Source organism: Anastrepha ludens, chromosome 6 (genome assembly GCF_028408465.1).
Source record: "Anastrepha ludens isolate Willacy chromosome 6, idAnaLude1.1, whole genome shotgun sequence".
Classification (NCBI taxonomy): domain Eukaryota; kingdom Metazoa; phylum Arthropoda; class Insecta; order Diptera; family Tephritidae; genus Anastrepha; species Anastrepha ludens.
The window spans coordinates 76,325,601-76,392,673 of NC_071502.1; the positions used below are offsets into that span (position 1 = coordinate 76,325,601).

Genomic DNA, 67,073 nt, shown 5'->3' on the forward strand with positions numbered 1-67,073 from the left:
ATTTAATCAAGGTAATTTGATGTCAGATTTCCATTACGTGAGCAATGGAGCAATCCAGAATGCATGCAGGGAGGTTTGACGGGTTGGGTTCAAGAATGAAATAAAATCTGGAGCCGGATGGTACTTAAACGATAGTAATAAGTATCACTATGCTATGGGGAAAATGGCAACTGTTTTCCAAACGGAAATTTATGCCGTCCTGGAAGTAGTCGAATGGATAATCGAGAGGAGATGGAGCAGGAAAAAGATTGGAGTTTTCGGTGACAGTCAGGCTGCACTGAAGGCCCTGGAGAACGCGAAGTGAACCTTCAAGATTGTTCAAGAATGTAAGAAGAAGCTTAAATCTGTCGCAAGACACATTAGGCTTATACTTACCAACCGCGGATCAGCGGTTCCCCCACAAGGGCCAAAGCCAATAATCGGAATCAGTTCCGCAGAAATCATGAATTGGATCAGCGATTATGTAGGCAATCTACATAAAGAGCGATGGTCCGGTCTAGAACGCTGCAGAACTGCAAAGTGTTTTGTGACAAATCCGATCAGAAAACTGTCAAACTTTCTACTAAAACTTGGAAGGAAAGACGTTCGGTTGATGGTCGATATCATTACAGGACACAACCCATGGGGTCAGCATATGACCACCATTGGAATCATTGAGGACCCAATGTTCCTGTCTTGCTTGGAGGAGGCGGATATCACTGAGCACTTTCTCAGTGAGTGTCCAGCCTTTGCTAAAGCAAGGCTACGGATTTTGGTTTCTGATCTCGCGAGAATGAGTAATATTCTTTCTATAAAGCTGGAGGATATTTACAGATTTGTCAAGGAATCTGGACTAACTACATTTATCTCTGTCTCTATTCTTTCCTTTCTCTTTCTCTGATAATTTTCTCCTTTCCTACTTAACTATCTATCTACCCTTTTTCCAGAGCTCTAAATACAATGCGCTTTTTAGCCTGAGTGTTGTACGAGCCACCAAGTCTCTTGGTGCTCCTTGGTTTGACCTTTTCAAAATTTCAATTTCGATTCAGTCTATAAGTAACTTCTTAAAAGTAGATTTCGGGTAAGAAAATTAAGTTCTAAGGAAGAAGAATAAGCATTAAAATGAACTAGGGTCCTCCTAAAAGGAGCATTCATTCCATAGCAATACCCACAAAAACAATTCATTACAAAGGAAAATGAGTGAGGGCACATTGAATTGCGTTTTATTGAGCAGATACGGGCAATCTATTGACCCCGCACAATTATCAAAAACAAAACACATCGACAACAAAACACGCCTGGACTCAAAAGTAAGCAACGAGGGCAAAAGGACGGAATGGGATCAATGAATTTCATCACGCGGAAAGCAAAGAGCACAAACGCTCTAGTAGCAAAATGATTTGTATATTAAATGTTGCACAAATAAAACAAAAGTTCCATTGCAGTTTTACTTCCCAGGATTCACCGACCCTTTTTGATTCGGAACAACTATTATTAGCTTACATGAATTTGTTCTCTTCTACTCACTTCTAAACCACGACATGTACGATGATCACGATGTTTAAGGAAGCAAAGTGGTCAAAAGTATTGTATCGTATTTAGCGTTTGTCTTTTTCTCTAGGAATTACGTGTCCGTCATCTTAGCCTGCCTTCTCTGCCTTGATGTTTTTCACTGTGTCGACCTCCGTTATTCCTGTTGCCTAGCGAAGCATTTTCATTTGCGACACGAATATATCTGGTTGTGGTTACCTTGCGTTGCCCAATATTCTGACCCGTACAGCATTACTGGTCTCACGCAGGCTATGTACACCTTTCCCTTAATCGTTAATGGCATTTTCCTGTCACATAAGATGCCCGTCAACCTGTTCCGTACTTAAATGGAAAATATGGAGTTAAAAGTTATACGAGCTTCTTGTTGCCTTGTTTTTCCCCTTATTTTCAATACCTCTTTGTCTGTATCTTCTATAGATCTGTAGATGTTAAGTAAAGTTAAAACATTAAATCTCTTAAGCTCTAAAAAGGAAGCAACTGTCACATGAAAAGTTGCACCCATCTGCAAGAATCGATATACATTTAGGTATGAATGTTGTAGACCTATGCTCTGTAATTATATCGAAAAAATGAGGAAGCTTAATATTGAGTTAAATATGACGTGCAGTCACTTACCTTTACCACATTTTAAGTTCAGCTTCAAAATCTTCAGTGGATCCAAGGACGTCGTTTGGTCATTTTATATTCAAAGCATGTACAGTTTTATTCAAGTTCAATTGTTCCCTTGCATATACAAATAAGGGGAAGTATCGCCAATACACTCCATCTTCACTAGTCGAATATGCTAACCATATGTAGCCATTATAATTGAAATTTCAAATTGCGTTTGGTGGAAGGCGGAAATTTAAAAGTAGTGTCCGATGTTCACAGACGTTCATATTTCTAGTTTCGCTGAGTTTTCTGCGACGCAAATTTTTCACATTATTAAACGGAACCTAGAAGAACATGAATATGTAAATTCGACCGCAGGAAATGTAAAACTTGATTTGTAGGACGTTGAAGGCTGTGAAATCACCGGCATTTTGAAAACAATGATTGTCGACGTTTTTTAAAACATACAGAGGCGACCATTTTTGGCCTTAATCAAACACAACACATTATATACCGGGGGACTGCGGGACTCGATGACAAAAGAACAAGTTCATCTATTTACTCTGAGATCAGGTGCAATATTGGTCCTCGTTACTCGTCCAATGAATTTTCGGATGTCACTAAAGTTTGCGCAACTTCGGTAGCCTATAAGCAGCATTTTTCGTTTTAACAAAATTTGTGTTTTTACAAAATGCTTTCGGAACACAGTACTTTCATTCTGGTGATTTACAAATAATACACTAGCCCGTAACTTAATATGTCAATTTAGTTCACGCTCCCTGAAAATACAGCTTTTCTCCCAAATACATCAATTAATTTTATTTGTAAATGATTCTGAGCATGCAAAATGTTGAAAGAAGCAGTTTGACCTTTTCGAAAGCTGCGAAAAACGTTTAAATTCAAACCAAAGGTTTAGTTTAGTTTATTTTTTTTATTCTACGGTGCAGTGCATTTAATGTATGTAAATATTTGTCAGTTGAGTTTTATTTTACGTAGAAAATAATGCTGAACACGAATAATGTGTTAGTTTTTTGATATTATTGTTTTAAAAAAAAATATCGACACTAACATAAAACATGTGCTATAGGTCAGCCGTCAGGGGGCATTATAGGTCACTACTTTTAATTGAATAAAATAAATTTTAATTGTTTTTGCAGCAAAATGGTGCGTAATTATGTGCGAAAAACGCCGAAACGAAATGAAGAGGATCTAAAAAACGCAATCGCGGCAGTCCGAGATGGCGCTAGTGTTCGATCAGCCTCTAAACAATTTAAAATTCCGTTCGAAACATTACGTGCTCGCGTGATGAATTAAAGAAAAATTCCTAACTTTTATAACATGTGCAGTGTTCATACTCTATAAATAAAAGTTAAAACGTTAATTTCCAAGCCATGTACATTGTTCTTTTCCTCTCACACATAGTGACCTATCGTGCCCCCCGATTTTGAAAATATCGAAAAAAAGTACCTTTGTCTTATTGAATGCAGCTTCCAAAAAATATTTAGCCAAACATAAGTCAGTATAACCAAAATGTTAGCAGATAAATAACCTTTCAAAATCTTGCTTATTTTTCAAAATCAATGCAAAAACACCGTAGCAAGAGCTCTCCAAAAAAAAATGACCTATCTTACCCCACTCTACTCTAGATATTATCGGTTTGCGCAACTATCTAATCGCTAAAAAATGTTTTCGAAATTGTGCACAGGCCTTTCGGAACGTCCAAAACCCCTACTTGCGTTTGCCTCTGGTAGGTATAAGCATATATATATGTTGTAAATATATTTCTTGATGAAATCGAAAGACTTAAGAGAGCAACATGCATATAATTATTTCGCCAAGCGTGAATATACGAGTATAGGTTCACCGTAACCACACCACTGCGACAAATGTGCATGTATCTATCAAGGCAAACAAAGAGAGCATATGTTTTGCTAGCGCGCAGGCCTCGCTCCACCTCTATCAAAAAGAAATAGAAAAAAAGCGTTAACCAATCATTTTCAGTATATAACAAGGCAACATTTTCGCTCACCAATCAACAGTGAGCAGTTCGCTGTGATTCCGATTACAGTTGCTTTAGTTGAATTGTTATGTGTTAATTATTTTCATCATGTGTCTAGACGTAAGTATAAACGTTGTATTTCTTATTATGGAGGTACTTTAAGTTTTCTCTTGATTGAAATGTAGATTTTAATTTACTAACAGAATTTGAACGCTATACCAACAAAAATTATTATTTTTTCTAATTTCATATACTTTCATTTGTGGGCGGTATGAAAATACCGTTTTCCCTTGATTACCACCATTCTAATTTAAAAAAAAATGTACATACATAGTCAATATCAGACAATCCTTATATAATCATATGAACAAGTAACTTCGTATACACGATTTTTTAAAGTTGTGGAATACGTCTTCTAATTTATACGTCGCATGTTTTTTACACGAGTTTTTTTTTGGACCGTTTTCCAAGGATCGTATCTACTTTGTGAAAACAGAGTTGCGTATAAATGCAAGTTTAATAGCAAATATTTGAAAACACACACATCTCGTTCTGCCAAATCGAGAAACAAATATGGAGAAACGTTGTGCAGTTGCTAAAATCTCTGAATGGCAAATTTTTACTCGTTTGTACTACATTTTCCCACGCGAGTCATTTCTTCATGTTAGGGAGCCAGATCGGGTGAATACGAGGGGTGCGGCAGCAATTTATAATGCAATTCATGCAGCTTGGCGGCGGGAACTACGGATGAATGTGTTGGTGCGTTATCAAAACAACGTGAAACAACACCTTCTTTTTCGCCAAATGCGGTCGTGTCTCCTTCAATTTTTTGTGAAAGCGGTACTATAATTCACTGTAGACATCCCAAAAAATATTCGCCATGAGCTTTTTGAACTATGAGACTGTCTTCGCCTTTTTTGGAGCAGATTCACCGGGAGAAGTCCATTGTTTTGATTGTTGCTTAGTTTCTGGTGTGTAATGACGAATCCAGCCTTCAGCAACGGTGACAACTCGATGCATAAATTCCATCTGATCTCGTTTAAATTGCTCCAAACACTGTTTCGAAGTTAACAGCCGCATCCGCTTGAGCAAGCGCGGCAACCATCTCGGCGACAATTTGTTCATAACTAACTTATCATGAAAAATATTAATTGCTGTTCCGCACTTTCGTTCGTAGATCAGCGAGAATTATGTCGTTGACTTTTTGAATGCTTTCCTCGGTAACCACGTCTGCCGGGCGTCCTGATCGCTCCTCATCATCATCGAATGCTCGCCCACGTTTAAATTCGTTGAATCTTAATGTGGTCACAGATGGAGAAGCGTCCCTTTGCTTTTATCTCCTCGCATTTTCATCGATGTGTGGTTACCAATCGGAAGTTCATTGGTTCGAAACCCTGGGCACGAAACACCAATTCACACACACGTACTCGGCAGACAATGCCAAACCTCTGAGAAAATTTCTGTCATAAAAAGCTCCTCATAAAAATCCATCTGCCGCTCAGAGTGAACGTAATTATATTATATTTGGTTGTATCTATATTCATGTACAATCCGAGAACAAATGAATGACATAGGTGTGTTTGATGATATCCATTAGTTTTCCTCATCATACATTTTAGTTTATAGTCTTTTATAAATGCAATACATGGGTTTTATATGGAAGAAAATTCTCAACATCATAGCAGAAATACACTCGGTGGTTTGTCATTGTCAACCATGGGGCGAACACTATTGGAAATATCATTTTCTATCAATTGGTGTTTGATGTACTTATATTTATGTATAAATCTAAATAAATAAAAAACAATAAATTCGAGGAAACTTTGGAGCAAGTATTATTTTATAGTCTATAAATTTTGAAGAGAATTTTTATTAAAAATCTTTTACTTGCAGCTTTAGTAGACGTATTTGTGCTGCATTGAAAGAAGCAGCATAGACTAAGGTTTCTAAGGATGTTTTAGATGGAATACATATGTATGTATTTATGTAGAATTCAGTAAAATCGACCATTTCATTGAAGGACACAAGGTTGGTAACATGCCAAGTGAAAATCAAAATTAATGACCTTGCTAGAGATACGATCAAATAGTGAAGACAGACAATCAAATAGTGGAAACAGACAAAGGGCATGCTGACAATCTGGCGACAGTTTATTTGTATACGTACGATGAAAAATGGTTTGTATTTGAAGGGCTACACAAACAACAATGCTGTATTCGGAAAGAATAAAAAAGCTACTTTAATTTTTATTACTGATATTTCTCTACGAATTTAGGAGCTTTCTTAATGTGTAGCATATTATTTATTAAAACTAATGCAGGAAAAGTTTCCTTCTTTACTTTTGAACGATAAGCTTCAAACATCTTCCCACCGTCGTCTATTAAAATAAACGGATCTCATTAGTGAGGAGAATGCCACAAAGTTTACAAGTTCGTCATGCTTAATTCGTTGGATTTCTCGAATTTCAATATTATTTCACGCATACATACAAAATAGATTTTGCGTGCGAATGTAAAATATATGGAAACGCGTCAAAGTGAAAATAAAGACAAAGCGAAACAAAACATTGCAACCATGGACGCTAGAAAATATCGTTGGTGTAATCGTGATGACGTGCTAAGTCACAACCTCTAAATATCTATGAAAATTAACGAAAGTCTAAGTATTAACTAACAACGTAAAGTAAACTTGACACATTGTACAGCAAAATTCATATTAATTCGTCTTTGGATACACCATCGATACTTTAATTTAATTTTTCTTCAGCTGAAATAAGATAAAACAATTAGACGTGCCCTTTAGTTTTCTGATAATATCGTGGCTCCTTCCTTTTTTGTAGAGAAACAACAACTTGTTTTTTTGTGTTAAATTTAAAATAGGTAGATTGTTTTGTTGTTTGTTACTGATGGCAGATCGAAAAAACTAAATTGAAAACCATACTTTTGTCAAGGGATTAAAGCATTCGCTTTGCATTTTAAAAATGCCGTTCATGTTATTACAACGAAAAACATGTTAGATATTTTAACTTAAAAGAAATAGAAGTAAAGAAGAACATCAACCAAACATGAATGCATACAAATGTAAATAGTATTCACTTTCGTGAAGTTGCGTGAGTTAGCTGACATCGTAAAGAAACAAAAGAACATGTTGGCTTTATATTGCATCAAGGCGAATTGAGTTCTGAAGGTGGCGCCATTTAAAAACAGTTACTTTACTCTGACGTCAGCTCCCTTCGCAATACAAAACAAACGAACAAAAGTAGGAGAAATTACATGTTTGTCAATATTCAGTGAATGGTTTGGTAATATTGTGATTTGTGAGATTAAAACTAAACAAACTAATGCAAAAGAAGACCGCACGTTAAATTGTTAAAGCGGAAGACGCCGTGGCTAGAAAGTATGTGTGTGTGCGTATAATTGTTAGTGCTTGGTTGTTTCCATTGCTTTCGGCTACTTTTCCTCTTCACAAACAAGGACTCTTACTATACGGCGAACTCGGAAGGCGCAATCTCTTTCTCTATCATTTCTGATATTGCATGAGAAACCTCTGTTCAAAGTGGGTGCCGCATTTGCTCACTTCCAAAACCACGCACTGTGTCACAAGTCAACCAAAACAATGGCAAAACTACCTGAATTAAACCTCGAATTGCCCCCACATCCACCGTATTCACCAGATTTGGCTCCCAGCGACTGCTGGCTGTTGATGAATTAAGCCAATTTTAAACAAAGAGAATAGTGTTTTCTTTGTTAGGCCCGTGACTTTTCAGCCCACGTGTAACATATAAATATACACACATATTTTTTTTATTTACGGACAAACAAATGACTTAATGAGCGTCATTATATATGTATATTAGGGCGGGTCGATTTAAAAATCGCTCATTGCTCTGTGAAAATCGTATTCTAGGGATCAAAGTAAGAAACTTTGCCGAAGGAACCATACCTCTAAAACGAATTCTGATGTCCCCCAATTTGGGTCGAACGAAAAATCCCACTTTGACCCATTTAGAGTGATCCAATCGAGTCCAAATGTATAACCGACCCCTGGGGGGTTCCCCATACAATCATTTCAAAATATCTTCATTTTTGGTCTTTACATGAGAAAAGAAACTAAAAAGTTCGACCCAAATTGGGGGACATCAGAATTCGTTTTAGAGGTATGGTTCCTTCGGCAAAGTTTCTTATTTTGATCCATAGAATACGATTTTCACAGAGCAATGAGCTATTTTTAAATCAACCCGCCCTTATATATATATATTTTTTTTACTTCTGAAAGTTTTTATAATTTTGTCCCCTATAAAGTTATTCGCCGTAGCCGAATGGGTTGGTGCGTGATTACCATTCGGAATTCACAGAGAGGTCGTTGGTTCGAATTTCGGTGAAAGCAAACTTAATAAAAAAAACATTTTTCTAATAGCGGTCGCCCCTCGGCAGGCAATGGCAAACCTCCGAGTGTATTTCTGCCATGAAAAAGCTCCTCATAAAAATATCTGCCGTTCAGAGTCGGCTTGAAACTGTAGGTCCCTCCATTTGTGGAACAACATCAAGACGCACACCACAAATAGGAGGAGGAGCTCGGCCAAACACCTAACAGAAGTGTACGCGCCAATTATTTATTTTTTAAATGGATTATTGAAATAGAGTTGCCGAAAAAGTGGAGTTACTGGTATTGCCTTAAAATTAATTAAGTGTATGGATGCAATACGAATCCATGCAAGGTGATAGCAATAGAACAACTCATTTTGTTTTTTTTCTTTGTGTTGTTCGATTTGGTGGTTTGAATGTGGTTTGTTTCTTGTTGTTGTGTTTTTGTTTGTTTGTTTACATTTTGATTGAAATATCAACAGTTAAACCATCAAAGTGCTTTTGCCCTTTATGAATACGCCTTGTACATATACTTAAAGTATGTTCCATCAACGTTTGTGTTTTTGGTCGCCAAATCACCAAAAGAGTACCAGTTCTAAAACTAAAAATATGTTACATTGTATAAAATATGTGAAACTAAAAGTATTATTTCTGCAATGAGTTAAGCTATGTTAAGACACTGTCATTTATAAAATCTTCGTGAATTTTAGAGCACAAAAATGAGAACTACAAATGTTGTAAGGCTTCACAGTGCTATTTTTTACACTTATACTTTTTTATACTTAACCATTTTAAGCCTGCTCAGTAGTTTACAAATGCATTTTAATTAAAAGCAATCATAATTTTAATCTTTAAAAAACAGCTTTTGCTTGTAAGCGCAGTAAATTATTTGGGAAATGTATATTAAAATAAATTATATAGTATTAATATATATATAAATTTTCCGATATTATTTAGATCATTTGTCTCCAAGTAGACTATTTTACAGCCAAATAAATTCTAGATATGTTAGTTTTAGGAAATGGCTAAAAAATTCGAAAGCAATTTTCTTCTACACTCATATTTTTTAAATATAAATAGAAAATTTTTCCAAAAAACTTTTTTTAAACTTTGTCAAGTTAAGTATAAGTAAAATACACAAACCAAAAAAGTGTTTTATATATCACTTCTTTTAATCGGTTAATGAGTTATTCAAATATCAGAAATTTGTATTGATTTTCAGATTGATAATATATTTTATAGTCAATTGCATGGTCAGGTTCTTGTGTAAAAATACTAGTAGTTACTTATAAAACTATGCCATCATTTAAAAACTGCAGCATTGGCAGGTACAGGTCCAACAACTTGGTGAGCCAAAATCTTATCACAATTAACAATATTAAGATCCGGACTTGATGGTGGCCACTCCAGAACTTTAAGGTTCGGGATCCTTAGCCAGTCTTGTTTCTTGCAAAGGCATTTCCTCTTTAACAAAGGGCAAAAATAAATCTTAGAAGGTTCCTATATATTTTACTTTGCTAGGCTCGCAATCAACGATGTACGAGTCAGAGTATCCACCCCAAAGAATAGCTGCCCAGACAATAACTTTATCTCCACCTTCTTTTGCTTGTCTTGCTTTGTTTGAAATTGCGCGTTTGTAGGATACGTTGCATTATCTAGAAGTTGGAATGGGCTTTCGTCTAACCATTGATTATGATTTCATGTGATTTCTGGAACTTTTCTTATCTGATCATGTTGTGAATTCGAAGTCGACTTCACTGCTCAAGGCAAAAATTGTTTGTTGTTCATAATCACTCCTCAAATCATGACCATGAGGCACAATATGGTGGACAATTTTTTAAATTTGAATAAACTGCCATCAAATTAATTTATTCCATATTAAAAAAAAAAACAAGAAAAAAAAATATATATTGTAAAAAGCACATTCAAAAACCCAACATCCGTATTCATATATTTCTTATCCAAATAGACGTTTTAGTCCATTTGTGGCGTATGTCTTGGTTGTTCCACAAATGGAGGGACCTATAGTTTTAATCCTACTCCGCATGGCAGATATTTTTATGAGGAGCTTTTGCATGGCAGAAATATACTCGCCATTGACTGTCGGGGAGCGACCGCTATTAGGAATCTTTCTGTATCATTTTAGTTGCACGACCTATCAAAACTAGCGGTTCATCACTAAAATCTAAAAAAAATTACCCAATAATCGAAATTTTTGGAGACTTTTTTAACTAGAATCCAAATTAAGGCTATCGCTTAGAGATTTTTGGCGATACAGTTTTAGCGACGGCGAATGGGGACTGGCTGCTGAACGTTTGACTGACTGTTTTGATTCACTGTTCGCGTTTCGTCGCATACTTGTATGGTATGTTTTACACATATCTTATTTACTGCAAGTTCTGTTTGTGCAGTACCACATTTGGAGTTAAATATCGACCTATTATCACTTCAACAAGAACGAAACTTACCAAAAATCCTTTCATACCAAAGAGTGCCTAGAGTAATTTTCGACCCATATCCTCTCAATTTTGGATTAACTCTCCCCTGATTATGTTCAAGGAATACAGCTGATTTATTAAATTTCTAAATTCACTATTGGTCCAAAGTACATTTTACTTTAAGCTCACAGGATACGTCAGGTGGTCGTAAATTTTAAGGATTATATAAATTCTGATGCTGGCATCTTAAAGTTGTATTCTTCCGAATGATATACAGGGGCATACAGCTATAACTTCGCGAAACCATTGTTTTTCTTTTTGCTCTTTTTCAGATGGCAGACTACAACTACAAGAATTCATGGAAGGCTACAACTTAACTCTAGAAATGAAGAGACATGTAGTTATCGTTGCTATATGTGCAAATCACACCGATTTAGAAATCGCTAATTTTCTTAACCGCGCCTGTTCATTCGTTCATAAGGTTCGACGTGAATCCATGATTGCCCAGCGAGGGAGCTTAATGTTTCTGAGGGTCTTATCCGTCGGGTTCTTACATTTTGCGCAGAAGACCGTTTGTATCGGAGCAAACACGAAAAGAGCGGCTATGATCAAACGCCTTCAACAAAATGAAACACCCCGAAGCACCTAAGAACACAACTAATGGAGATTTTATTGAATCATCATTAAATTTTATTCAAAAGAAAAGCTAATTAGGTTTACTTTCAAGTTGTCCACAAGTACAGAAAGCACCCTATACTTATTGGAAAAAAATGACAATATAAAAATCTTGGTGATATCTATTTTTGACTTGAACTTTTGTGCAAGGCTGTGCATATGGTAGTATTATATGTATTTTGCTTAAAACTTTGAAAACATAAGATTGTGAGTTTAAAAGTAACACCACTTTGATTTTATATATGTAGATATGTGTGTGCATACATATGCATATACATGTCCATATATGCATGTATTTATATACACATATTCATGTATAAATACACATACACTATGAGTGTACAATATGAACTCGATGCGTTTAATCATCAGCTAATAAAACTGTGAACCCAATCGGTGTTGTTCTCTCTTTCTTTTACTTATTTACATAGCACTTGCAATCAATGGGGAGCATTCACGAATGAACACACCAATAATATCGTATATGCCAATGCAAGAACGAACAATGTGAATGCACGAAGTGACGGTGTTAGATATTCAACGATGTAAAAAAGAAAACGCTATCGCCGACTGCCGACGACTGCTATTAACGAGTGTGGGCGCTAGCGCCATTTAACAGTGTCTGCCACTCATATTCCGCCCCTGCATCCTATTTGTATTCGTTCACCCTTCTTATTAGTACGTCGTGGAATCGTGTGCGCTATCGCGCCCTGCCAGTACGAGCAACTACTGAGCCGCTGTGGTGCCGCCACATTTGTGAATTCCGGTTCTCGTCGGATTCGTTAGTAGCAAGAGTGCCAACAAGTTTTTTCGTCTTCCTTTAGTTTCTCTACAGCGCAGAGGTAGAGGTGTTTGTTGTTGGTGCAATTATGCTCCCAATCCCAGTGCGCTGTCGAGTGTGGCAAAGCTGTAACGCCACCAACTCATCAGTTGTTGGCTAACGCTCGTGTACAACGGTTGAGTTTTAGTGATAGTTCTTATTCTCGTTTATCTTTTAGTTTAATCTAAATAAATGTATATCCGCACATCTATTAAGCACGTAACGGGTTTTTGAAATTTAAATTTCCTTAATATAAACTGAAAGAAAAATGAATTCAATTATAGTGTCTTTTAGTCCATGAATCTAATAGTGGCCCCACTCTCTACCTTTTGTGGGTATCTTTACATGCAATCAATATCTACATACGTAATAGAGTACAATATATACAGAGAGTATAAAACACCTACATAACTTCAAATGCCCTTTGCTTAGTAGATATTTAAAACCATAGTGCAGCCGATTTCAGTCTAGTTTTGGTGCTGATGAAATTAAGACGTTCAAGCTTAAAAAAAAATATATACAAAAAATTATTCAACTCATTAAAATAATACAAAAGAAAATGTGAATAAAAAGTGCATACAATTCAATTATCATAATACTGAAAAAGTGTTCATTCATATGTGGTCGATATAATGGCGGTGAAAATGCTTTACCGTGGACCAAGTACAAGACTTGAAAATTTAATAGAAAAAATTCAGGCCACAAAAGAAATCGGGACTGAAGGTAAGTTTCTATTAAACCTATGTAAAGAAAATAAAAATAAAAAATTCATGGCTTTATGTTCTAAACAGTATTGCCGTGATGAGAGCTTATTTACCTAAATAAAAATGGTTAACTCAAGTTTCACAATTTATTTCTTAAATGTAAATAGTTGTACAATAAAAAATGCTATAACGGGCTAAAAAGGTTATAACATATTCAATGAGACATAACAACAGCAACTTAAAGAAAGCAAAACATAAAAGGAAAACTTTATATTTCATGGCATACATATGTTTTGTGGCCGTCTAATCCGCTACGTTCGCTTTATTCCAGAGGAACCACGATTTTGGTGTCCTTGCATAGAGGGTCAATGTCGGCACTGTCGTGTTTGAAAATCCAATTTAGTGGCATGCATTTCCTATTTGGAATGTGGCAACATTATGGATTCCATTGTGTTTTTGTAAGCATATTTGTCTATTATATTTTAAATATGATACAGCGGCTCTAGCAGCGGGAAATCATCCCCAGACCATAACATGTTTGACAGCCTTAACACAGTATGGATTTTGAAGACGTTTGCTTCGTACTCATCGGATCTGGCACTTTATGAAACTGACAAAGTTTATTCAATTAAAAGATAATTAAATAAATATTTTAAAATGTGTTGGTGAAATCTCTAGTTTCGATTTCTTGTAATAAGACGCTTTTGAAAATAAAAATTGATTTGTAAGAGAAAAAATATTTAAGTGTTCCAGTTGCATAGTTACTAAACTCTAAAACGATTTGACTGTTAATAAAAATACATATGCACATAAATCAAGCTTTCGTACCATTCATGATATTTGCCGAAGTTGTAAAGCGTAATCCTATACTAAACTTCCGTTTACATCATTTGTTAAGACACATTTAGGATACGCTGAAGTTATTAGGAAACCATGTAATCAGCAAGCTGTTCATAGAATTGGGCGTGCTCAAACATTTTTCTTAAGTTCACTCTTCAATCTTCAAACTTATATATCCAGTACCATTCTATTATTCTCGCCTCTTACATACAGTTCATAAATGGAGTCATTTATTGTCCCTACTTGTTGAAGAGGATTCGATTTAATTTCGAAATTTCTGCAGTTTCTATTGGGATAGTTTTGACCCTAGACCCTTAACCATCGTCTATTCGACGAGTACGTTTCCGAAAACTCGTTGTCTCTTTTCGATATAGAACCTTACTAAAAACGTTAAGAAACAAATATAAATTGTTAAAAAATATAAATTAACTATTTTATTTTATAGAATCAATATTTAATATTAAATTATTTGTAACAGTTCTAGGCGAATTGTTAGAATCTGTAAGGATTAAAATTCATAGAGTAATTACATAAGTAAGCAAATAAATTACTAAATAAATAAATAGAAGTACACCAACTCTTTTTTTACATGATTTTGAAATAGCACAGTCCAATATCGAATTTGTTTAAAGGGAATTTTCGTTCTCCTGTGAATTACAAAAAAAACGTTATCTTCTATACTATAAAGGTGAATGTCTGTACGTTGTCCGCGCATCACTACGAAACGGCAACACCAAATGACGTAAAAATTGTTATAGGTACATTCATATTTTCACCCATGAAGGTTATAGGCATGTTTTTTATGATGGAATTCCCTTTCCACAGCCCCCAGGCCGCGCCGCCACTCTCATTCGTCAATAATCATCGAATATTTGCTTAAATTTAATCCAAAAAATCTTAGTTTTTCCTATTTCCCACTATTTATAGCACACTCTAGACTTCATAATCCGTATAAGCTGTTCAACTATGACCCAAATGCAAAGTTCAAAAACGGTTTGAGATAGAAAATTAAAGGAAATATTTTCGCGTGATATTTTTGATTGGTTGTTTTGATTTTATTCGACGAAGTATAGCAACGGATGCCGGGTATTGTAATACCTATTATGGTTATTAATAAAAAATTATTTTCTATGAAATTATTGTTTGTAATTCTTTTATATACATATCCTAAATCCCTTAAAACTACCCCTACGCGAGCGAGGCCGCGGGTTAAAGCTAGTTTTAAATAAAACATAATTCTTAAAAAATTTCATTACGAAGTAAAGAATTTTCTTGTAATATAAATTTATTCATATACTCCTTGAAACGATCCACATTTTAGATCTAGCGTTCATTAAAATTGCAACATCACTCTATTTGTAGCTGGATATCAAGAATTGTATAAGCAATTTGAGCAATCAAAACAAAAAAATTTGGGTAAGAACGAAAAAACCGGCAGAGACCGTTAAGGGGGGAGCCTGGTTTATAAGGTCAAAAAAATCAATTTTTTTTTTTTTTGTTTTAAGCGATTCCTAATATATTTCAGAATATTCACACAAAGTTACAGAGCCTAATTCTCAATATTTCCGTAGATACAAAGCCAAAGGTAGGCGAGCGTTAGGTAGTTACGCTATGACCGGGCAGCTATAGTACAAACTTTATCTTCTTTTCTCGCCTTTTCATTTTTATGATTTCTTTGAATTGGCGTAGATGAATGAAAAAAACTAATGAACCTTTTGAAATGAATCATAGCTTAAAATTAAATTAAATTAAATTCTCTTCTATTTGAACTAACAAAATAGATAAAAAAAATTTTCAAGATTTTTATACCAAGTTGAAGTGATTTTTTTTTTTATAGAAAGGCATTTTTTTCTTTAAAACCTCCAAAAAGTTGAAATTTAATTTTGGAATTTCTCTCAGTTTTCTTAGTTCATCTAGAATAAAAAATCATGATAATTAGAAATCCATTTGAATTTTTTGCTTTAGATAAAAATTACGAGCTGTATCTTGTACGCCAGTTGGAAACTCCAGCGTTGCAGCGCTCTACTAATTTCTATGTTAAACATTTTTTTCAAAAATTGTTTATACTTTTTAAATGTTCATTAAAAGATACAAAAAACTTTGCAGTGCTAAATTAATTTTTTCCTTAAAAAAAAAAATCGCAAAGAGATGAAATTTTTAGACCTCATAAACCAGGCTCCCCCCCTTAATAAAAAACAACAAGGAATGAATAGTAGCGAAACTGATTTTTATTCCTAAATTAAATTAAATCTTTTATATGTTGTGTATATTGTATGAACTTATGTATTCCTATTACCTCATTTTACAATATGGTTTATATATTTTTGAAAAAATATTTGAAGTTACATCATGACTTTTCAAAATGGTGAAACATATCCGATATTTTACCATAGTCACATTATATTTTACGCGATTTTCCAAAGAACATAGAGCGGTGTAGACAGGACTTTTTTCGAGGATGGTTTTATATAAAATTCTCTAATCTAATAATAATTAATCATTAAACAAAAAAAAGTTGTTTAGTAAAATCAAATTAAATCCAAATCAGAATGGAACAAACGAAGACATTTAGTACTCGTAGCACGAAGAAAAAACTACGAGTATATTTTAATTTCAACTCGCCGCTTGTTTTCAACAAACTAATATTCTTTCTACCGTGGGAATTTGAGTTTAGATACAAATACAGCTCAATCAAAAATATTTCCGGGGATTTATTTTTTGTCGAGAAAAAATCCTAAAATTCAAAACTCCCGGGGAAAAGATGTTTCCCCTAAATTTCCATTGTTTTCCAAATAATAGCAGATGAAGAAACTTTAAAAATGCATATTCACGATAAAGCAATCTTCGTGGGTACTAAAAACATATTTTATATACATACAAGGGTGGATTGATAAGTCTTTAGAATGAAAAACTAAACATTGGTTTTTTAACAAAAAATTGATTTATTTTTCAACATAATCTCCTTTTAAGTCAATACATTTTTTCCAACGCTTTTCTAACATATTTATTCCTTCTCTAAAATAAGTTTTTTCAAAACCTCCAAAATAAGCATTTGTTTCAGCTATAACTTCACTATTTGACATAAATCTTTTTCCGCCGAGCCATTTTTTCATATTTGGAAAAAGGAAAAAGTCACTGGGAGCTAAATCTGGCGAATATGGCGGATGAGGGAGCAATTCATAGCTTAACTCATTTATTTTTTCCTGCGTTTTCCAAGATGAATGTGAAGGACCGTTATCATCATGAAAGAGGATTTTCTTCTTCTTCGAATGTGGCCGTTTTTGCTTAATATTTTGGTCCAATGTATCCAACAAAGATGAATAAAACTCAGCTGTGATGGTTTTACCCATTTCAAGATAATCTATGAAAATTATACCTTGTGCATCCCGAAAAATAGATGCCATAACCTTACCAGCTGATGCAACGACCTTTGCCTTCTTTGGAGCACTTGAGCCACGTTCTACCCATTGTTTGGACTGTTCTTTAGACTCTGGTGTATAGTGGTGGATCCACGATTCATCCATCGTTATGAATATCGTTATACGCAAAAATTCCGATAGATTTCTGTTAAACATGTCTAAACCAACTTTTGAAGTCGACATTCGGTTCATTTTTTGCAGAGGAGTTAGCAAAAGCGGCACCCATCTTGCTGAAAGCTTTTTCATACCCAATTCATCACGTATTATGTTATGCACACGTTCATAACTAATGTTCCCAATGTCAGCAATCTCTCTCAATTTAATTATTCGATCTTGTGTGACAATTTTGTACACTTTTTCCACCGTTTCTGGAGTCGTTACCTCTTTTGGCCTCCCAGAGCGTGGCTCATCTTTGGTGCTTATCCGACCACGTTTAAACTCGTTAACCCAATTGTAAACTGTTGCATTTGAGGGTGCATATTCCCCTAATACTGTCTACAACTCCTCAATAATTTGTTTCTGGTTTAAGCCTTTCAAATGAAAGTACTTTATAACAGCACGAAGTTCACTTTTTTCCATTTTTAGTAAAAATACAATAGTGTTTTGCAAAAATAATTCTCAAAAAAGTACCGTTTGACCATATGTTATGATCGCTTTTAACGATCACAATAATTAAGTAAATTAATGACCGATAGATGTCGCAATTCTAAAGACTAATCAATCCACCCTCGTATATTTTCCATCTTTAGAGGTTTGATAAGGACTGCAGACAAAATAAAGTTGCTTTTCAATATATGTATGTTAGAGGGGCTTAGAATGCATATGCAGTTTATCGCAAAACTTAGTTTTACTAAGTGTACAACAAAAGGGGATCGGAAAATATGTCGACGTTTCTTTGGCCCAATACACTCTCAAAAAAGTCTGAGATCAGATGGTTGCGGTATTTGAAACACATTTATGTCCGAAGATAAATGTAAGTAAAGCCGAAGAAAACAGCAAAATTTGCTGTGCGTTACATAGTTGTTATAGTAAAGCGTTCTCAATCAGAAGCGAAGAAGTAGTAACAGGGCTTGCCAGCCTATTTAGCGATAGCGCAGAACATACGGCTTTGGCCGCACCAAAAGTATATGAAACAGAATTGAAAGTACTGTATATAATCAGCTCCCTAATTGTAACCCAATTTTCTAAAACATCAAATAATTGTAATAAAAATATCCTCACAAGTTATTGAACTAAAATTATTTTTTTTTTTTTTATTACACTTTTTCAATACTAAATAATAAAATTTGTATATAAAATTCTTTCAGAAAAAAATATTGCTAAATCATTCATTGTCTTATTACTAATACTATTTATAAAGATGAAGCAGATCTTGGTTGCTTAGTCACCTGTTAACCTTCCTATTGCTACCTTCCTCTCACGATTCCAGCATTTTTGTTCATTTTGTTGACTTTTAAATTTAAATAAATACTTAACATTTTATTCCTTGGAAAACTTTAAATTCTCACATTTCTGTGCCCCTCACACTTTACATACATACTTTTGCATACTTTTCCCAAAAACCCAATTAACATACCTATTTTGAAGTTCGCTTGCAATAAGAGAAAAAGAAAATGGAAAAAATTCCTTAGTAATTTTTATCCATAATAGGAGGAAAGGGAATAGAGAAAAATATCTCGATACAACTTTGATCCCCAATGTGACTTCTTAAAAACATCCCTTCTCACTTTTCAGAGTCTTGACGACTAAAAATTATTTTTGATAGTGATTTAGTTATGTTCTAAGAAAAGTGGTTTCTAAAAAATACCATTACCTCGATGGTAGTTGTACATTAAAATTAACTTTGCCTGGACAAGTGATATTTTTTTACTCACTTGATTAAAGCCGCAGAGGAAAATGTTAAGATAAAAATATGTTTTGGTTGTAATCTGTTATTTGTTTTATTTAATAATTTATATGACTACGAATTTTCTAAAATCACATAAAATCAAAACAACGAGTTATAATTAACTTAAAACCGCATAAAAAAGTTTGCAGAAATTAAAAGAAATAGGCTGCTTCATAAATTACATTCTGTCCAAAAAGTACTCGGAATTGTTCAATAAAACGCAAAATAATTGTTTAATTATCAACATTTATTTTGTCGCCAACGATTAGTCCAGTCATCAAAGCACCTTTTAAACGCGTTTGAAGAGATCTTCTTCAACTCCTTCAGCGAATTCTCCTTAATGGCCTAATGAGTTTTCTTTCCACAAATTGGGCCGTTTCCCACGCACATTCTCTCTCAAACGTCGCATAACTTTCATATAATATTCTTTATTTACCGCAGAACCATTTGGAACGAATTTCGAGTATACAACACCATGATAATCAAAGAAAACGAGTAGCATGACTTTCACTTTTGACCGACTTTGTCGTGGTTATTTGGGTTTCGGCTCATGTGGATAGCGCCATTCAGCCGTATGTTGACTGGTTTGCAATCAAACTCATACATTCACGTCTCATCAACTGTTATGATGCGCTGGATAAGCGTTGGGTCCGAATTCACTTGCTCAAGCATGTCTTCAGCCACCTTCTTCCCATGAATTTTTTGAAAAAAATTCAACTCTGTTGGAACGACTGGAACAGCCACGCGTCTCATGCCTAATTGATGGTATAAAATATTGCCAATTGATTCGTGAGACACGCTAAGGTCTCGAGATATCTCCCTCAAACTTAAGTGAGTGTTCGCGAGTGATGGTTTTCCAGCACTATTTTCTTGACTTTGTCGACGTTTTCATCCGTTTATAGACGTTGAAGGATGACCAGATCGGCGCAAATGCTCCATGACTTTTTGGCCCTCTGCAAAAGTCTTATACCACTCGTATACCCTTATTTTTGATAAAGCACACTTGCCATAGGCTCTCTGCAAAATTTTCAACACGAAATCCCTTTCAAAACACAAAATTTCAGACAAATTCTTTGTTCGATATTTTTATCCATAGTGAAAATCGCAGAGCACACCTGCGGTTAAATGCCAAAAACAAGTTAATGAACACATCACTCTCAAATTTTGCGACACTATAGAGGACAGTTGTACCAACATTCCAGCAAAAAAAATAGACATATGTGTAACGCGCGCTTTTCAAATGAACAATTCCCGATATTTTTTGGACAAAATGTACTACTACAAATGTCTGAAAGAAATTCATATAAAAGCTAAAAATATTTAAACTTGTATTCAATCTTAATTCATTTTGTTATTGAAAAGTAATGTATGTAGTTCTACATATTTTAATCATTATCGCTATCTGGTAATAGTTTGCACCGTTTTCTAAGTGGTTCAAAATCACCTTCATCATCAGAAGAGACTGTCTCTGCAATATGTATTTGGATTTTGACAAACTTCATTCTCGTTCTGTGCAGCTCTTTCTTTTCTGACAATGTAATAGGTAATTAAACTTAGTGATTGTCCAAGAAATTTTCGTTTAAAATAAGGCGTTTTTCAATAGGTGCGCTTCAACTTTTTTCCGAAAGGGAGGGCGAACGACGCAATATTTTTTATTTTTCGCTTGTCATTTGTAAACTTCATTAGTATACATTTCATCATGGAACGCTACACACTTGAGCAACGATTGCAAATCGTGCAAATTTTTTATGAAAATAATCGTTCTGTTGCTGCTACTTTAAGAGCATTACGGCCATTTTACGGTCCATTTAACAAGCCATCCCGTTCGACAATCGACCGTCTAGTGAAAAAATTTGTATCTACGTTTTCGCTACATAATGTTCCGGTGCCAGTGAGAGCAAGAAGTGCACAAAGTGTTGAAAATATTGCTGCCGCCAGGGCTTCAGTTCCAGAAGACGCAAATGTGTCGCTCACACGACGTTCTCAACAATTCGGCCTTTCTGTGTCGTCATTGTGGCGAATTTTGCGAAAAGATCTTGGCCTACATCCGTACAAGATCAAGCTGACACAAGAACTGAAGCCGTTTGACCATTTGAAGCGACGTCGATTCGTAAATTGAGCTGAAGATCAACTCGAAAATGATCCAATTTGTTTCCAAAAAATCATCTTCAGTGATGAAGCTCACTTTTGGCTCAATGGCTTTGTCAACAAGCAAAATACGCATTACTGGGCAGAAAGCAATCCACACGTGATTCATGAGGCACCGTTGCATCCCGAAAAAATCACTGTTTGGTGCGGTTTACATGCCGGCGGCGTAATTGGCCCATATTTTTTCGTTGACGAGAACGATCGCCACGTTACTGTGAATGGAAATCGATACCGCGACATGATAAACGATTATTTTTGGCCGCAATTGAATGGTATGGACTTAGACGACATGTGGTTTCAACAGGACGGGGCCACAAGCCACACAGCACACGCTACAATTGATTTGTTGAAGAGTAAGTTCGATGAGCGCATTATTTCCAGAAATGGACCGGTCGAATGGCCACCGCGCGTGATTTGTCGCCTCTAGACTATTTTCTTTGGGGTTATGTGAAGTCATTGGTCTACAACAACAAGCCGGCGACGATTTGTGAGCTCAGAGTCAATATTGAACGCGAAATTGCTGGAATTTCGGCCGATTTATGCAAAAGAGTGGTTGAAAATTGGGTTCAACGATTGGACTTCGTAAAACGTGCACGCAGTGGTCATGCAAAAGAAATCGAATTTCATACTTAAATGTATATGTTCAAACTCGATAATACAAAAAAAATTAGTTAAAAGAGTCAAACCGTTTGTGTTTTATTCAAAAAGTTGAATCGCTCTTACTGAAAAACGCTTTATTATCTGCACAACTTAGTTTTCATCACCACACCAAGGGCAGGCTAAGGTAGGAGAGATCTATTTGTATAAGGTTTCTGTAAGTGTAGTAGTTTTTGAAACGATCATCGAGGCAATTAAAAACCTAACAATATAGGTACATGCCTATATGCTATCAATTTGAGTGGTTACTCAGACTGATTTTAGTAAATTTAAGTGCTTTCTATAACACCAAAGTCAAAGACAGCGTTTAAAGAAGTTATTGTAATGTATCTAAGTATAGGCCAAGTTAAGTTTTAAATAATAGCTAACACAGCACCACATATAACAGGTTGGTCAAAATATTAAATTAATTTACGAAAATTAAGTCTACACTGAGTTTTAGGGCTAGTAGTAGTTTCTTAATACAAAAAATAAATCTGAGTTAAGAAATAGAAAAAGTAACAATTGGGCTCCTCATACTAAGTTCGGTAACATTGGAATTCGGTATCCGGTGGACGTTTTATGGTAAATGCAAATCAAGATACATTCAACGAAGTAGAAGTTATTTCGACCTTTTCCTTTGTGAGCGGCACGACTGATTTTAACTAATAAAATTAAAAGGAATTTCTAACGGTGCAATAACCAGGACAATAATCTTGAGCGTTGTTTAAAGCATTAAATGTCAGGTCAAGCGACAACGGTGGGCCAATATCTGCGGTATTTCAATGGGAAATTCTTCGCGTGGATTTTTTATACGAAAAAAAAAGAGAAAATCTCCTCCTCTACGTGGATAGGCAAAATTTCAAAAGATGGTCTGATAAAACCAAAACCAGAACTCCATTTGAATCAATTTTTTAATAAATTTAATGGAAAGGAGAATTCGAAATGCAAATGCTGGTGAAGCGGGGCTGCAGGGTAATTGCCTACGCGGATGACGTGGCACTAATTGTTGGAGGAAAATTTTTGGACACTCTGTACAACTTGATGTAGGGATATCTGAATGCAGTTGTTAGATGGACAACGGATTGTGGCCTGTCGGTGAATCCTCTTAAGACGGAGCTCGTCCTATTTACGAGGAAATATAAAATACCCAGAGTTCAACTTCCCTCACTAGGGGGGATGCTTTCTGATAAGGTGAAGTACCTAGGTATTATCCTTGGCAGTAAGCTTACATGGAAACCCAATATTGAGGAAGGGGTGAGGAAGGCAACAATCGCCTTTTATGGGTGCAAGGGCGCAATTGGCAAAAGATGGGGCCTCTCGCCTAGAGTTGTTTTCTGGCTATATAATACTATTGTAAAGCCCATCTTATTACATGGAGTCATAGTCTGGTGGAACTCACTAGAGAAGACGACATTGGTGAAGAAGCTGGAGAGAGTTCACAGGTCGGCACTCATTGGAATCAGTGGGGCGCTTCGAACGACTCCTACTCTGGCGCTCAATGCAATGTTAAATGTGGTACCCGTAGATATCGCAGGCAGAACTGCCGCTACCCGGGCTCAACCTCACTTATGGGCACTCAAGCATTCTTAGAAACTTTGAGTTCATACTTCTGTCAACAGACCAGTGTATACCTTCGTTTAGTCCAACCGGAACATTCTCCACTCACATCCCGTCAAGGGAAGAGTGGACGGAGGGCTACACTTGGGGGCAGGGCCTGGTGAACTTGTTCACGGATGGATCGAAATTGGAAGGAAAGGGTGGCGGAGGAGTCTTTTGCGAGGGGCTCCCCATCAGACTAAAATTCAGGTTACCGGACCACTGCAGTTTGTTCCAGGCAGAGGTAGCCGCAATCAAGGAGGCAGCTGACTCCGACAGCCAAGCGGCAATAAGGGCCCTCGGCTCTATAACGCTGCATTCGGAATTGGTCAAGGAATGCTTGACCTCACTTTCGACTGCGTCCGAATTCTTTGACATCAGCCTCATCTGGGTTCCCGGTCACAGCGACATTGCGGGAAACTGTGAGGCGGATGAGCTGGCCAGACAAGGAACATGTGAGGTGATTTCCCCGCGGAGGGAGAAAATTGGGATCCCGCTGACTACCTGCGGTCTGCTCCTGGAAAGATGGGCATCGCGCCAACTCAGCGAGCGCTGGGCAAATACACAAACGTGTAAAGTCGCGAAATCCTTCTGGCCACGTGTGGACCGAAGGCGCTCGGGCGAGCTTCTGAGGCTGACAAAATATCAGCTCTCCAATCTAGTGAGTTCTCTCACAGGACACAATGCGCGAGGAATACATGCAGTGAGACTTGAATTCACCTCGAGTCCTTTTTGCGCTGGATGTATGGAGGATGAGGTGGGATCATCTCAGCACCTTCTCCTTAGCTGCCCTGCTCTGGGGGGGCTAAGATCAAGGCATCTTGGCTCTTACTTCTTTGCCACGCCTGCTGATATAGCTGGCGCTGACATTAAAAATCGGATGAATTTCATCAGCAGCACAAAGCGGTTGACGCAAACATAGTCATCGTTCATAATCCGCACGCTCCTAACCATTCCATCACCACTTCTCCCCGTCCTCTCCCTGCATCCCATCGGTCCTTCCCTTTCACCTAACTTCCTTCACAATGGTATCTATCACAAAGGACGAATCCTTCTTCGTCCAAGTGTGCTCACTCCCTGGGCAACCATACCAACCTAACCTAACCTAACCTATACATATGTACATAGGTACATTAAAACGAAAATACAATAACTTTTAAAATGAATCTGAATTTTAGACAATTTTAAATATCTTTATATCCACGATATTATATATTACTTTTATTTCAAACGACATTGAGTTTTTGCAAAAAGGATTTACAATTTTCTAACCTAAAAGTCAGGTATGAGAGATTTCGATTGGGTTGTCATTTCCTTTGTTTTTAAGTGCCTTGGTCTGAACGCACTTATTTTTCTCTCTTTTGTGAACGTAACAAATCAGCTTAATCTGGTAGTTTTAATAAGTGAAAAACAAATAGATATACATACGAAATGAAAGTCACTCCAAAACACCCGATACAAAGCAAAATATCTCTAACTTTATCAGGCTTGTCGCCTTGGTAATACCGAATTGGGAAACTTTTGCGAGTTTGATCTAATGACCCTAATATAAACTGCATTAAAATTCGTTAAATGGTAAACCTGTAATGAAAATGGTCTTTAATGTTTTGATTCCTAGTACACACATATTTAAATCCTAGATAAAAAAATTAACAATAAAATTAAAGTTCTTGAGAATGCAATCGGAACTTTTGACGTCTACCACAATTTCATGTAAAGAAGATCTACTTCGTTTCCGATAACTGCGCTGCTCGTTTTAATATCTTATCCCAACAAAAATCGGAGATTATATTGCCTCGCCAGTTGCGCTCCGAAATTAATTAGACAGCTTACCAACACCGAAGCTGTATGTTGCTTAAAACCCCTATCACTTCTCTCTCATTTTCTAAACAAGACGTTGACGTTACACTTATTGAATCTAAATAAAATAAATTTGGAACTTTTTCCAATTTCTCTAAATATAATTGAAAATAATTAAAAGTCTAGTCAATGGTATGAAAACAAGCAGCTTATATTTAGTTGATTTGGATTTTGTAATTGCACTAGTCGTTACTTCAAGTGATGATGACGGAGAAGGCCTTGGTGTGACAATGCCGACAATAGTAGATTAAGCTACAACTAGTGAAGCTAATTTGTATTTTAAATGTCGCTACAAACAATTTACATCCTTCTTAAGTGATTCAAACACACGCACCGAACTTATGAAAATTGCGAATGATTTACTCCACATATTGCATATGATTACGAACATGTGTGCATAGGAATATGTAAATATACTATATAAGTACATCGATATGCACGGTTTCATTTGGGTTGTGTATATTTGTACATACATATGTATGTATACACGTTCTGCGTGTATAAGTGAATGATTATATAGATATGTGTGCTTGTTTTGTATTTTTTTAATTTAACTGCTCTATGGTTTTAATGAGTGATTCAGATACGTTGACACGGGTGCATCTGCTATAAAAATTAACTCCTCATATGCTGTTTAATTAAATTTCTTATACGCACATATGTATATACCAACATATCTTCATATTTTCAGACAAGTGTATGTAGATGCGTTTGTGTGTTTAATTAAATTAATTCTACGATGGTTCTCCCGCTTGATCGGTTGAAATTAGATTTCCTGTGCTTTTGGCGCCTTTCATCAAAAGCGTAACAATTAACGCTATGTTAGTTAATAAGGATGTGCGGGACACCCACGCTACATTCACGCAATTAGTCGCGCGGTCAGTTCAGTTACTAAAAGCGTTTTCGGGCTAATTAGGCTGACGAAGTTATTGAAGTACACAGTGAAGTGCTCAAATATTTTTGCGTCTTTGTAAATATTCTGGCAAGAATAATAAGGAAAAGTATTTGCGCATCGCTCCCGCATTCGTGCATCGATTTTGTATCGGAAAATATTGAACATTCTATAAATAGATCTTGGTAGAATTTTACGAAGAGTGAACAAATTCTGTTATTTTGACAATTACATATATACATATGTGACATACACACTGCGCTGCACAAATAAAAATAAATAATTTCTTATTAATCTAGCATAATAACATAAACGTTTTTATTTCAACACTGGTGCAATACTATAAAAGATATATTGCTTTGAATTTGACAATAAATTAGTAGCGTGTTGGTTTCATTTCAAATAGTTTTCGTCGATCGATTCCCATAAATAATCAACACTTTGGGAATTATTATTATCGACATAAATCCGGCGTACTAATAATAAATAATAATAATAATAAATCCGCGTTACACACATTCTGTCCTATGAACCAAATATACTTTTTCGGAAAGGGGATAAAAAATAAAAATACACTTGTATCGGCGATTTTCATGTACACGTCACAATTTTTTTTTGTATTTTATAATTTTAAACGAGCAATTCTTGTATGCATATCTGTATGCGATCGATCTCAGGATTAGCTTAACGGATTTTAATGAAATTGGGCACACAGATAGTGTATCACATTTCTAGACTTTTCACCTAGGTGTTGCCACTGACAATGTTTCACAATGTTGCCACCTGTTCGAAATTACAAAAAAAATTGCATGAGATATGCCGATGTCAAAGAATCAAAAGAAAGGTATTTTTAGAAAAAAAAAAAAAATTTAAGAAAATCTGAGAACTGGTGAATTTTTTTTTTTTTAATTTTACATAATAAAAATGGTTGGGGTACAATTTTCCCAAAATCACTTTCCCAAAAAAATTTTTTCCCAAATTTTTTTTTCCCAAAAAATAATTTTCCCAATGCCATTTTTCCCAAAATAAAAATTTCCCAATAAATTTTCCCATAAAATATTTTTTCCCAAATTTTTTTTTCCCAAAAAATAATTTTCCCAATGCCATTTTTCCCAAACTAAAAATTTCCCAATAAATTTTCCCATAAAATATTTTTCCCAAAATATCGTTCGTCTGTAAAATATCGCATATACATTTGCAATGAATGGGCGAGTACATTTTTTATTATTTGAAACAAGATTTCAGTTTATTTATGAATTTGTATGTATACAATCACATGCGAATATAGTATCCTAGAGTTTTCAAGTATGTGACAATATCATTGTTATCAACATATTCGTGATATTTCGAAACAATGTTAAATATTCTCTGTTCATGTTTCAACCTCTTGGAATATTTATTTTTCTTAACTTGCTGTCCTGATTGCAATTGTCGCATCATTATTTCTGTGTCCGATTGCTCTTTCTGCAACTCGGAAAGAAAAATGTAGAAGCTGGGGTGATCTTTCCCTATAACAACTTGAAGCCTGTTGTGCCATCCTTCGGATATATTATTCGTTCTCGCAGTTTGTTGAATGACTGCATCATATTGACACCACAAATCTGGAGCATAGCGAGGATGCACCTGTTTACGTCGGCCTTTTGCAGGTTTTCCTCGGACGTACGTAGCGTCAAAGTATTTTGAAATTGGTCGCATTTCCTCCGGTATTTCATTTTTTAAGGTTTCGAATTCTCGGGCGATGTTTTGATGTGGGACGAAAGCAAGGGCACATATCATATGAGTGGCTACTTTGACCGATCGATCTTCAGGATCGCAATACATTTTCTGAAGTCCTTCACTTTGGATATGGCGGTACATGTTTTGACAGAGGTGGAAAAAACAGCAGCGTGCCTTGTCTTCGCCCATTACGATTTTTACAGCATTGATGATAGCCAACTCAAAATCTGTCATCACTTTAATCGGAAGAGAAATATCGATACCTAGACGTTCTGCCTCTTGCAAAACAACCGAGAATACTTTTTCGTATACTTTCTGCTCTTTGTTTTCTAATAATGCGTAGACAAAAGGTAAACCAATAGTTTGTGGTTTTCCTCTTGAATCCGGTTGTGTAACTGCTCCGAGAATTGCGAAAACTTGGAAAAATATACTTGGCGCAGTTTTAAATGTTCCGTCGGCAAACCACAATATGCTCCTGAATAATTGCCTTAAATTTTCAGGCGTCGCGAACACGAGTATTCTCCCAAATTCTGAGTCTTCGTCATTTTCATAGGAGTCGTAAATTAGAAATTTATCTCCATTTAATGAATTTTGAAAAAAGCCTGGAATATCCTGCAATTCTCTCAGCGTTCGCGGGTTCGAGGGAAAATCTTTTAATCTTTCACGACTAAGACTTTTTCGGGAATTAATTCTGTTTGGCATTTCCGCTAATACCGCTAAAAGAGAGAGTTATCATATTTTGTAATTATGAATCGAATGCAATTTCGTTTTTTTGTTTTTACCTGGTGAAACGTTTCGCAATTCAGTTCGTAATATTTGAGCTGGAGGAGCTTCAGGATTTTCTGTAGCTTTAAGTTTGATCCTATTCATGACTCTTAACGCTTCGACTTCTTCGGGGTTTGGTGCATGAAGGATGTGTTTCGATTCATCAAGTCCCTTCAGAACTCTGATATTGTGTGGTCCTCCGTATGTTGTCACTCTAGCATTACACTCAGGTTTTCTTCGGCAATTCCAATACGCAGTTTCTCCTATTCTACCTGAGTGTTTGTAGTACAAATATCCGTTAATGTGCAAAAGAAATGATTTTTTGCATTCAATTAATTCCGCCATAATTAGAAATTTTGACTTTAGGCAGCAAATTTTAGCTCATGAAATTTTGACACGAAAAGAATGACGTGAAAAAACTTGTTTATATGAGTGAAGTTGGATACATTCGTTACCTTGTCTTTTTATCCGAATTGAAAAATGTATATTGAAAAACTTTTTCGAATCTTTTTCGATTACTTAAGTATAAGATTTTTGATTATTATATACACTCATATTGTCGGAATCGTCGAAAAATGTCAAATAGTAGAATAATAAAAATTAATTTCAGTAGTATTTGTTCGGGAAAGCTATCTATTGGAAAAAAGTTATTTTGGGAAAACATGCATTCGGGAAAAAACAATAAAGCGGGAAAAAATATTTTTGGGAAAAAAAATATTGGGAAAATTATTTTTTGGGAAAAAAAAATTTGGGAAAAAATTTTTTTGGGAAAGTGATTTTGGGAAAAATGACCCCCCACGAATAAAAACATTTCCACGAGTCTGCCTGCAGAAATTCAGCGCGATTGGATCACGGAAAAAGGGTTAAAAATTGATCCAAAGTTTTTCACACAGGCGGACTACGAGCTCTATATTTTATCCATAAAAAAAAAATTCTGACGTGTACATGAAAATCGCCGATACACGTGTTTTTATTTTTTCTCCCCTTTCCGAAAAAGTATAATTGGTTCATAGGACAGAAAAAAAGTTCATTTTTGTAACGCAGTGTAATATACCTATCCATGCATTTTCAGTTGGCTTAATGTCCAGGGAAGAAGAGAGCAATACCAAAGGGCTAATGCCGGACGACCTCAACCCCGACGTAGTCTCAGGGTTGGAAGGCGTTACAGTGTTATATAGTATAGGTATTAGTCTGAGAAACAAAAAATAACATTATTTTCTCGGTAGATGGCTGTAGTAGCCGAATAAGTTGGTGCGTGACTACCATTCGGGAGTGCGTAGGTTCGAATCTCTATGCATGAAAAATCAGAATTATAGAAAACGTTTTTTCTAATTGCGGTCGCCCCTCGGCAGATAATGGCGAACATTCAAGTGTATTTTTGCCATAAAAAAGCTCCTCATGAAAAAAAGCATTTGCGGTTCGGAGTCGGTTTAACACCGTAGGTCCCTTCATTTGTCGAACAACAAGGCGCACGTCACAAATAGGAGGAGGTGCTCGGGCAAACACCTAACAGAAGGTACGCGGCAATTATTTATTTTTTAGATGGCTGTAGTGATTGATATTTCATAAAGCATCGATCAAACAGCTTCAAGCTTATGCTCGTTGTCAAGGTGACATTTCATAGTAAAAAATTTGTTTGCTGTTTTTTGTTTGTTCCATTCAGTTATGAGTTACAGGAGGCTTACAATGGAACAGTTAATTATGTGCAATTTTGTCGATAATGTCTATAAAATCACAGAAATAATCGAATTTGACCGGCAAAAGTAATGGTTGTCTTTTTCCCTAAGCTTATATTACTGAAAATTGGGTATTTTTTTGACGCCTCTCCTCAATAATACAGATACAAAATCCTTTCAAGAATCCGTGTTTATTCTGCAAAGCATTATAGATATGGCAATTGCTATTCATCCAATAAAAAACTGATGAAAAGTAGTTCTTTATACAGACCACCACCATACGAGTCCAATATCAAATTTCTTCTCGATCAGATATATTACTTATAAATACAATATATTCAAAAATTGTATTAAATTCACCTTTACTATGCCTTCTTTAAATCGGTTTGTATGTTTACTCGGGCAAACTCCGGCCAGGTTTGCTTATTGCGGGGCAGTAATCTTGGCGTGTATTTAATCAGTTTCTCTAAAAATGTTTGGGCCCCTCTTTGGGGAGAAAAAAACTATACTGTCCAAACATAACAAAGGTTATCACGTTAATGCAGACGCAAATATGTGGTCACAGCGAAATTATGCACACTCATTTATTTGTAGTTACGACAAAACGGTGCCAAGTTTTTAACGCGCATCAAGTGATATATGTATGTTTCCACGGCATGTAATTCACTCTCCTATTCGTAATCAATTTCCCAAAATTTTAAGAGCGAATTGTCTAATTTGTAAGTAATTCAGTTTCAGTTATCTGGCGAATTACGAACAAATTATTGTCTTCCCAAAACGCAAGGAAACCCAACTAACAACCAATGATAACAAATGTTGAATAAAAACCAGAAAGTGTTATATTATAATAATTAAAGCAAAACAAGATATTGTTAAAAAATTAATATGTGAAGGATATTGTTGAACCCCTCGGATTGTGGAGGAGATCAAATTTTCGTCCGAAGAGCTGCTTTTCTAATATATGACTCCGGTAACCATGCAACTAATTGCTATTCTCGCAGAAAAAAAAATGGAACAAATAAATTAATACAATATTTTCTATAAAACAAAGTAAAAACATTACTATAACTTACTTATTATTACTTACTTTTTAATAATTAAAAGTAGAGAACAAGAACAAGAAGAAAAGCTGTGTGTGCAAAGTGAACTAGGAATGCGGTGTGGAAACAGGATACTTCACGATTTCAGTGCCTAGGAATAAAACAATGAAATTTAACACTAAGGTCGGTGTAATTGCCCCAATATCGGGCGAACACCAGAGCTATCGCCTGACTTGAATGTTATTGAGAACCTGTGGTCGGTTCTAGATAAAGAGATTAAAAAAATTAAATTCGAAACCAATCTGACATATAAAAGGCGTTAAAAGAGCAAGTTAGTGGAATCGGTTTTAAAGAGTATCTAAGCTCTTATTAACAAAAGGGATACCCTACAAAATATTAATTCACTACTACGTTAAGGAATCATTTTGGCTGTGTTTTGCCAATGTGCTAAGAAAAATAAAATCACTGTGCATATTTTTGGAAGACGTGCACTTGAATTATGAGCACCGTTATTCTTAGAATAGGCGATGAACATTGTAATTAGAAAAACACGTTGATATTTGATGGTTGATTCCTGAAAAAATTCACATTGTTTCTCTGATTGTGTTTCTTGGCTGGCCACAAAATTAGAAACGCGCAGTTTTTTCTTAAATTTTCTATATTTATCTTGGAGTTAGTGTTAAAGTAAGTATACTGAAAAAATCCTTAGATTAGCTTTTCTAATTTTAGTTCATCTCAATTGTTAGAATGGGTAAGGAAAAGTCATGCTCCCCGAAATTAGGGGAGCTAATTGTACAGTGTTACAAAAAGGAAAAAATTTCAATGTCAGCTGTCGCACAAAGGTTTGGCTGCTCCAAAAAAATGGTATTCGGAGCAATTCATTTGTACAAAAAAACGACGAACTTTGAAACCCCAGCCAGGAAGCCTAGACCTCGAAAAACAACTCCAGCGGATGATAGGCATATTTGTAGGACCAGCAAGAGCAACCCTTTTATGTCTTCGCATGATATAAAAGCCGAAGTTGCAGAGCAATTAAACGTAGAAGTCTCCGCTCCGACGATAAGAAGGCGCTTATAAGAGGCGGGACTACGTGGGTGCATCGCACAAAAAAATCCACATGTGTCAAAAAAAAAATATTATGAAGCGGTTACGATTTGCTAAGGAAATGCTCAAAAAAGATTCAAGATTCTGGAATAGAGTTCTCTGGAGTGACGAGTCGCAATTCAATTTATTCCAATCTGATAGAAAAACATATGTGAGGCGTCCTCCAGGCAAAGCTTTGGACCCCAGGTGTACTGTGAAAACAGTGAAACACGGTGATGGATCTATTATGGTCTGGGGAGCATTTTCTTGGCGTGGCGTGGGCCCAATTGTGCGCATTGACGGAATCATGGACCAACATCAATATAAAAGCATTCTGGAAAATGTAATGGAACCATATACCTTTGAGAACATGCCGGTTCACTACATTTCCCAGCATGACAATGATCCAAAGCACACTTCACGGTAAGTAAAGCGTTGGCTTTTGGATCAAAATATTGATGTTTTGGACTGGCCACCGCAAAGTCCTGATCTCAACCCAAAGATGCCAAAATTTAATACAAAGCTTGCCGAGAAGACTGCAAAATTTTATAAAAAATAAGGGTTATCTTGAAGGGTTGAACTTTTTGAAGATATTTTTAAGTTTTCCTTGTCGTTTCTAATTATTTGACCAAGATAAATTTGTGGTTAGAATTAAGTTTATTTTTTTTTTTAGGATTGTAGTAATGGTGAACATTTTTTATGTTAAACTGAAAGACTACTTGTTTTTGTATTATTTCTAATAAAAAAAATGATTTGGCGAAACAAATTTTAAAATTGTATTAGTAAAATCACATTCTGCTATCTCGTTTCTAATTATAAGGCCACCACTGTATATGTGCTTGTAAGATAGTGAGTTACACCAGTTTAATGAGGTATAACTATACTCGCTTGCGGCGAATCTTACTAGATAACTTTTTAGTTGCTTTCGCATGCAAATTTTTCTTCAAGTTAGTCGAGCAGAGAAGTGACGTATAGAAGAGGCCTATTATATGTTCCCGGAACCTCATTAACAGGTTTTGGTTGTGAGCCACTGGATATCACTAGATAGTACTCGCGGCTTCGCTTACGTATGAAATGAAGTACTTTAAATAAAATACTTACCTGCTTTCAATTTTTAAGAGGAAAGGCACACAATTTCTGTTTTTCGTTGACATTTTTTATTGTAATGTAGGTATGTAGATCATGATTCAATTAGAAGGTTAGGTATGTAATGGCAAGTGCGTTTTGACAGCCCCTTATTTTAGGGTTGCACTTACGAAGGATGTGGAAGAGGGAAAAATGTTTTCCCCTTCGTTGCTAATGGCGTGAAAAAGTGCTTAAAGTAGTTAATTATACTGTAATAAAAATTAAACATATTGGTTAAAACGAAACAACAGAAAAATTATCGTTTTCTCTTAATGCAAATATAGTATTTATTTAAAACTTTTTTGATACATATCGAAAACCATAAGAAGCACGATATTATTATATACTATATACATGTTTTAAGTTAGTTTGTAGTTATATAACAAATTTGCAATTAACTGGATTGCTTCCGGATGTGAGGGAACTGCTATAAGTTCACAAAGTTTCTATTTAGATTTGGTATGAGCAAAAACTCCTGATAGTTGTCGTGATAAGTTAGTGAGGAGTATTTTCATTATAATAAAAAAACATGGCGGGTTATAAAAATAAGCTTATATCAGAATTGTCGAGTATACCTTTTACGGCTTCCAGCAAATTTGTAGGAAATTTCGTGTATTCAGAATTCTTAAAACGAGAACGACACACATAATTCATTTATGAGATTCATAATATCGGTTTAATATTTTACATAATTGCACTTCCGTCTTCGGCTATGGGGGTTAATATAGAAATAGTAATAGATAGTACAAAAACAAACAACCCAATTTTGAAGCACATTTTCGATTGTTTGGGCTCCAATTTCATGAATGGTAACTTCGATTTAGTATTTTAAATCATCAATCGTCTCTGGATGGTTCGCATAGCATTTGTCCTTAACGGCTCCCCACAAAAAATAGTCCAACGGGCTTAAATCACAGCTCTGAGGCGGCCAATTGGTATCGGAATTTCGGCTGATTATTCGGTTTTCAAAAACGGTAGCCAAAAGTTCGAGTGTAACTTTGGCAGTGTGACAAGTTGCACCGTCCTGTTGAAACCAAATGTCGTCTATGTCATCCTCTTCAATTTTTGGAAACAAAAACTCGTTGAGCATGTCACGGTAACGCTCGCCATTTACTGTAACCGCGGAAGAAGAAGAAGACTCACCACTTTGGAAATAGGTTTTCAATATTTCCCAATTTTATTCAAGCGTATAGCGTCCCATTTCGTAAATGTCGAACCTCTAAGTAAATTATGAACACATTTGACATGTCATTTGTGTTACCATTCTCAAAAAAATAGGTGGTTCAAAAAGCAAACGCTATATGGCCTACCCTGTAGTAATTGCGATTGTTTGTAAATTTACGTTGATCAATGCAACGCGTCGCGGTAATGAGCCGCAGCGGAAATATGCAGAAAGTGGGTGCACTTGCTTGTATACATGTCGGAACGCTGCACTTATTCGGGCAGAAATCAAAAACCTGTAAACAAGTCTTAAAAATTGTTAACAAGTCTTAACAAATATATCACTACAACTCACTTGTAATTGTAGATGTTTGTAATTGTAGATGTAAAGCGCGAGGACTGCTCGTGTAGGGTTTTTTTTTTTTGTTTTTTTTTTTTTTTTTGTTTTATAAAGGAGATTGAAATCAAAATGTCAGAAACATCTCCAAGTTGACGTCACATCAATGGTATGCTCCCACTAAATGGCACGCTCCCACTAATACTATAACAATCCTCCACCTCGGCTAATTCTACCCTGGGACCTCAAAAGCATAACTTCTGGGTAGAGCCGCGTTTATGTCCGAAGACACAACAGGTTCCTGGGTCCAGGTTCCTCTCCTATAGGCATATGAAAGCTTTACACCGTCGATAGTCCCAATTACTCCCACTCACTGTTTTTATAGGTGGTTTCAAAGTAAAGGGGACATCGGAAAACTTGCAGTAATGTTATCTTAACTCACTACCGTCTTGTCTTCTGTACGATACTGTATTGAGCGTTTCACTCAAACATCTTGTTGTCGGTTCGTCAGAAACTGTCCACCTCCTCTGTTGCTCAAACGCTTTACGTTCCCAATCAATATGCTGGTTGCGCACATATCTCGTATGAGATAATGCATTCCAGCAGACATAGGGGTCTGTAGGACACAGGTATATTGGCTTGTTTACCCAGTTTAAGCAGGAGAACCACACTTGCATTTTCCATCTCGCTGGGAACTTTCCTTACCGTATTGCTTCTTTTAACTCTATATTGGGAATCCCGACGGGTCCGGGGGCTTTGCTATCCTTTATCCTCCTTAAGGCCCTAAGAACTTCTTCTTTTGTAACTTGTGGAGCCATTGCAATTTCTGTTTTTTGTGTTGCTTCCTGCTTCCTGTAGGGGAAAGAGTACTGAAACTATTTTTTCCATTGGCACTCATAACCAATTTTGCTCATAACCACCCAAGGATCGTTGTCGGCTTGTTCTCGCAGCTCCTTAAAGCAACGATTTTTTCTTTTTTGAATTGCGTTTTTAAGCCACTATTTTCGGCATTTATATTCCTCCTGCAATTCATCGTAGTTTGTACGACCTCGCGCTCTTTGAGCTTTTCTTCTAGCAGAGTTACTGTCCTTACGTAGTTTAGCTATTTCATCTGTCCACCCATATGCTGGCTTTCGGTTTCCCCGCTATCTAGATCTTGGCATCGTTGCAACGCAAGCTCTTTCTAATCGCACGGCTATTTCTTCTGTCATCTCCTCTGCTGATTTTCGGAAGATGTAGATGTCTGTCCATAATTGTCTAGAAGCCACTGCGTTAAAATCTTTTTGCATCCATCTTTTCTTGACTTTCTTAGATACAGTCCTCGGCATTACAGTACGTACGTTCATTACAATGGTCAGGTGGTCGCTTTGAGTATAAATTGACTCGTCCAATTTCCATTTTGTGCGATTCGCTGTGGTACGATCAGCAAATGCTAGGACAATTATAGAGCGCCCTCTAGTGCAATCAAACGTATATACCCCCGGAGTGTTGATCAATATGAGGTCCATTGCTGCAACCGTTTCTTCTACAATTTTCCCACTTGCGTTTGTATATGTGCTGTCCCAACCTCTGGACCATGCGTTGAAGTCAACCGCAATTAGAATAGGTCGCTTACCCCTAAATTCTAGCTCTAGTACCGCCATCATCGAAGTAAAGTTTTCAATTGTCCATCTTGGAGGTGCGTAACAGCTCTCAAAGAGAAATTCGTCCAACTTCATCCACGTGAACCCCTTACAAGGTGTGGACATGCTGCTCTGAGGAAAGTATTCGAGGCTTTGAAAGTATTCGATGCGGTACCAGCTGGTGGTAGCAGAGGAAGAGGAAGGCCTCCTCTGCGTTGGAAAGATCAGGTGGAGAAAGAATTGGCTTCACTTGGTGTGTCCGATTGGCGCCGATTAGCACGAGAAAGAAACAATTAACAAAGCGCGCCAATTAAGAAGAAGAAGAAAAAAGCCCTGTCATCTGCGACCTAGACCAAATTCCAACAAGTAGATTTTATTGATTAAATCTAAATTCCAAGAATATACGTTTACCATACGATATATGTAGATATTTTGTGGAATCGAGTGCTTGAACCTCGCTCAAGTTTTCAAGCAAATGCTATTAAGCTCAATAGATGACACCACAAAGAAATATACTTTTGGAGAAATACGACACTGGATATACTGAATTGAATGGCAAATCTCCTTGCCCTGCCAAATTCAGCTGAGCTTCCGAATCACGCCGAAGATCCCTTTTAATTTTGATAATGGGAACAATTTAAAAAATGGGGATAATAAGCCCTCTGGTGCCCTGAATCTTATGATGAATCATGTGACGTACGTGTACAAATCGATATCCATCTAAGTTGGTCTATGAAACTCTTATAGCAATGAAAATTGGGGGATATACGCTGGAAATTCTAGTCCACCGAGAAACATCTCGCTGTACATTCGGAAAATGATATAGATTTATTAGGGAGTATGATTAGTACTATTGTTCCAAAGTAATAATAGAACAACCCTGACCGAGGTATGTGTCATTCCAAGAAAATACAAAATTGGATTGCCATTATTTTAACAATTGCTTTCGAATTCTCGAGAACGATTGGAAACTCATAGAGAGCATTTCAGTGAAGGCATTTTAAGGCAAGCACGCCCAACCGATCCAAATCAGGAATATTGTGATGGAACTTTTAATGGGACTCTGATTTTCTGATAATTGTCAAATTTGAAAGAACAGAATAAAGGATTTGCGCTTTTATGTAGAGGATGCGCTCTTCGCTTCGTCGAGCGAATTTCTGAAGCAACTGGTATAAATAAACATATCTTGGCAGCGCTGGAATAGAGCCGCCAAAAATTATATTTGTCAAAATAGTAAGTTATACCAGCTTTATAGAGCATACTCGCACTCGCTAGCGATTGTTGCTTTCAGATGCAAATTTTCCGTTCAGTGAGCAGAGCTCAGAGATATCGGGCAGAGAAATGGCGAATCGAAGGCGCCTATAATAAAGAAATGCACCTTGTTTTATTAAATCGTTTAAAGTTCAAAATTTTTTTTTTTAATGGAAATACTTTATTTGCATTCTATCTTAGAATACGGATATTCAGCAAAAGAGATCTTATTACCTAATGACAGCTCTCCAATCTAGTGGGTTCTCTCACAGGACACAATGCGCGAGGAATGCATACTGTGAGACTTGGAATCACATCGAGTCCTTTCTGTGCTGGATGTATGGAGGATGAGGTGGAATCATCTCAGCACCTTCTCCTTAGCTGCCCTGCCCTGGCGGGGCTAAGATTCAGGCATCTTGGCTCTTACTTCTTTGCCACGCCTGCTGAGATAGCTGGCGCTGACATTAAAAATCTGATGAGTTTCATCAGCAGCATTAAGCGGTTGATGCAAACATAGTCATCGTTCATAATCCGCACGCTCCTAACCTTCCCATCACCACCTCTCCCCGCCCTCTCCCTGCACCTCATCGGTTCTTCCCCTCTCCTCACTTCCTTGACAATGGTATCACAAAGGACGAATCTCTCTTCGTCCAAGTGTGCCCACTCCCTGGGCAACCATACTAACCTAACCTAACCTAACCTAACCTAACCTAACCTAATGACAGCATAGTATTTACACTGGTGCAAAACTACATAGAAAACTATAGAATTTTTTCTTTTTACAATTCTTATGCATATTTTATGTTATTAGATTTAATTTTTACTCGAAAATTGTATAACTTACAATACTTCATGCATAACTTATATTAGAATTTTAAAATTTATTGGAGCATTTTAACAATTTCATATTAAGCTCTTTTTTTTTTGTTTTTTTATTATTATTATTAAATTGACAAATTTAAAGGAATGGCAAGTCTAAGACATGATTGCGCTTTAATCGTCTAATTTCATTACATGATTTACATGATTTGACAATCGTTCAATGTATCTCTTAGAATATACTGAGATTTCTCGCTTAACAAATGGAATACCTAGATCCATGTGTATGGCTTCGTTTGTGATAAACCAAGGTGCATTAACAAGTGTTCGCAAGGTGTTTGACTGGTAGCGTTGCAAAATCTCCACATTGGACTTACTAGCAGTTCCCCAAAGCTGTATACCGTAGGTCCATATAGGCTTCAATATAGCTTTATACAATCTAACATTGTTTTCTAGACTAAGTTGAGATTTGCCACCAAGTAGCCAGTACATTCTTTTGGTTTTATTTTTAAGCTGTTGATGCTTAGCTTTAATATGATTTTTCCATGTGAGGCGTCGATCAAGATGCATTCCCAAGTACTTGACTGTGTCGCTAGTAGGAATTTGATGACCATTTAAATACACTGGAGGACATTGTTCTCTTCTTAGTGTAAATGTAACATGAATAGACTTTTCATGATTAATATTAATTTTCCATTTATTGAGCCAAGTTTTCAAAGTGTGTAAGTGATTTTGTAGCAGGGAGGAGGCCTCTGCAGGGGACTCAAGTTCAAAATTGGCTTCAAAAAAATTTCCTCATACGATGCAATACACCCGCAAATGCAATAAAAATATCCTTAGATAGTTAAGTGAAACACTGTAATGAATTTAGGAATTCGTCCCTTCATATTACGATTTGTATAAAGAGAAATTTATAATTCAACGGCAGAGGGGAAAGCTTACATACTTTAGGTCAAGATGTTACTGCGATCAAAGTTATTAACAGCCAGAATTTTGCAAAGACACATGGTTTACAATGAAAAAAAAAAAAGTTAGCAAAGCCTTAGAAGCTGTAATTGAACCTTTCAAAGAGTAAAACAAACTTATTATTTTAATTCAATTCAGCTTTAGAATTGAAATTACATGAATATGCTCTTTTTTAACACACTTTTATTAGGTCGGGTTGTATGTATGTATGTAACGGAATCTTTGAGCTTAATTTTCACTGGCTTCTCAAAATCTGATCGACTTGAAATTTTGCACACCTATCAAGGACCGATGACAATGCAATAATTTGATAAAAGTTCTCCATTATCCTTATTAGGATTGCCAGGATTAATATTTTCTTTTTTTTACTGTGGGCAAAAAGTAAGGTGAATTTGGTTGTGAAATGAAAAATCTTTATTTATTCTTGTAAATAAGTTTCTCAGGCTCCCTCCACGAAATAAGTTCTTCACCCCGACTACTTCTTTATCACGGCCGATAACTGCATAGCTTTAGACTCACAGTCGATAAGAAAGGAATTAAATATAACTCGAATATATCGAATCATTAATTCACTGACTGCAATGATAACAATAATTTTCATTCATAATAAAAAATAAATAGTTTAAAAAAAAACTAAAAAACACGCTTTTTTGCTAATCGAACTAAAAAGTAGAAAATAAAAAATAGTTTAAAAAAACTAAAAAACACGCTTTTATTGCTAATCGAACTAAAAAGTATAAAATAAATTTTAATGACAAAGAGACCTATAATGAAGTAATAGCAAATCGAACGATCAATCATAGTCAACTACCTCACAACAGAATTATAACAAAAATTAAGATACAAATAGAATAATTCAAATTAAAGTTAAAAGCGTGGGATGCATTTTGCTTCACTTTCATAACCTTCTGTACATAGGTAGTTGCCAATAGAATGATTGTAATATTTACTATATCAAGCATCCCACGCTTTTAACTCTAATTTGAATTACTCTATATGTATCTTAATTTTTGTTATAATTCTGTTCTGAAGTAGTTGACTATGACTGATCGTTCGATTTGCTATTACTTCATTATAGGTCTCTTTGTCATTAAAATTTATTTTATACTTTTTAGTTCGATTAGCAATAAAAGCGTGTTTTTTAGTTTTTTTAAACTATTTTTTATTTTCTACTTTTTAGTTCGATTAGCAAAAAAGCGTGTTTTTTAGTTTTTTTTTAAACTATTTATTTTTTATTATGAATGAAAATTATTGTTATCATTGCAGTCAGTGAATTAATGATTCGATATATTCGAGTTATATTTAATTCCTTTCTTATCGACTGTGAGTCTAAAGCTATGCAGTTATCGGCCGTGATAAAGAAGTAGTCGGGGTGAAGAACTTATTTCGTGGAGGGAGCCTGAGAAACTTATTTACAAGAATAAATAAAGATTTTTCATTTCACAACCAAATTCACCTTACTTTTTGCCCACAGTAAAAAAAAGAAAATATTAATCCTGGCAATCCTAATAAGGATAATGGAGAACTTTTATCAAATTATTGCATTGTCATCGGTCCTTGATAGGTGTGCAAAATTTCAAGTCGATCAGATTTTGAGAAGCCAGTGAAAATTAAGCTCAAAGATTCCGTTACATACATACATACAACCCGACCTAATAAAAGTGTGTTAAAAAAGAGCATATTCATGTAATTTCAATTCTAAAGCTGAATTGAATTAAAATAATAAGTTTGTTTTACTCTTTGAAAGGTTCAATTACAGCTTCTAAGGCTTTGCTAACTTTTTTTTTTTTCATTGTAAACCATGTGTCTTTGCAAAATTCTGGCTGTTAATAACTTTGATCGCAGTAACATCTTGACCTAAAGTATGTAAGCTTTCCCCTCTGCCGTTGAATTATAAATTTCTCTTTATACAAATCGTAATATGAAGGGACGAATTCCTAAATTCATTACAGTGTTTCACTTAACTATCTAAGGATATTTTTATTGCATTTGCGGGTGTATTGCATCGTATGAGGAAATTTTTTTGAAGCCAATTTTGAACTTGAGTCCCCTGCAGAGGCCTCCTCCCTGCTACAAAATCACTTACACACTTTGAAAACTTGGCTCAATAAATGGAAAATTAATATTAATCATGAAAAGTCTATTCATGTTACATTTACACTAAGAAGAGAACAATGTCCTCCAGTGTATTTAAATGGTCATCAAATTCCTACTAGCGACACAGTCAAGTACTTGGGAATGCATCTTGATCGACGCCTCACATGGAAAAATCATATTAAAGCTAAGCATCAACAGCTTAAAAATAAAACCAAAAGAATGTACTGGCTACTTGGTGGCAAATCTCAACTTAGTCTAGAAAACAATGTTAGATTGTATAAAGCTATATTGAAGCCTATATGGACCTACGGTATACAGCTTTGGGGAACTGCTAGTAAGTCCAATGTGGAGATTTTGCAACGCTACCAGTCAAACACCTTGCGAACACTTGTTAATGCACCTTGGTTTATCACAAACGAAGCCATACACATGGATCTAGGTATTCCATTTGTTAAGCGAGAAATCTCAGTATATTCTAAGAGATACATTGAACGATTGTCAAATCATGTAAATCATGTAATGAAATTAGACGATTAAAGCGCAATCATGTCTTAGACTTGCCATTCCTTTAAATTTGTCAATTTAATAATAATAATAAAAAAACAAAAAAAAAAGAGCTTAATATGAAATTGTTAAAATGCTCCAATAAATTTTAAAATTCTAATATAAGTTATGCATGAAGTATTGTAAGTTATACAATTTTCGAGTAAAAATTAAATCTAATAACATAAAATATGCATAAGAATTGTAAAAAGAAAAAATTCTATAGTTTTCTATGTAGTTTTGCACCAGTGTAAATACTATGCTGTCATTAGGTTAGGTTAGGTTAGGTTAGGTTAGGTTAGGTTAGTATGGTTGCCCAGGGAGTGGGCACACTTGGACGAAGAGAGATTCGTCCTTTGTGATACCATTGTCAAGGAAGTGAGGAGAGGGGAAGAACCGATGAGGTGCAGGGAGAGGGCGGGGAGAGGTGGTGATGGGAAGGTTAGGAGCGTGCGGATTATGAACGATGACTATGTTTGCATCAACCGCTTAATGCTGCTGATGAAACTCATCAGATTTTTAATGTCAGCGCCAGCTATCTCAGCAGGCGTGGCAAAGAAGTAAGAGCCAAGATGCCTGAATCTTAGCCCCGCCAGGGCAGGGCAGCTAAGGAGAAGGTGCTGAGATGATTCCACCTCATCCTCCATACATCCAGCACAGAAAGGACTCGATGTGATTCCAAGTCTCACAGTATGCATTCCTCGCGCATTGTGTCCTGTGAGAGAACCCACTAGATTGGAGAGCTGTCATTAGGTAATAAGATCTCTTTTGCTGAATATCCGTATTCTAAGATAGAATGCAAATAAAGTATTTCCATTAAAAAAAAAAATTTTGAACTTTAAACGATTTAATAAAACAAGGTGCATTTCTTTATTATAGGCGCCTTCGATTCGCCATTTCTCTGCCCGATATCTCTGAGCTCTGCTCACTGAACGGAAAATTTGCATCTGAAAGCAACAATCGCTAGCGAGTGCGAGTATGCTCTATAAAGCTGGTATAACTTACTATTTTGACAAATATAATTTTTGGCGGCTCTATTCCAGCGCTGCCAAGATATGTTTATTTATACCAGTTGCTTCAGAAATTCGCTCGACGAAGCGAAGAGCGCATCCTCTACATAAAAGCGCAAATCCTTTATTCTGTTCTTTCAAATTTGACAATTATCAGAAAATCAGAGTCCCATTAAAAGTTCCATCACAATATTCCTGATTTGGATCGGTTGGGCGTGCTTGCCTTAAAATGCCTTCACTGAAATGCTCTCTATGAGTTTCCAATCGTTCTCGAGAATTCGAAAGCAATTGTTAAAATAATGGCAATCCAATTTTGTATTTTCTTGGAATGACACATACCTCGGTCAGGGTTGTTCTATTATTACTTTGGAACAATAGTACTAATCATACTCCCTAATAAATCTATATCATTTTCCGAATGTACAGCGAGATGTTTCTCGGTGGACTAGAATTTCCAGCGTATATCCCCCAATTTTCATTGCTATAAGAGTTTCATAGACCAACTTAGATGGATATCGATTTGTACACGTACGTCACATGATTCATCATAAGATTCAGGGCACCAGAGGGCTTATTATCCCCATTTTTTAAATTGTTCCCATTATCAAAATTAAAAGGGATCTTCGGCGTGATTCGGAAGCTCAGCTGAATTTGGCAGGGCAAGGAGATTTGCCATTCAATTCAGTATATCCAGTGTCGTATTTCTCCAAAAGTATATTTCTTTGTGGTGTCATCTATTGAGCTTAATAGCATTTGCTTGAAAACTTGAGCGAGGTTCAAGCACTCGATTCCACAAAATATCTACATATATCGTATGGTAAACGTATATTCTTGGAATTTAGATTTAATCAATAAAATCTACTTGTTGGAATTTGGTCTAGGTCGCAGATGACAGGGCTTTTTTCTTCTTCTTCTTAATTGGCGCGCTTTGTTAATTGTTTCTTTCTCGTGCTAATCGGCGCCAATCGGACACACCAAGTGAAGCCAATTCTTTCTCCACCTGATCTTTCCAACGCAGAGGAGGCCTTCCTCTTCCTCTGCTACCACCAGCTGGTACCGCATCGAATACTTTCAAAGCCTCGAATACTTTCCTCAGAGCAGCATGTCCACACCTTGTAAGGGGTTCACGTGGATGAAGTTGGACGAATTTCTCTTTGAGAGCTGTTACGCACCTCCAAGATGGACAATTGAAAACTTTACTTCGATGATGGCGGTACTAGAGCTAGAATTTAGGGGTAAGCGACCTATTCTAATTGCGGTTGACTTCAACGCATGGTCCAGAGGTTGGGACAGCACATATACAAACGCAAGTGGGAAAATTGTAGAAGAAACGGTTGCAGCAATGGACCTCATATTGATCAACACTCCGGGGGTATATACGTTTGATTGCACTAGAGGGCGCTCTATAATTGTCCTAGCATTTGCTGATCGTACCACAGCGAATCGCACAAAATGGAAATTGGACGAGTCAATTTATACTCAAAGCGACCACCTGACCATTGTAATGAACGTACGTACTGTAATGCCGAGGACTGTATCTAAGAAAGTCAAGAAAAGATGGATGCAAAAAGATTTTAACGCAGTGGCTTCTAGACAATTATGGACAGACATCTACATCTTCCGAAAATCAGCAGAGGAGATGACAGAAGAAATAGCCGTGCGATTAGAAAGAGCTTGCGTTGCAACGATGCCAAGATCTAGATAGCGGGGAAACCGAAAGCCAGCATATGGGTGGACAGATGAAATAGCTAAACTACGTAAGGACAGTAACTCTGCTAGAAGAAAAGCTCAAAGAGCGCGAGGTCGTACAAACTACGATGAATTGCAGGAGGAATATAAATGCCGAAAATAGTGGCTTAAAAACGCAATTCAAAAAAGAAAAAATCGTTGCTTTAAGGAGCTGCGAGAACAAGCCGACAACGATCCTTGGGTGGTTATGAGCAAAATTAAAGGACCAAGAGCGCCACAGCCGACCTGTCCGGTGCCAATGGAAAAAATAGTTTCAGTACTCTTTCCCCTACAGGAAGCAGGAAGCAACACAAAAAACAGAAATTGCAATGGCTCCACAAGTTACAAAAGAAGAAGTTCTTAGGGCCTTAAGGAGGATAAAGGATAGCAAAGCCCCCGGACCCGTCGGGATTCCCAATATAGAGTTAAAAGAAGCAATACGGTAAGGAAAGTTCCCAGCGAGATGGAAAATGCAAGTGTGGTTCTCCTGCTTAAACTGGGTAAACAAGCCAATATACCTGTGTCCTACAGACCCCTATGTCTGCTGGAATGCATTATCTCATACGAGATATGTGCGCAACCAGCATATTGATTGGGAACGTAAAGCGTTTGAGCAACAGAGGAGGTGGACAGTTTCTGACGAACCGACAACAAGATGTTTGAGTGAAACGCTCAATACAGTATCGTACAGAAGACAAGACGGTAGTGAGTTAAGATAACATTACTGCAAGTTTTCCGATGTCCCCTTTACTTTGAAACCACCTATAAAAACAGTGAGTGGGAGTAATTGGGACTATCGACGGTGTAAAGCTTTCATATGCCTATAGGAGAGGAACCTGGACCCAGGAACCTGTTGTGTCTTCGGACATAAACGCGGCTCTACCCAGAAGTTATGCTTTTGAGGTCCCAGGGTAGAATTAGCCGAGGTGGAGGATTGTTATAGTATTAGTGGGAGCGTGCCATTTAGTGGGAGCATACCATTGATGTGACGTCAACTTGGAGATGTTTCTGACATTTTGATTTCAATCTCCTTTATAAAACAAAAAAAAAAAAAAAAAAACAAAAAAAAAAACCCTACACGAGCAGTCCTCGCGCTTTACATCTACAATTACAAACATCTACAATTACAAGTGAGTTGTAGTGATATATTTGTTAAGACTTGTTAACAATTTTTAAGACTTGTTTACAGGTTTTTGATTTCTGCCCGAATAAGTGCAGCGTTCCGACATGTATACAAGCAAGTGCACCCACTTTCTGCATATTTCCGCTGCGGCTCATTACCGCGACGCGTTGCATTGATCAACGTAAATTTACAAACAATCGCAATTACTACAGGGTAGGCCATATAGCGTTTGCTTTTTGAACCACCTATTTTTTTGAGAATGGTAACACAAATGACATGTCAAATGTGTTCATAATTTACTTAGAGGTTCGACATTTACGAAATGGGACGCTATACGCTTGAATAAAATTGGGAAATATTGAAAACCTATTTCCAAAGTGGTGAGTCTTCTTCTTCTTCCGCGGTTACAGTAAATGGCGAGCGTTACCGTGACATGCTCAACGAGTTTTTGTTTCCAAAAATTGAAGAGGATGACATAGACGACATTTGGTTTCAACAGGACGGTGCAACTTGTCACACTGCCAAAGTTACACTCGAACTTTTGGCTACCGTTTTTGAAAACCGAATAATCAGCCGAAATTCCGATACCAATTGGCCGCCTCAGAGCTGTGATTTAAGCCCGTTGGACTATTTTTTGTGGGGAGCCGTTAAGGACAAATGCTATGCGAACCATCCAGAGACGATTGATGATTTAAAATACTAAATCGAAGTTACCATTCATGAAATTGGAGCCCAAACAATCGAAAATGTGCTTCAAAATTGGGTTGTTTGTTTTTGTACTATCTATTACTATTTCTATATTAACCCCCATAGCCGAAGACGGAAGTGCAATTATGTAAAATATTAAACCGATATTATGAATCTCATAAATGAATTATGTGTGTCGTTCTCGTTTTAAGAATTCTGAATACACGAAATTTCCTACAAATTTGCTGGAAGCCGTAAAAGGTATACTCGACAATTCTGATATAAGCTTATTTTTATAACCCGCCATGTTTTTTTATTATAATGAAAATACTCCTCACTAACTTATCACGACAACTATCAGGAGTTTTTGCTCATACCAAATCTAAATAGAAACTTTGTGAACTTATAGCAGTTCCCTCACATCCGGAAGCAATCCAGTTAATTGCAAATTTGTTATATAACTACAAACTAACTTAAAACATGTATATAGTATATAATAATATCGTGCTTCTTATGGTTTTCGATATGTATCAAAAAAGTTTTAAATAAATACTATATTTGCATTAAGAGAAAACGATAATTTTTCTGTTGTTTCGTTTTAACCAATATGTTTAATTTTTATTACAGTATAATTAACTACTTTAAGCACTTTTTCACGCCATTAGCAACGAAGGGGAAAACATTTTTCCCTCTTCCACATCCTTCGTAAGTGCAACCCTAAAATAAGGGGCTGTCAAAACGCACTTGCCATTACATACCTAACCTTCTAATTGAATCATGATCTACATACCTACATTACAATAAAAAATGTCAACGAAAAACAGAAATTGTGTGCCTTTCCTCTTAAAAATTGAAAGCAGGTAAGTATTTTATTTAAAGTACTTCATTTCATACGTAAGCGAAGCCGCGAGTACTATCTAGTGATATCCAGTGGCTCACAACCAAAACCTGTTAATGAGGTTCCGGGAACATATAATAGGCCTCTTCTATACGTCACTTCTCTGCTCGACTAACTTGAAGAAAAATTTGCATGCGAAAGCAACTAAAAAGTTATCTAGTAAGATTCGCCGCAAGCGAGTATAGTTATACCTCATTAAACTGGTGTAACTCACTATCTTACAAGCACATATACAGTGGTGGCCTTATAATTAGAAACGAGATAGCAGAATGTGATTTTACTAATACAATTTTAAAATTTGTTTCGCCAAATCATTTTTTTTATTAGAAATAATACAAAAACAAGTAGTCTTTCAGTTTAACATAAAAAATGTTCACCATTACTACAATCCTAAAAAAAAAAATAAACTTAATTCTAACCACAAATTTATCTTGGTCAAATAATTAGAAACGACAAGGAAAACTTAAAAATATCTTCAAAAAGTTCAACCCTTCAAGATAACCCTTATTTTTTATAAAATTTTGCAGTCTTCTCGGCAAGCTTTGTATTAAATTTTGGCATCTTTGGGTTGAGATCACGCTTTTAACTCTAATTTGAATTACTCTATATGTATCTTAATTTTTGTTATAATTCTGTTCTGAAGTAGTTGACTATGACTGATCGTTCGATTTGCTATTACTTCATTATAGGTCTCTTTGTCATTAAAATTTATTTTATACTTTTTAGTTCGATTAGCAATAAAAGCGTGTTTTTTAGTTTTTTTAAACTATTTTTTATTTCTTTGTATTTAACGAGACCTCTGTGAGAATCCGTTGCTTCAGATCTAGTTCGCATCTGTGAGTTTGAAACCATCATTCATTCCTACAAGTGAATTTATTGAAATTTCTGAGCAAAATAAAATTGGTCAGTTAGCCAATGTTAGAGCGAGTAAAGAGTTTTTAGTAATAAATTTGGCTAAACTTACTAGCACTCTATATTTATTTTGAATTATTTGGCAGTGAGTTTCGTTTAGGTTCTTTTTGAATATTTTAAGAAATCTTTTTATATTTATAGATATGTACTCAACGCACACCTCCTCAAATTACTCACCTTCTATATCAGATGGCACCTTAACGCCAAACTCTTTACAACACCAAGAACAAACAACGTCACACAACCCGCATGTACAAAGGACGCAATATTGCCCGCAGCCAAATGGTAGCAAAGTTGGGAATATTGACGAAAGTGAAGTGGAGGGTAATGGAGATGTCAAAACGTCAGTGAAAAACTCAACAAAAATACTCGAATCTACGAAGCTAGAAGAAGACGGTGCCAACTTGGAATTGCAACACAAACGACAGACTCGCATTCATCGTCAGCACCTTTACCACCATGGAGAGTATCACAGCTCGAAAATCGTTACAAAAGTGCGAAAAATCGAAAGAGTTGCTGCAAAGTTTGATAAGTTGACAGGTGATGGCATTAACGGTAGCGGTGCTGATGGGTCTTATCAGTGTCAGTTCTGTGATAAATCATTTCCGCGGCTTGGTTATTTAAAAAAGCACGAACAGGTGAGTCAAGAAAGGGAGAATGGTGGTTAAAATTAGAATATTTAATTATTTAATTATTATTATTATTAACTTAATTAAATAATTGCTATTGTTAAAAACACTTTAATTGGGAGAATACGTGATTGTTAGGTAATTTTTTATTATTAAGAGCAATAAATATTGTATACATACAAAGAAATTAAAAAACAATGCAAATAAATTTGCTTTTTTCAATATTATTAAGACAAATTTAGACCAAGCCTCTATATTTTATATAAATATACTTATATTTGTATGCTTATACTTAGATCGTACCGAAAAAAATTTCGCCATGCATTCTGAGTTCAAAGTATTTTTGTAAAGTAATTTCGAAAAAAAAATATGTTTGGCTGAGTGTATGGTCGCCTTTTTACATTTTTCGCCATATCTTCGGCATTCATTGTCGGACCTTAGAGTATGTTTTGTGGATATTTTTGTGTACTAACCCACCAGATCGCAGTTCCTACCTCCCTAATGTCAGTAAATTGAAGCTTGCCAAATATCATTAAACTTTTCCTGAAAATTAAGAAAAATAATTTATTGTCGAATTTAGGAGTCGCATTTCGACATTCTTCCTCATATTTTCGGCATTTACAATCGATATTTTTTTCTATGTTCGGCAAAAAAAGCAACAAGAATGTCTCAAAATTACCCTGCAAAAGCCTTTGAGTGGCCAAGTAGGGTAACGATGGTATCTCCTTCCTCGTAAATGGACTCACGAATACATATCTTCGATTGCGAACTGCGATTGATTTAGCTTTTTTCACTGTCGACTTTAATACTTTCTTTGTCGAAAGGTACTTTATTTCTGCTCGGCAAAAAATCCCTCTTACCTATTCAAATGGAAACCGTAATCTTTTAATTTTGAAAGAGTTTGACGCAAATCCGGCATGGTAAATTCAAACTCCTTTGAAGATATTATAATGCCATCTAAATATACGAGTATTGGTATATGTGGGATAACCCTAACGCCCTGGCACTGAGAAAATGCTGTCGCCCTGCACAGGTAAAAATTCATGCCGCAAACTTGCTGAAATAAACAATAAGTCATGACACCTTCACAAAAGCCTCGGATAAAGTACAACCCCATCTATAGACGACCTACGCAACGTTTAAAGGACAACGATGTAAAATTCGGTTGATGGAATGTACGCACTATGTTGATACCTGGAAAAATGGCGGAAATCCCTGACGAAATAATGCGATACAGTTTTGATGTGGTAGCTTTGCAAGAAATTCGATGGAAAAATTTCGGAGAAATACAAAAGCGAGACTATTCGTTGTTTTTTAGCGGAAGCGAAAAAAACGGAGCAACCGGAGTTGGTTTTTATGTCAGCAAGAAAATAAGAAAGAGTCTGATTTTCTTGCAGCCCGTAACTGATAGACTATGTATCCTTAAATTTAAAGGCAAATTCCAAGCGGTGACAATATTTTCAATATACGCTCCAACTGAAGCTGCAAAAATGAAGAAAAAGATGCCTTTTACGATTTTCTTTCTAAAGAGTGCAATAAAATTGCTGGCTCCAGTATGTTAATATTACTGGGTGACTTTAACGCTAAAATCGGCAAGGAAGAGTTTGTGAAAGAGGTCTCTGGGATGCACTCTCTCCACAATTCTACTAGTGATAATGGCCAATACTTACTAAGCTTTACAACTGAAAATAACTGGTGGATCAGCAGTACTTCTTTCCAACACAGGCGCATCCGCAAACATCCGAAAAGCTAACCAGATAGATCATGTGCTGGTAGACAGGAGGCATGCTACCTCAGTACTTGACGTTCGTTCACTCCGAGGAGCTTGCTGCGACTCTGACCAATATTTGATAAAAATTAGATTAAGGCAGCGTTTGGCAGTTGTTGCGTCTAAAAATAACTTCAAGAGAGAAAAATATAATTTAAAAAACCTTTATTCAGATAAAGAAATTAAAATCAGCTTCCAATCTACGTTGAGTGCGCAATTGGATGAACTTAGTCCAAATCATACTGTAGAGGAATGGAAAGCGGTAGCAAAGAGCATATCTAGCTCGGCCAAGGAGGTGCTTGGCTACTTACCGAAACAATCCAAAAAAGAATGGTTTGATGATGAATGTAAAGAGCTTATTAGCGCCAAAAATGAAAGCAGAGCGCGAGCGGAATATGTTTCAAAAAGATCGGCAGCTAGAAAAGTTATAAATAAAAAGAAAAAGGATCCATATTGTACGGCATAAAGCGATGTAAATGTCTGATCTCAAAAGTTGCAAAGAATTTTTGAGTGGGGTTAACAGCAATACGAGTACTAGGCTTAAATGAAATCGGTTAAACAGTTACTGAGATACACTATTTCATCATAAGTGACCTTAACCCTTAGTTACTTAAAAACTCAGTTATTGCATTTTTCAAAAGTAGCGTTAATTGGAAGGCTGGTGTAGTTTTGATTTGACGTCAACCATTTTCATTAGCAGACTTGCCTGGAAAAATTCTAAATGAGATTTAGTTTCAAAGACAACGTTATACTAAATATTTATCTATGATAAAAAATAAAAGAATCATATTGTATATGGTGCATCTGATAATCATTTGCAAATGTATTTTAAAGCCTTTTTCATTTACTCGGAGATAACAAGTAATGTTGAATAGTCAAATGCGAGTAGATCACACAATATTATTGCGCCGTGTTTTGTTGATATTCTTAACGAGAGTAACTAAAAAAAGGAGATTAAAACTTTTTTAAATCAAAGGGCATATTTTTATAATTCAAGAAATTAATCCGTTTTCACATGCCATATTTCACATTGTAGAGTACACCATTTTCAAAAATTACCAGTTTTCTTTTCATAAGAATTCGAATGAGTGAACTGTTGCCACTTTAAATTATTAGGTGAAATTCCTTTAATACGGCAAACGAAATGCTAAGTTTTGACGGATGATAGTGTAGCTGTACGTAACTAGCAAAGTGGAACCTCATACGTTTGTAACAGCAAATATTAAATGGCACGCTTTGCAATTCGGCCTACATATAAAAGCACAAATGTACTCGTATGTATTTGTATACAAGTAGATGCATACAAGCATAAAGAAAAGAAGTTGGTAGTAGCAGCCATAATGGTCATCTTGATTCTGTGACCGTATGGGTGACCTTTAGTCATAGCTTCTTGGCGTATATCTTGTTGAAAAGGTTATATCATCATTCTTATATATATTTAGCCGATCTCTTCGGTTACTATGTTGATGGCATACAATAAGATTCAGCGGCAAATGTTGGAATTGTTCCCAAATCGTTCGCTTTTTATTATGCGACTAAATATGCTTATACGGTCAACCATGTGTTCTTTTGGCATTCCGCTTTGCTCTTTCAAATGCTCGGGTGAGATGTTAACCAATCCGTGGTGCCACAGTTATTGTGGAAAGCCGGCAGTCAAGTGTGCGAGATTCTTATCATTTTAAAATTTTTGCACTGTCAAGTTTTGATGTGTCGCATCTGTTATTGCTTGTTTGCTTTTACTAGCCGACGGCACCTCCGTTGCTACTACCATTTGTCTGGACGATATTGCAGGTATTTATATTCATGTGTTGATGATTTGGTGAGCAGTTTAAAAAACCATAACCAACGCGATAACTTGTTTATATGGTGCAATATTCGCTATGAATCTGCATACAAATTGGCTGATTTTGTAGTTTGTAAGGCGTCCTCAGTGTCAGCGTCGGCTGGGCTCATCACACTTCAAAGCAAAAACACCGCTTAGAATGGCTAAACTTATGATTCACCATATACATATATCAATGTTAAAACTCAAGCTGAGTTGCATACTGAAATTTCTTTAAATATGTAATATATATTTGTAAATTTGTGCTTACGAGTGCATAAGTAAATATGTAGGTATACGAGTATTAGGGTGCCTTGTGCTCAATATATTGTATAAAAGTTTAGTTATTTCATCAAACAATCCATTATTTCGTGTTATTGTGGCAAAAGTAGTATGCGTTTGTTTTCTTAATTTTAAAATCGAAATTATTAAAACAAGCGCTGAGCCATTTAATTAATTATTAATTCAACAAAATCTTATGAATGTAGCACATTCATGTGTATGAGTTTAAAATTGTTGAAATGATTAAAACAGAAAAACGTAAATACCTAAATATTTTTTAATGAAATTGGTATTCTTAATTTTACTTTTGTTACAGAGCCATGCCGAGCATTTACCTTTTAAGTGTGATTATTGTGCTCGACTCTTTAAGCACAAGAGATCGAGAGATCGTCATACCAAACTTCACACTGGGGATCGCCGATACCGCTGTCCACATTGTGAGGCAGCATTTTCTCGAAGGTAAAACATGTATTTATATTCTTTTATCTTTCAAATTGAGGGCTTACTGCAGTTCAAGGCTAATATTTAACAAATCGCATTTATTCAATAATAGCAATTGTCAACATTTATATCAATGAGCAAATCTAGCAATTCTAAGGTATACTAATTTTTAAAACTTCGATTTTAGCGATCATCTCAAAATTCACATGAAAACACACGACAATCAGAAACCATTCCAATGTACGATATGCAATCGCGGATACAATACCGCTGCTGCGTTAACCTCGCATATGCAAAACCATAAAAAACAAGCAGCTATTCTAGCAGCAGGAGGAAATCCTCAAGCACTTAATTACAGTCCACGTTCTACTGGATCTGTTTCCAGTAGCGGAAGTTTCCACAAGAGGCGCTATGCCACGACATTGGCTCACACTGATGCTAAGCCAACCCGACTAGATTATCCAAAGCGACCACGAACTGTGAATCTTCTTTCCTGTAATTACTGCTCCAAGTCCGAGTTCAACTCGATTGAACAACTCAATGTACATATTCACACAAAGCATGACAAAGAAGTGTTTTCCTCGCAAAAAACACAGCCAATGGCCGCTCTTGGGGCCGCAGTTGCTGAACCAAATCCATTCCAGTTGAGATGTGAGTACTGTACTATGCAATTTGGAAATCTACCTGCGTTATTTCAGCATATACGTCTCGCACATGTCGATCGTTTGGCGAGCCCAAACTCGTACTTCGAACATTTCAACCGTTTAGCTGCATCAGGGACTTTTAGTCCTCGCTTAGTGAGTGAAAAACCCACTTTGAGAGAAGAAAATACTACAAAGGAAAGTAATATTAAGGCAGAACAAAATTTACCATGCTCGGAAAACGCCAATGAGGAAAAACAAGAGGAAGAGCCCACTGACCTTAGCAAAAATAAACGCCGTTCAACAACCCCCGTTTCTCTTCAGGAGGAATCTCTTCAGCCTGACATGTTTTTCTGCAATCAATGCAATGCAGGTCTGCCAGATTTTGAAAAGTTCCGTAGTCATTTAAAAACGCATATAACGCAAGGTTTAAATCTTATTTGCCACCACTGCGGTTTGGCGTTACGGGAACAATCGGAGCACGAGCGGCATGTAATCTCACATTATTTAATCTCTAATTCAGAATATATTTGTGCAAGCCCTAAATGCGACAAATCGTATGCAAAACCTGAGGAGCTTCAAAACCATATGTTGGATCAGCACGCAATCCCTATGTTCAAGTGTGGTGTATGCTCTGAATTATTCGAGTCCAAAATAGCCATTCAGATGCACTTCGCTTGTGCACATTCCGTTGAAACTAAATTATTGCGATGTTCAGTCTGTATGGAATTATTCCAATCTGAGAGAGAGTTCAATACGCACGTAAAAACACGCCATCCAGGACTTAATGGACCAGTGCCCAATTCACTTCAATGTTTGTTTTGTCGAACTGTATGCGGTAATGATTTGGAAATGCATTTTCATCTCGCCGCACATGCTCGCCAGTTCCAATGCCCCTCGTGTCCAGAAACTTTTCATGTGGAGTTTCTATTGGATCGACATATGCAACACCATCATACTGGCAATAATCGAGCGGCATTATCTTCAAAAATATCCCTTGAGGAAGCTTCAATACCATCTAATATTCCGAATCAAATGAACCCTCTTTATGTGAATGCCTTACTTAGCAAAGCTCCCCAGATGCCGATTACTTCGCAAAACAACAACTCTAGTGTTCTTGATTACAATATAGCTTTTGCAGCTCATCTCAATAAAAGCCTTTTCCCTGGTTCCACGGCATCAGCAACTCCATTCACAGACGACAAATTTTATAATGCATTGCAGGTAGATACAGGAGCCGTGAAACACCCTGGGCTCATGTATGGCCTCAGCCAGCGCTATTTCGATACAAGCCGAACACTAATTGAGATGTATACGCAGCAACGAATAGATAAACCAATAGTGGAAAGCTATTTCAATAGTCCGAAGCCGCAATCCGTTACACAGCATTTAAAATCTCAACCAGATTTACATGAAAATCGACCGCCAGCAGAATCGTCAAATCCGACTTCGGTTGGATTAAACTCTTCCATGGGTTATAGCTGTGATATTTGCGAACGCAATGATTTTCGATCTGAAAGTGAGGTGAACTCACATCGTAAAATCGTCCATAACATGAAAACTGGAGTGAGTTTGCGATGCGCCTACTGCTCGGGGAACTTTAAGTCACGTAGCGAATTGGAACATCATATGAAAACGTGTCACAATTCAACTGGGAAACATAAATGTCTGATTTGTGATGAAATTTTTCCCTCGTCAGCTATATTGGCAGAACACAAACTACAACACTCAAAGGTTGGTCAATCTGGCAAATGTTCACACTGCAGTAAGCCCTTGGACGGCGCTTCAGCTTTCAAAGCACATCTTAATGACCATAACAATGAGAGCCAACTTCCAATGCAATGTATTTGTTGTCGACAATCACTTCATTCCGATTTTGAAATCGGTTTACATGCACAGTAAGAATATAATAAAGTTTACTTTTAAATACATTATATACACATGTATAAATAGATTATACAGTACTTATTGCATATAAGAAAGTCAAAAATATCATGGAAAACAAATAAAACATTACTTATATACGCAGGTCACATCCGCAATCAAAACTTTCTTATTCACGGTTGAGCTGTTATAGAATCGATCAAAAAAATATTTTACTGTAAACATTGTTTTCTTAAAAGCGCTTTTCTTATATACAGTATGTATAATAGAAACATGACTGCCATAACATATGTGTAGAATTTGACCAATTCGATTCTCATAAACTGTATTATGTGCACTTACAATATTCAATAAAATGTATAGTCAAAACCATTAGCTATACGTATGCCTTCACATCTTCGAGTCATAATTTGTGTTAATTCCGGCACAAGTTGTGAAGGTTAGTCGGCTCCAAATCAGCCGAATTTAACTTGATAACTGTTTGGCAGCGCGTAATTGCTCTTCTTTGAGTTTTTACTTACTACTGCACAAACATTTTCCGATTACTTCGATGCTCCTTCTTATCTCCCCTAGGCTTGGTTGAAAAACAGAATGCACGCAACATAGAAATCTATATTATAATACGTTCACATATAAGTAAAAATTTCTCTCCCAAAATCTGAGATTATAAAATAATCCTAGATAATAACGATACTTATTGACATACAACCCTGTGTTTTCTGTTTTATCGATAATTATTATTACGAATGTAAGGAGAAACATCAAAATAAAAACTAAATGAAATGGATGTCGGCAAAGAAAACAGGTCTTTAAACAAAATTCGAATAAAATGTTTGTTAAATATTATTAATTAGGGATTAATTTTACAGAAAACAGCGTGTGTCCATAAGCGTTTTGTCCTCCTTTTACTTATTATAAAATGTAATATAGAATTTCCTATGCGTATTACTGCCATAATTTTTTGCAACCTCAGTAAACGTCGCATACGGATTTCCTCCAACTGTTTATTATTAGCAACCAATCGCGTAATTAAATTACCTATTCCTTCTCCTTAACAAACCAAAAACTCCAAAATATTCCACAGAAGCAATTTATATGAAGAAAAACCTCACAAAGCAGTATTGGCAGCTGATTGTAGATTTTGCAGGTAATCTGCCATATCTGAACGGGTAGATTAATTTGGTGGATTTATAGGTGATTAATGCATATGTGAACGTATTATTAGATAAATCTATGTTTATTGTGATAGATAAGCGGCGCTTAAATCTCTTGATGGGGTTGTCACTAATTCCAACATTCTTATTTAATTTGATGACATGCCACTGCCTCCTAGGTCGACATGCTCAAAGATTAAATGTACCTCAATTCGTCTATTGCAGAAGCTGCAAAAATGAGCAGGAGGAAGAGTTTGTCAGACATCTTCTCTATTACTGTACCGTATCGCGTGACACCAGGTTAAGACACTTTGGCTCATCATTCTTGAATGATACTGATGACACAAATAATCGGCCAAATCCTTTTTCGGAGAAGAAGTCCCGAAAATGAAACTTCTATACGTAAACATCCTCGAATAGTGTATTTGGATACATTAACACCACATTTCCTTAAAATTGCTTCAGCTTCACGCAACAATAACTTCGTCTTTGTCACAAACAAATGAATGATCTCCTGATCTTGTTTGGAGGTTTGGAGAGGTATATTTGGACCTCGTCCGAAGAAATCATCAACGTTTTAAGCTTCTATTTATCGTCGCACCTACTTGTTTATGAACGTCTTCCACTTCTTCAAAAGTTTTGCTGCAGATGCACGTGACATTTTTGGAATTTTAGGATTTGTACACAAGAACACTGCTTCAACTTGTTTTTCATATGCCGAACTCATTTTGTAGAAGCAACGTACGCCTTCTAAATTTTTCACAAAGCTAACAAGTTACACAACACGCATTACGATAAGGAAACACCAATTGTAGCAGCATTTCAATTTTTTTTAAAACTGAACTGTAAGCTTGAATTTTGCCGGTCACGCTTCTATTAGAAAGACTGTACATTTGCTTTTATGTAGCTATCATATTGCATACAACTTTCTTATATACAACAAGCACTGTATACACAAATTATTTTACATTTTCCAGATTCCATACCAAATCCTCCAACAATCCAGAAAGTGTGTGTGCCCTTTGCTTAGAACCCATACCAAATCCCATGAATGGCGAAGCTAAAGTCTGTGAAAAGTGCTGCCGAAAGCATAAACTTGGCCCTAAATTTAAAACTCAACGTTTACGTACCGAAATTTTTGAACGTGACTCAGAGATTTGTCGAAGCGCATTGAAAACCGCAAATCGCTGCAATATCTGCAAATTAATGCTGCCACACACACAAAAACTACAAGAGCATTTGGTAGAGCACACTTTTGCCGGTTGCGAGGAACGGGGTTTCAATTGCTACATATGCTCCGCCGTATTCACAGCCCCAACTGGCCTACTATCCCATATGCATGAGCATGGACTGCAGTCTCGCCCTTACGACTGTAACATTTGCACCGATAAATTCTTCTTCCGCGCTGAATTGGAACATCACCTGCTAGCCCATGAAATCCAAGATCCGATAGAATTACGAAATATATTAAGCAGTAACGACAAGTTCTCGTTACCAAGGGAGAGTGATAATTCCGAGCCCTATTTAACAGAGGTTAAAAAGGAAATACTTCTTTCCGATGATAAAGCGGCAACAGGTGAAGAAGATGAGTACATTGAAATTGAAAATGTATCCGATGCAAATCAGATTTATAATCAGACACAGCAATCTTACATCACCCATAAGGAAAGAATACAATTGGAAGACTCGAAGCAACTATCACCACATTGAAACTAAAAACAAAATTGACCTACGTTATAAAACTATATTCGTATGCGCACTTATTTATGTTTGTTATCCTTTATACATATTTACATCATAGCTAATTATTTATAAACATACACACACATATGTAAATATATGCATTTTTCTTTCCTCTCGAAAATTTGTCAAGTAAGTTTTACACACATTAGGGTGTTCCATACATTTGGAAATATATAATATTGATCCCTAGGTACTATTTAATAATACATATTACGTTTGAAAATCGTGATGCATTATACCTTTTTTATAAAAAAGACGATCTACTATAGTTAATTAGAATCTTTAGCATTCCGTTTATGGTATATACATACATATACATATGTATATGGTTCTGCTTTATGAAAAAATAATACAAAATAAAAACAAATAATTCGCATATGATGAGTACATAATTATAAAACTTTCTTCAAGAACAGATAATGAAAACATATACAAATGTTGTTTTTGGAAAGTTATATTAATTAAATTTTCATTTTTTCATAATTTTTTAATGAATAATGTAAGCAAAAGCGTTAAGTTGCGATACATACATTCTGTGTAACAAATATAGCACATAACCAAAATCCTTAAATAAAGCACACAAAAAATGTATTCATCAAATTTTATTTTACCGCTGTAAATTTGACCGCGTCGAGTGTAAAACAATTACTGCTAACTCCTAACCCAATTCTTCATTTTTTGTTTACTTTTACCAACCGACTCATATCGCCTTCTTCGAAATGGTAATTTTACAATGCAGTGACCTGGTCGATTCCTTTTGTTGAGTGTTTTGGTAATTTGAATGAAGTAAGAATTCCCCAATTTCACAGCGCCAATTAATGGGTTATCATTGTAAGCTTAATGCGATTTGCTAGTGGAAATATTTATGTTCATATTGAATTGCGATTTTTCAAATAGGAGCATTTAATTTTTGTTTTAAAATGGTATTATAAAAGAAAACAGTAAAACAAAGTAAGAGGAGAATTTCATTTATGGATATTTACATTTACTTTAGTTATACCTTTTCTCATTTGTCCTGTACTTCAAAAATATGTTTTTGGGTTTAATAAAAATCAAATGGGAGTTCATTTCATTGTTTCAGAATGTTTTACTAGCCTGTGCAAAAATGTTCATCATCAGAGTTCGTCTGCCCAATTTCGACACATGAATATTGTTCAAGGGTTAAGCGATTAGCTTATAGTACGTTATATATAAACATGCTTAAAAAAATGTTATGTATGTACATATTCAATATATGAGTGTGTGCTAGAGAAGCACTTTTATAATTTTATTTCATATTTGAATGGTTATACAAAGTAACTTGAGTTAATCTTCTAAAATTATTTTATTTCGTTGTGCTTTTAGGCATTCGCCGAATATGCTGATTTGTGGCTCGATTAAAAACATACATACATATATATGTTAAGAGTTCTGTGCTATGCTAATTCCACGCGCCGTAAGTTATTGTTCACTTCTGAGGATAAGTTTTTAATAAAAAATACCATTTTATTATAAACGTGTTTCATTCGGGCATAAATTAAAATTGCAATTACATAATTACAATAAAAATGAATGAAATATAAATACTATATATATGTATGTAGATATAAATAAGCAAAAATGAGAATCTTGCATTTGGCCGTAGCGAAAACTCAGAAAAAGCGGAGTGATAAGAGGAAAAGTGTAGACCAATTTCAGACGTAAAAATGAGTAACAGATTTCACTTTCTTACTTGTTCACATGGGCACCTATAATTCCAAACACACTCAGAGTAATTTTTTCGCAAGATACAGCTTCTGCAAGTAACAGCATATACTAAATAATTAATTAAATAATCTCTTGTTAAACTTTTTAATAACTTAGTTTATGAGAAAATGCGTTCTGCTGGCGCTTTGTTATGAGGTAAGCTTAATAACGCTGCTACAAATTTCTTTAAGTCGGGGTAGATATCAAAAATCTGCTAAATATTTTTCATGTGGCCTTCCTTCCTATTTGTCGCTTTCAATACGTTTCAACCAGTCTATGGAGTTGAAGCCCCCACTTGGCAGGAAAAACAGCGCTGAATGTCATAACACCTCGAACACTAGGTATGGAATTTTAGCTAGAGAACTGTAAATATGAAATATAGTTTTCGAAATCGCATTTTCCACATTGCACGAAAAAAAACAGTTCAGTCAGTGGTTTAATTGCTTCATAGCTTATCACTTTTTTATCAGATGCGCTTCGAAGGAATATGCACATATGTATATACATACTATGTACTATGTATGTATATTAGAAGCAATATTGCAATGAAAATAACAACACTGGTTAACTAAATTCTAAAATTGTGCAACTTATTGCTATACAAGTCGATCGAATACATTTGGCTTTTACAGAAAATTCTAAATTGTATTTATCTAAAGAAAGCTAACCGCGCAAATTTTAAATAATAATTATAATAATTTCATAATAATTATTGTTCTTTGGGCTTTTCTCAATAGTGTACATATATACATGCATACATACTTACAACTACATACTCATCTTTGAGAGATTAATCACGACGGCGATACTTATTTAGTTACCTTTTTGCAATAAGAATGCCATAATCCAAAAATAATAACTCGACATCAGCGTGTAAACATAACCGTCAATTGAATATGTATGCTGTTAAAAAAATACTTAGTAGGATCTGTTACAGAATCTCACCTCATTAGAAGACAATGTGCCTTTATATTTACTGAGGGAAGCATAATAATTTCAAATCTTTATGCTGGTTTTCTCGATGTTTTGGTTTTTGGGATATGACGTTCTTCCGACAAACGCATGATTTGCACATACGCTCGTTTGTATAATATAATTATGCTGCAACTAATTTTACGACTTCGTTGGCACATTGCGCGCCTTGTTTCTGGCTTCACGTAGTGACGATAATAAAGGTGTTGATATTTTGTTTAAAACAATTGCCTGCTCTTGCAAATTAGCCAAACTTTTTATGAACAAGGCAACAAATATTTTAACATTATAACTTAAGATTAAGGTGGATAAAACATTATGAATATGAATAGGTTGTTGGCGTATGACCTATGCCACTACTATGGCAAATCAGAATACGAGGGCGACTCAATAACTGCCCGTTTTTGATGACAGAGACGTTACTGGGGGAAGTTGGTATTAGCATCGTGCGCTTGGATCTATCAAACGACGGCAAAACAAATTTCAGACTGATTGATAGGTTAGTTTGGATTTTGCAGCTATTCGAGTAAGACGTGTTTCGTGATTTTCGCTAAGATGGAAAAAATGAAAGTTAAATATTGTCAATGGGGATGCTTCCCACCTATGACCACAGTTAGATATTGGTTCAACGAATTTAAGCGTGGGTGAACATCCGTTTTTGATATAGAGGAAATCATTCGAAAAGTCCACGACATAATTCTCGCTGATCGAAGAACGAAAGTGCGCGAAGTATCAGAGGCCATAGGTGTGTCGACCGGAATGGCAATTAATATTTTACATGATAAGTTGGCGATGAAAAAATTGTCGGCCCAATGGGTGTCGTGATTGCTCACAAACAACAACAAGCGGTTCCGGCTGTTAACTTCAAATCAGTGTTTGGAGCAATTTAAACGAAATCCGAAGGAATTTTTGCGTTGATGAAGGCTGGATTCACCAGAAACTAAGCAACAATCAAAGCAATGGATTTCTCCCGGCGAATCTGCTCCAAAAAAGACGAAGACAGTCTCATCGGCCGGAAAGATTATGATGGCGATTTTTTGGGATGTGAACAGGTCATCCCCATGAATTTTTTAGAAAAAGGAAGAACTACGAGGGGTGTCTTTTATATGTCGGGATGAGAGAACAAAAAGCAAATTTTAATCATCGAAAATCCCTCTATTGTTTTTCAAAATATTCTCCATGAAGATCTATACACTTTTACATGCGTTTGAACCAATTGTCGAAGCACTTTTGCCACTCTGAATGAGGTACCTCCAAAACATGCATTCTGAATGCCGCAACCGCGAAAAACGTTGTCCTCTCAGTTTGTTTTTTACGTACGGGAATAAAAAGAAGTCATTCGGTGCCAAGTCAGACCTATACGGCGGATGACCCATTAATTCGATGTTTTGGGTGCTCAAAAATGAAGTTGTTTGAGCCGATGTGTGAGAGCTCGCATTGTCCTGATGAAGAGTGATCCGTCTTTGGCGATTGGTTTTCCTAATTTCTTGGAAGACAACTGGCAAACAAATGGTTGTGTACCACTCAGAATTTACTGTTCTGCGTTGTTCTAGTGGTACGGTTGCGACATGTCCAGTTTTTTCGAAAAAACAGGCGACCATTGGCTTGGAAGTGCTTCGTGCGCGAAAAACTTTTGTTGGATTTGGCTCATCTTGAAACACCCATACAGTCGACTGCTATTTACTTTCGGGCTCATCCGCGTAAATCCATGATTCATCACCTGTCACGATTTCATAGACGTGTTTCGAAGTCCCGCGATCGTATTTTTTGAGCATTTCCTTCGACCAATCGACACGAGCCTTTTTTTGAGCGATTGACAAATTCTGTGGGATCCAACGCGAACAAATTTTTTTGACAGTCAAATGTTTATGCAATATTGAATGTATGCTGGTCTCACTAATGCCTAAGATTGTCTCAATCTCACGATAGGTCACATGACGATCTTGCAATATCAGTTCGCGCACAGCATCAATGGTTTTCGGAACAACAACTGATTTTGGACGACCTTCACTAAATTCGTCTTGGAGTGAACTACGACCACGATTGAATTCACCATACCATCGATAAACACTGGTCCTTGATGGAGCTTCATCGCCAAAAAAGGAATTAAGTTCATCCATGCAATGTTGCTGAGTTAATCCACGTCGAAAGTTGTAAAAAATAATCGCACGAAAATGTTCACGATTTAATTCCATTTTTGGACCGAGATGAAACTTTTAAGTTACTGTAAACAACACAAATAGCGCTGGTATTTCAAAACGTTCTGAGTACGTAAAAGCCAAAAAATGTCAAACTTTGCGATACAGCTGTCAGTTGCCAGATTGCAACAACAGGGTTGCCAAATCCCGAAATATAAAAGGTACCCCTCGTATCACTGAACAACACCACAGTGAATTATAGTACCGCTTTTACAAAAAATTGAAGGAGACACGACCGCATTTGGCGAAAAAGAAGGTGTTGTTTCACCATGATAACGCACCAACACTTTCATCGGCCAACACAGTCGCCGCCAAGCTGCATGAATTGCATTATAAATTGCTGCCACACCCCTCCTATTCACCCGATTTGGCTCCCTATCATGAAGAAATGATTCGCGGGGAAACATTTTAGTTTAAAGGAGGAAGTCATCGCCGAGGCACAGGCGTATTTTGGAGAGTTGGACAAATTCTATTTTTTGGAGGGGTTAAATAAATTGCCGGAGCATTGGGAGAAGTCTATCTTTCTAAAAGGGAACTAAGTTGAAAAATAAAAAAAAATTTCAAAACTTATACTTATCTAATCCGGATTGAACCCCCCTCGTATTATAAAATTATGATGCTTTTTTCACTTCAGGTTCAAAATCTATTATGCCAAATCTTTGTTAAATATATAAATATTTGAAAGTCTTACAGCAACTTGGATCTACCATATGATAAGGAAAATAATATAGTATATACGCTTTTGATTCAGGTTACTAAATGTCCGCTGTCAAATATCGTTTTCGGGTATAACTCTCATAAGGATTACTATTTTCAAGTAATATATAGCAATTCCGATGAAATAATTGAAGAAATGGATTTTTGGGGTCTTGGTAAGAAGAACGATTGAAACCGTAGCGTTTTTATCTCCGCTTCTCTGCTACTAAAAAACCTACTCTTAGCTCTTCCAATGTCTATTTCAATGCTCCTACTTATGATGAAGTTCGTTCTGTTACAAATGAGGTTCCTTCTCCTGTACCTAGCATTTCACAATATTTGGATGGTAAGAAAAAATACAACAACAAACAAACAAACAGACGCTTATTGCGTACGAAGTGGTCTCTCATTGTTTTTCCAACGCTCACCGCGGAAAACCTGGTCTTTGTCTCCTAATGACTGGCCAGCCAATGTCAATATACGACGGTTCAGTTTTTTTTACCAGGAGCATCACAGTCGGGGCCGTCGTATCTCCAGTAAATTGCCTCATTGCATCAACTTTATTTTCAGTTTCCGGCGTCAGCACCAAAGCTAAATCCATACGTGCACGCAGGAATATTATACGAGTAGGTATCATATTCGTTATAGTAGAGGCTTGGCTTAACTCTGCTATTTTGATCTTAATCTTTACGATGTATATTTTTCGTGAGGATCTGCACGGTAACTAGGCAGAGGGTGTCCTAATCGCTCTTCACTGTAAATATCGTCAAGTCAAATATCATAAAAATTTCTGGTTTTAAACTCAAATACCGATAGTCAGTTTCTTGTCCTGGGTGATTCCAATTCAGGTAACATTACATGGTCGCAAACAAACCTATAATGATACTAATCTTACTCCCAATAGTGTAAATTCTGGTAATGATTTGTATCTTGTTGATAGTTTTTTGAGTTTGAATCAAACGGACTAATAATATTTTAAATAAACTGAATAAAATCTTAAATCTCATATTTATAAGCAATATACAATATTAACTATGCTATCAATGAATGTTTTTCTCCTATCTCTTTTTCGGCGTGTCACCATGTTCCCATTTTTCCAGCATTTAATTCTACGAACTCTTGCCGGTTAATTGCGAAAAACGTAATATCTCATTTAATTATAAATTAAAATAAATAAATATATACATTTTGCTAGCTTTCATCATTTATTATACACTGTTGATTAACACCCGTTGTTTTCTGGTAAAGATGTCTCAAGTTGCTTTAGCATATTTAAATCAAAAGTTGCTCACATTGCTCTCGCTAACATGCCTCTGAATTTAAAGGGGAATATAAAATACCTTGACGTACTAAAATTTAAAAAAAGTTAAACAACGTAAGGAACAAATTCTTTTACAAATTCAAGAAAACCAAAGACTCTATTCATTTGTTGAAGTTCAAAGAATGTTCTAAAAAATATAACTGTCTAATTAAGTTTTTACATAATAACTACAATACATACAAGAACATTTTGAATAATAAAGCCAATATGAAGACAAATTCTAAAGTTGTTTGGTGCTTTTTTCATAAAATCTAAAAAAACTTGGTCTAGCATTCCATCTGTCTTATTTTTTAATGATAAAAATATTTTTTTTTAAATCCAATTTTATTCCTAGATCCTGAACCTTTCTGTGGACTTACAAAGGGCCACATCAACGAATTTCTCAGGAGGTGGGAGAGGAAGAAATTCGTTGAACACTGGCGAAGTTCTATCAGTCAGCGACAAGCGACGGACAGAGGAATTTCTGATAAGCTCCTTTCACTCAGCAGTGTAGACTTAAGACTTCTAACTGGTTACTCCACAGGCCGCTGTAGCCTGCGATACCACTTAAGGGGGGGAAACCGGTTTAGGAGGCGAAAATTTTGGCGTTTTTCGAGAATTTTTTGAACAAAGAAGGAATAATCAGAACTTGTTTAAATTTAGAGGATATTTTATTTATATTTTTAGGTACATTTTTAAATTTTTTTGAAACTATTTCCGCGGGAGATAGTGGCGTTAGAGAGTGCTGTCCTTGGACGATCGCCATCCGAGTGTCTTGCTGGTGGGAATTCCTGAAGTTACAATTTTTCTCTGAAATCAACAGCAATTTATGAGGCGCTTGAACACAAAGTAGTTT

General features: G+C 36.0%; 1 protein-coding gene across 1 annotated transcript; it reads left to right on the forward strand.

Moving 5' to 3' along the window:
- The first annotated feature begins 12,629 nt into the window (after nt 1-12,629).
- LOC128867797 (zinc finger protein 423 homolog) lies at nt 12,630-59,543 on the forward strand. The gene is made up of 5 exons (XM_054109303.1): nt 12,630-13,140; nt 49,104-49,600; nt 53,780-53,922; nt 54,092-56,443; nt 58,561-59,543. The coding sequence occupies exons 1-5, from the start codon at nt 13,050-13,052 to the stop codon at nt 59,291-59,293; spliced, it is 3,816 nt and encodes a 1,271-aa protein (XP_053965278.1). The 5' UTR covers nt 12,630-13,049; the 3' UTR covers nt 59,294-59,543.
- Nucleotides 59,544-67,073: the final 7,530 nt, after the last annotated feature.

Coding starts and splice junctions, on each gene's coding strand:
- LOC128867797 (XM_054109303.1), top strand. CDS start 13,050: ATGGCGGTGAAAATGCTTTACCGTGGACCAAGTACAAGACTTGAAAAT. Junction 49,601..53,779: donor ATTTAAAAAAGCACGAACAG/GTGAGTCAAGAA, acceptor CTTTTGTTACAG/AGCCATGCCGAGCATTTACC. Junction 53,923..54,091: donor GAGGCAGCATTTTCTCGAAG/GTAAAACATGTA, acceptor CTTCGATTTTAG/CGATCATCTCAAAATTCACA.